Consider the following 72089-nt stretch of genomic DNA (forward strand, 5'->3'; position numbering starts at 1 on the left):
GAGAAGCCTTATAGCTGTGATCAGTGTGGGAAGAGCTTCAATCATTCAGGATCCCTGATCACACACCAACGTATACATACAGGAGAGAAGCCTTTATGGTAGAATAATTACAAAATTGTTATCATTCTGTTTATGCATCGAATGGTTGTTTTATGCAATAGAATAGGGTTCTTGGAACTCTTTCATCTGTGTGTGAACTCAGTTGAGCCTCTGAAGCTTGGGCTGGCAACTGATTAAATGATGACTAGGTGATAAAACCAACATCCACATTCCATTCTATTATTAGTGGTGTATGACAGGGAGATGTCTCCGGTCTGACTGAGCCTGCATTTCATAGACTGAATTGGTGTCTGTGTGTGTAAGGTACCAAGGATGAGATCTGTTATGAATAGCTGATAAGAAGAACCTCGTCTTGGGGGCTGAACCCTAGTTTCCATACAATGAGAACAGTCTTCACAGCAGGTACTGTCTGCTGTGAGTTATTCATTTCTTTCATACAAATCCTAACCTTTTGACCCATTCCACACATCTGTTTGTCATGTATTCAGAAGGATGTGTCTTTTCAATAAAGAGCTGTAACCCAGTTCTGCTCTTTGAGTTCTCAGAGACTACCTCCCGGGTGGTTCCTGACCAACTCCATTACTGCAGTAATTAAATAATAAAGTTTAATTGTTTTGAAGAAATCTAAAAGTCTCTCCTTGATTAGACAATCCCTTCAACCAGGTTTTAGTGTAGCTGATGGGACATACGGAAGAACAGAAGCCATAGGCCTATTAGTGTGGTCAAATTATGTTGTTGCATTTATTTTAAAGGATTTTAATTGTGATATTTTTCTATTTCCTTATTGTATATTAAGTGTTCTCCAGAAAGATGTTCACACATTTTTATTGTGAATTGAATTATATGTTGGTTGTTAGGAAGAGGCATCATGGGGGCAGGAAGCCAGCTCTGCCCATCAGTACTTATAGGTAATGTCAACCACAGACCTCACACTCTTCTGTTTTCTCACGGCCAGTAAGGTCTCCTACCAAACTTCTCTCTATTCACTCTGGAAATACACTTGATAATATCTTATACCTTACCATTCTACTTTTTATTGGTGATTTGTTACGCAGAATTAATGTATCCATGTGAATCTTCTTGTAAAACGTTTTGTTTTGCATTGTTACTATTGTTATGAGTGGAGATCCCACCTACTGCTAGTCCTACTGCTACTTTGTAGTTGATTGATGGCTTACCTGCCAATCAGAGGAGAGCAAAAAACGCAACACTATTTGTTTTAGCATGTAATAAGAGCATTTAATATATATTTTTTAATGTTAATAACATGATACCGAGTTGCAGTAGTCCAGACAGGAGATGAGAAACGCCTGGGTTAGGATCTGCGCCGCTTCCTGTGTGAAGTAAGATCGTACTCTATGGATGTTGTAGAGCATGAACCTGCAGGAGTGAGTCACAGCTTTGATGTTTGCAGAGAATGACAGGGTGTTGTCTAGGGTCACGCCAAGGTTCTTTGCACTCTGTGAGGGCAACACTGTGGAGTTGTCAAACGTGATGGAGATGTCTTTGAGCGGGCAGGCCTTCCCTGGGAGGAAGAGCAGCTCTTTCTTGTCCAGGTTGACCTTGAGGTGGTGTGCCGACATCCAAGCTGAGATATCTGCTAGGCACGTGATGCCACCTGGGTGTCAGAAGGTGGGGAAGGAGAAAAGTAGCTAAGTGTCATCTGCATAACAATGATAGAGACTGTGAGGAAATGACAGAGCCGAGTGACTTGGTGTAGAGAGAGAAGAGGAGAGGGCCTAGAACTATTTGCGCGTTCTAACATGCATTTGCGTATGTCCGTTAGGGAACGCCTACTGTGGGTGTGTGAAATATCTCTATTTGCCTTTGCACTCCTAAACAACGCCATTTTTTAAAACTTTGGCAAAGGGTAAAGTCTACAAAACGTAGTCCACTCTGTTCGTAACATATTCTAGTTTTAGGAACAGAAAACTGTATGTTTCATTCGATGAGAAAATTAGCAGAATGTCAGCCAAAATCCATCTCGTTCCATCTTCTCGCTCTGCCGGTCACTGGGCTTCCTCTCACTACCATATCTGTCTCATTGTTCTATCTGTGATACTACCACTGATAGAACAATTAGACATTTCATCAGATGTATAAATGTCCCAAATGGTACCTTGTTCCCTCTAGTGCCCTATGTAGGGAATAGGGTGCCATATTGGATTCAATCAAAGTTGCATTATCGACAAGCATACTGCCCTTTAATTTTAAAGATAATAACACTTAAGCAAGCATCTGCAGCATTTACCTCGAATGCGATCACTGCAAACGTCAGGAAAATTGTCTGCAGCTCTGTCCTGGATGGAAAGCTATCTATCCAGGAGAAGGCAAAAAGTGTTCTTTTAACGGTAGCTTTTCAAAGAGTAAAGATATACGCTGTTGTGTTCCTCAAGGAAGCTGCCTAGGCCCACTTCTCTACTCTATCTTTACTAATGAACAAAGCAAGAGTGGTAATGAATGCTGATGACTCTACAATGTATAGCGCAGCATCAGAATATAATGAGCTAACAGATGTACTCAGTAGTGAACTAAGAATTGTGTCAGAATGGGTTGATATGAACAAATTGGTGTTGAACATTTCTAAAACTAAATGTATTGTATTTGGTTCAAGATATATGCTTGTTGATGATCCCCAATTGAATTTGTCGATGAATAGAACGCATGTAGAGCAATTTTAAAAAATCGAAACCACTAGGCGTCATGTTGGACGCAGCTTTATCATGGTCAGAACACATAGATAATATTATTAAGATGAGTAAGGGAATTGCTGTTACAAGAGAATGTTCAGAGTATGTAACATCTAGCACTCTGAATCAGGTGATTCAATCCCTAGTTCTATCACACTTAGAGTACTGTCCAGTTATATGGTCATCTGCAGCAAAGAAAGATATATAAAAAAGCTCCAAATCGCTCAAAACAGGGCTGCCAGATTAGCTCTTCATTTCTCTAGGGCGGAGAGGGGCCACGGAGAATAGAGGATCATGGAAAAGAGAGTCCCTCATAACATCACAGACTGTACTGGAGCAGAGAGAGGAGACGAAGACAGACGCAGGAGGGTAGCGCGACGAATCCTAGAGGGAGAAAGAGAGCGAGAGAGAAATGGAGTGAAAGTTGAGAAAATAGTATTTTTCATTTATCATGTTCTCTCCTCTAACATGTCTGTCCAAACAACACCCTTTACATGTGACTATATGAATGATAACACAACTTATTGCGCCTTAATGCTTAATCGTGCACCAATGTTTTACCTGCAGCACCGCTCCAGAGGTGTCAGGATAGAGGGTTCATCTTTAGAGTGGCCTCCAAACCTGTAGTCCGCACAGAGACAATGTCAATGTTACAATCAACTAACGTTAGATAGCTAGCATTCGAGGGTTGACTGTTCTCAAATATTTGTGCAGTGTAAAAATTAAATGTTGGTAATTGGTGTAGTCTGACTACTGCAGTAGGCTACTGCTTGTCCATGTGCTAGCTAGCAGCAAGAAACCCAGACGAGAGAAACGTGAAAGCATCCAGGCAGCAGAGATGAGCTTGTCATTAGCTAGCTATCGTTAGCTATATTGTAGCTATAAAGCATTTTATTGTAAACAAGTTGTATACGTAGACAGAAGGGGTTTAGTTATAAATACAGTATATTTGGCTCTAGCTTAGTTTAGAAGATTTACGTTTATTTTTGACCAGAGAATTAGTTTTGATGCACCCGTTGTAAAGACTTGTATAAATAGCTCGTTGTCCTATTTGTTCTGGTAGTGTACAGCAGCTGCCATTATAGCAGCAGCGAATAACCGGAACCAGTAATTCCCAGACACCCCTTCAGGAGAGATAGGCCTGTTGAGATACTCCCTCTTTGCGCATTTGTTCCAAATGGCTGTCAGGTTAAAGTAGACGATAGCAGACAACAGGATTCTTAGTGAAAGGGGTGTTGATGAACGTTTTCTTGACTTTAATCAACTTTTATAGATCACGTAAAATGTTATCCATGAACTTTCTGAAGTAAGATTAGGCTACATGAGACGGCTACATGACACATGAGATGTTTATTTGTCCTAACTTAATTCAGTTTTGATATTTAAATAGATGTTTGATTGTTCAGGTATAGTGGCTCATCAGTTGCAGCCTTGAGAATGGACTTTTCTAACAGCAACTCCCTAGTCATTATCTGAACACTACAACAAAGTAATCTAACACCATTTACACAGATGGACAGAACATACTGGGTCAGCATTTGTAGTGCAGGAATGTGGGGTGGCAGTCAGGAAACGTATTACAGATCATCTGGCTGTATATACGGCGGAGCTGATGGCCATACTGTTGGCCTTGCAGTGGGTGGAGGATGTCAAGCCAGACAGAGTAGTTATTTCCTCTGATTCATGTGCAGTGTTAATGAGTCTGCAGTCCTTTACCTCACGTAGCAGACAAGACCTGCTTCATGAGGTGCTACAAACCCATGGGAAGATTATACAGATGGGTATAAAGATACGTTTTACTTGGGTCCCAGCCCATGTGGGGCTGGAGGGGAACGAGGCAGTTGATGTACTGGCTAAACAAGCACTTAGTAGTGGGGATGTTGATGTTGTAGTTTCAATGAGCAAAGCAGAGGCAAAAAGCCTGATATGGACAGTGATGGTGCAGAGATGGCAGGAGCAGTGGAATAGAGATACTAAGGGCAGGCATTTATTTCAAGTACAGAGGAAAGTCGGGGAGGGGAGGACGGCAGGAAGAGACAGAAGAGAGGAGGCTATTTTTACTAGATTAAGTGTGGGACACAGCCAGTTGAATAAGACTTTAAATATGATAGTAAAGCATCCAACAGGAAAGTGTGATTATTGCCTGTTATGATGTGTTTCTGGTATTGAAAAGTTCAAGATGCAATAATTTACTTAGACATTCTGTGGAGATTTTATACCAAGTATTTATTGGATCACGAGCTCGTGGGTTCATCTAACACACGGACATGGTTTTGCCCTTCGTCAGTTGAACTAACCTGAACAAAGGAAACACTCTACCTTATATACCTTCTATTCCCCTCTTTCTGGCATACATCTGGTAAGTCTCCATGGGCACTCCCTGTCTTTGATGTTCATCACTCTTTACCCCAAGTCACTATCCTGCCCATCACTCATGCTATCCTAAACATCACTAATCTACCTTGACATAAGGAATGTAGACTTCATGACCCCAAACCACTTATCTCGTAACTCTACCTCTGTCCTCACAATACTATGACATGACATCATTACAATCATTTTTTTTTTCTTTTGTGGTAAGTGACATGACTTAACCCCAACAATTCACATATAACTTTATATAAAATACAATATTCTCCAATCAGTAGTACATATATCTCTGACTAGATCCTAAACTATGCTAGATAACTGAGAATTGATCCCTTCAACCTTTCATACCTGAATCCAACTTTATTCTCCATATATTTAATCAACAAAGGTATACATTCTCAGTCATCTATCTTATGGGATATTAAACCTCTCAAACCTCTATAAACTCAGTCTGAGTAAAAGATAAACACATAATTAACTACTATATATTCATGCTAATAATCTATGTTGTCAAAACCTTATTTTTATATATATATGAAAATATCCCACATAGACATCCCCCCTTTTAAAATGACCCCTTTTTCTGAGCCATGCAACCAATAAAACATACATATAAATAAATTGTTAACATAATGACATCAACAATACACAACAATTATACATAACCATTACTAAGTCACATGAATATTATAATCTATACACATGAATATAAAAATAACAAAAACACCCGTCTTCATAATTTCTGCACCGTCAGAGGAACCCCCACATTTTTCCCTGGTCACAAGGGGCGCTATCTGATCTATCAAAATATTCATCTGTCCACATCTACGATCCTGTAAACCTTAAATTCCATGTTATACATTTTCAACTTAACATTCCTTTTCCTCAATCAACATTATTAATAGACTCTAAACAGGAATAAGACTATATAAAATAAGAATGTGTCCTCGCCCTCCTTGTATTAACATTAACTGATACATCTCTAGCTGTAATCACATGCATGTTAGTAATCGTTTGTACAGATCTTAAAATCCATCCCCTAAAAATGTGAAAACACCCCATAACTATTGCTACAATAATTACTATGGCCACTAGAGGACCTAGAATGCTTGCCATCCATGTTCCTATGGAATTACCACTAAAAAAAACTTTGAAAAGACTTCAACAGCATTTAAATGACCATATCCTCCTAATCTTAATATAATAGCATCCAATGCTATGTGATTATCAATTACACATTCTAATGATTAAAATCTCAGGCCCAATTCTTAAAAACCCATGGTTGTTAAAATATACAATGTTCAACTCCGACTTTGTTCTCCTATTATTCCTGATATGACATACACATTATAACACTCTATTATCACTCCCTGTTAAATCATCACATCCCTAAACTATTCCTGCTTTAATAATTCAACCAAATTCAGATCATATGAAAATATCATAACCCCATGATAATAACCAATTAAGTACTTGCCTATCAACATAAATATTTACCACTCTAAACATCCATTTCAATATCACCCAATACTTCAAATCTATATCATTACTAATATGTTAATACTTTAACCCAATTATTCAACATATTAATGATTTCGTTCACAATCCTCACCTTAACTTCCATGATTCAAACAGTATGATTCAACAATGTCCACTCAACATAAATCATATAAGTGTATCCTAAGACATTACCATAATGTATCACTGTTTTAACCCATAACATCTATATAAAACAGTTCTGAATTTAACAATCACTATCCTTCATTTGGAAAATAATTATACTAATACATACTAATAATTTACTTAAATCACTAATTAATCTTATAAATTATAACCAACCAAATTACTTAACTCAACCAAATTTAAAATACCCATTGTTATTGCTTCACTTTATCCTTATCTATTGAAAATTAAAACCCTCAACTTAATCACCCATTACAACTTTCAGAATGTATACTTATCTTATCATACATTATAAACATCCATAATTCAATTATGACCTTCCTCATCCTGATAATAAATACAGATCATTATCTCAATGCATTCTTAATACTATTAATTTGGCAGTGTATATACCTACTACCCAAATTATCAAATTTGGATAAATCAAATGTTATTATCAACAAACAACCCCTTTATTCCTCCCGGCACTTAAATCTTCTGGCGTCTCTTCATTATGTTCTTCAGACAGCTTCATAGTTCAAAATGACTTGCCCATGACAATGTCACAACTACAATGTCTCATTCGATTCACCACCAACTCCACAACCTCAATGTCATTTCCATTTACCAACCATTATACCAACAACATGAGAAATGTTGTTTGAAAGATCTTTCTCCATTCTCACTCAATGGTGAACTCCTTTCCCACTCCTTTGATACAGCAGTACTACACCTGCACCTGTCGACGACACAAGTGGTTCTGCTTCCACGAGCACATCCAATGCTAGCATCAGTAATTCTACATTTGTTGCTAGCACAGCTAGCATGGACACTGACAGTTGTGAATCTGATGCAGCTGAAGAGCTACTGCCCCCTTAACCGGGAAAGCACCGAACAACAGACAGGGACATTGGACCATCGAAGAGGCACAAATATGATTGATTTGGGGTTCACTTATATTGGGAGTAGTGCCTCAGCCACAGTGTGTTATATGTGCAAATGTACTATCTCACAACTTGATGAAACCTTCACTCTTTCGCAGATATTTAGAAACGAAACATGCCAATTTGAAAAATAAACCACGGGAGTTTTTTGAGCGAGAATTAAGACGACTTATGAGTAGTAAGACATGTATAAATGCAACAGATACCATTAATAAGAAGGGGCTAGAAGCGTCTTATATGGCGAGCTACCGAGTGGCTAGGACAGGCAAGCCCCATAATATTGTGGAGGACTTAATTCTTCCTGCTGCCGCGGATATGGCTGGGACAGTGCTGTGGGGAAAAGGCCAAAAAAACTATACAGACAATACCTTCATCAAACAACACTGTTTCACGACGCATCAGTGACATGGCAGGAGATGTTTTGAAACAATTACTGTTTCGCATACAAGCCAGTGAATTCTATGCGTTACAGCTGGATGAGTCAACAGACGTGGCGGGCCTGGCACAGCTCCTGGTATATGTCTGTTACGTTTATGGGGGGTCAATTAAGGAAGACATCCTCTTCTGCAAATCACTGGAAACCAGGACAACAGGAGAGGATATTTTTTAAGTACTGGACAGCTTTGTGACATCAAATGGACTTTGGTGGTCAAGATGTGTTGGTATCTGTACTGATGGCGCAATAAACATGACAGGGAGACATAGTGGAGTGGTAACGCGCGTGCAAGCAGTTGCTCCCGACACCACTTGGGTACACTGCAGCATCCACCGAGAGGCTCTTGCTGCCAAGGGAATGCCTGACAGCTTGAAAGACGTTTTGGACACTACAGTGACATGGTTAACTTTGTTAAAGCAAGGCCCCTGAACTCTTGTGAATTTTCTGCATTATGCAATGATATGGGCAGCGACCATGTAACGCTTTTACAACATACAGAAGTGCGCTGGTGATCAAGGGGCATAGTATTGACACATTTTTTTTAATTGAGAGAAGAGCTTAAAGTTTTCTTTACTGACCATCATTTTCACTTGTCTGACCACTTGCATGATGACAAGTTTCTCACACGACTGGCCTATCTGGGTGATGTTTTTTCTCGCCTGAATTATCTGATTCTAGGATTAAAGGGACTCTCCGCAACTATATTCAATGTGCGGGACAAAATTGAGGCTATGATTAAAAAGTTGGCGCTCTTCTCTGTCTGCATTAACAAGGACAACACACAGGTCTTTCCATCATTGTATGATTTTTTGTGTGCAAATTAACTCAAGCTTACAGACAATGTCAAATGTGATATAGCGAAGCACCTGAGTGAGCTGGGTGCGCAATTACGCAAGTACTTTCCTGAAACGGACGACACAAACAACTGGATTCGTTATCCCTTTCATGCCCTGCCTCCAGTCCACTTACCGATATCTGAACAAGAGAGCCTTATCGAAATTGCAAGAAGCGGTTCTGTGAAAATTGAATTTAATCAGAAGCCACTGCCAGATTTCTGGATAGGGCTGCCCTCAGGGTATCCTGCCTTGACTGATGCCCTTTGTAATCACGTACCTATGTGAGAGTGGATTCTCGGCCCTCACTTACATGAAAACTAAATACAGGCACAGACTGTGTGTGGAAAATGATTTAAGACTGAGACTCTCTCCAATACAACCCAACATTGCAGAGTTATGTGCATCCTTTCAAGCACACCCTTCTCATTAACCTGTGTTGAGTTATTCACAGTTATTGATGAACAAATAAGGTTTTATATGTAAGATGGCTAAATAAAGAGCAAAATTATTGATTATTATATTATTATTATTTGTGCCCTGGTCCTATAAGAGCACTTTGTCACTTCCCACGAGCCAAAACTCACACTCATTCTTATGTTTAATAAATGTATCGTATAGTGTGTGTGTGGCAGGCTTACAATTGTGGCAAAAACTACATTTGAGAGTGTGCTGACCCTGGTGCTAGAGGGGGTACACAGCTGGAGGTTGAATGTTTGAAGGGGTACGGGACTATACACATTTTGGGAACCACTGATCTAGTCTAAGTCATTATATTATTGGTGGAAATGAAGATGATTATGCTCTTTTGTCTTCATTTAGCCCTTTTCAGACTTGCAGGTGAAGGAGACTCCTGCCACAGAGGAAGGGAAGGTAATACTGACCTGTAGCACCACCTGTACGCTAACTGACAACTCCAACCCCACCTACATCTGGTACAAGAACAGACAACGTCTCACCAACCCAAACACCCAAGATAACTACCTCTCCCTAGACCAAATCAACAGTGAGGATGCAGGCAGCTACTCCTGTGCTGTAAAGGCTATGATAATCTCTGTTCTGCTGTTACGTTTGTTGGGGAACCAAAGTCTTTGTAGAATGCAGTTGTAGGAATCATAGTGGTTGTTCTGATTCTCATCCTCTGTCTCTCTGGGTTCATGTGGTTCAGGTGAGTGAGAAGAGGAAGTAAGGAAGGAGAGAGAGACAGAAAGAAAGAGGGAGAGAGGGTGAAAGGAGGATCATTGTTTTACCTGCAGCACTGCTCCAGAGGTGTCAGAATAGAGGGCTCTCTATAGAGTGGTGTCCAATCCTGTACTCAGCACAGACACAGTACACAAGGTTCAAGATAACAAAGAATAAGCCAACGCAATAATTCCACGTGTGACGATCCCGGCTGTCTGAGTCGGGTCCTGTCTGGTGACTAGTGTTCCTGCTCGTATTCTCCAGTTTCCCGAGGGTTCGGGAACGCTCCGGGAGCGCTCTGGTTTTCCGCACCTGCATCCCATCAGCAATCTGCACACCTGGTCCTGATCATCACCCTTCTTAGGCTCTGGCCCAACATCCAGTTCCTGCCGGATCGTTAGCCATGAACAGTATGTTTGTCAGCGTATCAGCCTTTAAGTTCTAGCGTTAGTTTTGTTGTTTTGCACCTTGTTGATTTGCTGTGTACTCACCTCCGTTTTGTTCTGTCTGCAGTCTCTCACCCGGAACCTTCACCCAACCTCTGCCTGATGGTCGGCGGCTGCCGAGCCAGTACCCGGACCAACCACTGCACCCTCAACAACCCATCCACGCCACCCGCTCTGTTCCCTGGATTATTCAGCTTCACTCGGACTCTATAAATAAACACTCACCGTTGTCTCACGTACCGTGTCCTGGTCTGCTTCTGGGTTCTGGCTTAGTTAACCGTGACAGAACGATCCGGCCAGTAATGAACCCAGCGGACCTGGACTCTGTTCGCCATGCTATTACCCAGCAGGAGAAGATGTTGGGCTATCATAGCACGGTACTACAGGAGATCGCGTTGTCAGTTCGGAACCTTTCTACCGGTCTGACGGAGGTCCAGAACCAACGCAAGTGTCCGGTGGAGGATCCACTACCGGTTTCACCCATCTCGCCTGCCGCTTCTGAAGCTGTGTCCATCCGTGAGCCCAAGGTTCCGACGCCGGATAAGTATGAGGGAGAGCTGGGAAGATGCCGTTCCTTCCTTATGCAGTGTGGACTAGTGTTCGATCTACAGCCCTACTCTTATGCCACAGACAAGGCTAGGATAGCCTTTGTGATTGAGTTGCTGCGTGGTCGAGCGCTGGAGTGGGCTTCAGCCGTTTGGGAACGACAGGATCCCTGCATGGCTTCATACCAGGGGTTCACGGCCGAGATGAGGAAGCTCTTCGACCATTCCGTCCGAGGGAGGGACGCAGCTAGGCGCCTGTTTTCGCTTCGCCAAGGAACTCGCAGCGTGGCCGACTTCGTGATCGAGTTCAAGACGTTGGCTGTGGAGAGTGGGTGGAACGAGGAGTCTCTGCAAGCGGCCTTTTACCAGGGTCTGTCGGAGCAGCTCAAGGATGAGTTGATCTCCTATCCGGAGCCTAGTGACCTGGACAGCTTGGTAGCTTTGTCTATTCGGGTGGATAATCGAGTCCGAGAGCGAAGGAGGGAGAAGCAATGGGTTCCGTCCAACCGATCAGCTTCTCAGGATCCAGTCGGGTCGTCAAACTGCGCGGCTCGCTAAAGTTGGGAGGACTTTTAGCGAGCCAGTTTCGATCCTCTCAATACCTCTGTCAGACCCCGTTTCCCGGCTACCCTTATGAACAGGAATCAGAGCTTAGCGATTAACGCTTTTATCGATTCAGGTGCCGGTGGAAGCTTTCTAGATGCCGAGTTGGTGGAACAGCTGGGGCTTTCCAAGGAGCAATTGCCGGAAGCCATTGAAGCGACCACTCTGAACGGCAGTAGTCTGGCACGTATCACGATGAGGACTGAACCGGTTAAGATGCGGTTGTCGGGGAATCATTCTGAGATGATTTCATTCTTCATTCTGCCGTCTTCCCATGTTCCTCTGGTCCTTGGATACCCCTGGCTGAAGGAACACAATCCCACGTTCGATTGGGTGACGGGCAAGGTAACGAGTTGGAGCCTTGATTGTCATGCTAACTGTCTCAAGACTGCCTGCCCCCATTCGGTTCCCAGTCAGGTGATTGAGGCTAAACCCCCAGATTTGTCCCTGGTTCCCGAGACATATCACGATTTGGGGGAAGTTTTCAGTAAGCAGAAGGCTCTGTCACTCCCTCCCCACCGACCATATGATTGTGCCATCAACCTGGTCCCTGGAGCTGTCTACCCCAAGGGTAGGTTATACAGTATCTCCCGACCTGAACGTGAGGCGTTGGAGACCTACATCAAGGAGTCCCTAGCTGCTGGTCTCGTTCGTCCCTCGTCATCACCCCTGGGGGCAGGATTCTTCTTTGTGGGTAAGAAGGATGGCTCTCTTCGACCGTGTATTGATTATCGGGGGTTGAATGACATCACGGTCAAGAACAAGTATCCCCTGCCCTTGATGAGTTCTGCCTTCGACTCCTTACAGGGTGCTACGGTGTTCACCAAGCTAGACCTACGCAATGCGTATCACCTGGTCCGGATCAGAGAGGGGGACGAGTGGTTGACGGGTTTCAATACACCGATGGGTCACTTCGAGTATCAGGTGATGCCGTTTGGACTGACCAATGCTCCAGCGGTATTCCAGAGTATGGTGAACGACGTCCTGAGAGATATGATCGGTCTCTTTGTGTTTGTTTACCTGGATGACATTCTGATCTTCTCGAAGGAACCTTCCGACCACGTCCAGCATGTCCGGCAGGTTCTGCAGCGATTGTTGGAGAATCGCCTGTTTGTGAAGGCCGAGAAGTGCGAGTTTCACGCCCACACGACATCCTTTCTCGGGTACATCATCTCCAGGGGAGAGATTAGGATGGACCAGGAGAAGGTTAGAGCGGTTCTGGAATGGGCCCAGCCCGGTACGAGATTGCAGCTCCAGAGATTTTTGGGGTTTGCGAATTTCTACCGCAGATTCATCCGGGATTACAGCCGTGTGGCCGCTCCGTTAACTGCCTTGACTTCCAGCATCAGGACCTTCAAGTGGAATCCGGAGGCGGATCGAGCGTTTCTGGATTTGAAGAGGCGATTCACCAACGCACCGATTCTCTCTCAACCGGACACGGCCCGTCAGTTCGTCGTTGAAGTGGACGCGTCTGATGTGGGAGTTGGCGCCATCCTGTCGCAGCGATGCTCCACGGACAGTAAACTCCATCCCTGCGCCTACTACTCTCGTCGCCTTTCGCCTGCGGAGAGGAATTACGATGTGGGTAACCGGGAGCTTCTCGCGGTGAAACTTGCCTTGGAGGAGTGGCGCCACTGGTTGGAGGGGGGCGGAGCAACCGTTTATGGTCTGGACGGACCACAAGAATCTTGCTTACGTGCAATCGGCTAAACGTCTCAACTCCCGTCAGGCCAGGTGGGCGTTGTTTTTCGGACGATTCAAGTTTGCCCTGACGTTCCGACCTGGATCTAAGAACGGCAAGGCGGACGCCTTGTCCCGGATGTTCTCCAAGACGGAGGAGAGTGGGTCCAAGACCGAGACAATCCTCCCCCGGAACTGCGTCGTGGGAGCAGTTATGTGGAAGATTGAGGAGGAGGTGCTGGCGGCCCTTCGGACTCAGCCCGGTCCCGGTAACGGTCCACCCGGTCGGTTGTTTGTGCCTGAGTCGGTTCGTCCTGCTGTCCTCAAATGGTCCCACGCCAGCAAGATGGCTTGTCACCCTGGCGTGGCTCGGACTATGGCGTTTCTTCGCAGACGTTTTTGGTGGCCTGCCATGGCCGAGGATACTCGGGGTTTTGTTGCTGCCTGTCCAGTGTGTGCGCAGAATAAGAGTACCAATCGGCCCAGCTCTGGACTACTTCACCCCCTTCCTATTCCCCGGCGACCATGGTCGCATCTGGCCCTGGACTTCGTCACGGGGTTGCCCGCTTCTGAGGGGAACACGGTCGTTCTGACTATCGTGGACAGATTCAGCAAGTTCGCCCACTTTGTGCCAATTGCCAAGCTTCCCTCTGCCTCGGAGACGTCCGAGATCCTGGTTAGGGAGGTTTTCAGGGTCCACGGTTTGCCCAGTGATATCGTTTCCGACCGTGGCCCTCAGTTTACCTCTGCTGTCTGGAAGTCCTTCTGTTTGGCCATTGGAGCTACGGTCAGTCTCACATCTGGTTTTCACCCCCAATCCAATGGTCAGGCGGAGAGAGCCAACCAGAAGATGGAATCAACGCTACGCTGTCTGGTCTCTTCCAACCCCACCTCCTGGGTCTCTCAGTTGCCTTGGGTTGAGTATGCCCACAATACTCTTCCTACATCTGCCACTGGGATGTCTCCCTTCCAGTGCCTGTATGGCTACCAACCTCCCCTGTTTCCTTCTCAGGAGAAGGAGCTCTCAGTGCCTTCTGTTCAGGCCCATATTCGGCGTTGCCACCGGACCTGGCATCGGGCCAGAAAGGCACTCCTTAGAGTTTCGGACCGGTATCAGCTCCAGGCGAATCGTCGCCGGATTCCCGCTCCCACCTATACCATCGGAGATAGGGTTTGGTTGGCCACACGGGATCTTCCGTTACGGACTGAGTCTAGGAAGTTGTTGCCGAAGTTCATTGGTCCGTTTGTGGTGGAGAAGGTGATCAATCCAGTGGCAGTTCGACTCAAACTACCGAGGACGCTCAGAGTCCATCCCACCTTTCATGTCTCCTGCCTCAAGCCTGTCTTCCTCAGTCCTCTGTTGCCTCCTCCGCCTCCTCCTCCTCCTCCTCGGATGATCGGAGGTGGTCCTGCCTACACGGTGCGTCGCATCATGGATTCCAGACGGCGGGGCCGGGGTTTCCAGTATCTCGTGGACTGGGAGGGGTATGGCCCTGAAGAGAGGAGTTGGATTCCGCGGCGACAGGTCCTAGACGCAGACCTCATCAGTGACTTCTACCGCCTCCATCCTGGCGCTCCGGGAAGTCCGCCCGGTGGCGTTCGTCGGAGGGGGGGTACTGTGACGATCCCGGCTGTCTGAGTCGGGTCCTGTCTGGTGACTAGTGTTCCTGCTCGTATTCTCCAGTTTCCCGAGGGTTCGGGAACGCTCCGGGGAGCGCTCTGGTTTTCCGCACCTGCATCCCATCAGCAATCTGCACACCTGGTCCTGATCATCACCCTTCTTAGGCTCTGGCCCAACATCCAGTTCCTGCCGGATCGTTAGCCATGAACAGTATGTTTGTCAGCGTATCAGCCTTTAAGTTCTAGCGTTAGTTTTGTTGTTTTGCACCTTGTTGATTTGCTGTGTACTCACCTCCGTTTTGTTCTGTCTGCAGTCTCTCACCCGGAACCTTCACCCAACCTCTGCCTGATGGTCGGCGGCTGCCGAGCCAGTACCGGACCAACCACTGCACCCTCAACAACCCATCCACGCCACCCGCTCTGTTCCCTGGATTATTCAGCTTCACTCGGACTCTATAAATAAACACTCACCGTTGTCTCACGTACCGTGTCCTGGTCTGCTTCTGGGTTCTGGCTTAGTTAACCGTGACACCACGCAATAATTCAAATGATCTACAGCCACGTTATTACTAGATTTCACGACCGCTGGTCACATTTTCAATGCTAATCCTGTAGAATCAGCAACGACACTGGTCCAATTTATGTTTTTATTTTCAAACACTCAGCATATAATTATTATGTTTTCTTAACCTGTATTTTTAATCCTAACTCAACCCCAGAAACAGGAAGAGGATTTCCAGTACGCTGCTGTGGAATTCAACCTCCCCAGTGCTGCTCCATAGACTGTGTTTGAGTCAAATTAATGGCTGCTGTTGTTGTTAAGATGCCTGTAGAGAGCGCTGTAGTACAGTACACTGGAAACACCAGGTTTTAGTGTAGCTGGTGGGACATACAGAACTACAGAGATACCATAAGTCTATTAGTATGGTCACATTATGTTGTTGCATTTGTTTTAAAGGATTTTAATAGGGATATTTTCCAACTTTCTTTCTAGTATAATACTTGTGCTCCAAAAGTTCACACATTTATTGTGAAGCCCTTTGGTTGTTAGGAAGAGGCATCATGAGGACAGGAAGCCAGCTTTGCATTACCCTTCAGTCCCTCAGTACATCTAGTTAGTGTCAACCACAGACCTCACACTCTTCTGTTTCACACAGCCAGTAAGGTCCCCTACCAAACCTCTCTCTCTTCACCAGGTAAGTACACTTGATAAGACATTATACCTCACCATTCTAGTTTTTATTGGGAATTTCTTCTGCAGAACACATGCTTGTATGTGAATGGTATTGTAAAATGTACTGGAGTGTAGTTTCATATATTTTGTTTTGTTTAGCATTGTTTTTTAAACACTTTATTTTTGTAATATTTAGTTTTATTATGTAGAAGAGACCAGGATATGTTGTTGCCCTGTGTCCCAACACTCAATGTTATAGTCATGGTCCTGAGAATAAAACAGGTTTAATACCATCAATAGAGAAACACGTGTCTTACAGTGCTAAAGGTCTGTTTTAATATGTGATTTTTCCTTCTTAATTGGAGTATAAGGTTTAGTTATTCACCAGTTATAAAGTATATTTTAGTTGTTTACCTTCATGTTTCTAAGACTGCAGGGAGGGACATGCAACAATGAGCTTGAGAACAGCAGGAATGGATACATAGGCCTGTGGTTTACACACATCTCTCAGCAACTGTGTAACAAACTGCATCAGAGTTAGCCTAACCATTTCCGGTGCAGCTACCCTATAATAACCACAATATAGTTAGCCTATCCATTCCCAATACGCTAGCCTATAATAACCACGATACAGGCCCTATACACCGGTACAGGACTAATGATGATACTAGTCTATAATAACCACGATACAGGCCCTATACACCGGTACAGGACTAATGATGATACTAGCCTATAATAACCACGATACAGGCCCTATACACCGGTACAGGACTAATGATGATACTAGTCTATAATAACCACGATACAGGCCCTATACACTGGTACAGGACTAATGATGATACTAGTCTATAATAACCACAATACAGGCCCTATACACTGGTACAGGACTAATGATGATACTAGTCTATAATAACCACAATACAGGCCCTATACACCGGTACAGGACTAATGATGATACTAGTCTATTATAACCACGATACAGGCCCTATACACTGGTACAGGACTAATGATGATACTAGTCTATAATAACCACGATACAGGCCCTATACACCGGTACAGGACTAATGATGATACTAGTCTATAATAACCACGATACAGGCCCTATACACCGGTACAGGACTAATGATGATACTAGTCTATAATAACCACGATACAGGCCCTATACACCGGTACAGGACTAATGATGATACTAGTCTATAATAACCACGATACAGGCCCTATACACCGGTACAGGACTAATGATGATACTAGTCTATAGTAACCAAAATACAGGCCCTATACACTGGTACAGGACTAATGATGATACTAGTCTATAATAACCACGATACAGGCCCTATACACCGGTACAGGACTAATGATGATACTAGTCTATAATAACCACGATACAGGCCCTATACACTGGTACAGGACTAATGATGATACTAGTCTATAATAACCACGATACAGGCCCTATACACCGGTACAGGACTAATGATGATACTAGTCTATAATAACCACGATACAGGCCCTATAGACCGGTACAAATATAAAAAAGCTGTATAAAAGCAATCTCAAAGGTCAGCTTCAGGTGGTCCTCTAATGAATTGGATGGTCTCACTCAGGATCGGCGCTTGGCAGTTGCAGGAATAAACTTTGAAGCCAACGTCCTCCTCTTCCTCTGCCAAAGGAGGTGAATCTAAAAAGTCCTCCTCCTCTTCTTGCCTTGCAACCTTCACAATATCCAAGTCGGTCGCCAGTGGGATGACAGGGATCGAAGCTCTCAACGTCACCAGCCGCTCCATTGTCAGCCGTCTCCTAACTGCATCTAAAGCCTGTCTCCTCTGTGCTCTGTTGAGCTCTATGTGTGAGTCCATGTGCCGGTCCAGCCTGCTGAAATGGGTGGAGCATCCTGTCACTGGACACAGCTCCTGCCTGATATTGACATGTCCCAACTGCCAATGACAAAGGAGCACCCTCTCCTCTGTGTTCCTCACATTGTGGCCAGACATGTATCCATGAATCCATTGTGGTTGGAGTCCTGGGTCTCTTCAAGGGTTGCCTGGGTCTCCTCAAGGGAGGCCCGAGTCCTCTGGAGGGTGGCCCCATGTGGGCAAAATGAACCATACGCTACAGGTTAGCTATACTCACACCCCTGGGAACGTGTGCCAAATTCCATCACTCAGAGTCAAACGGATCAAGAGATATAAATATGTGCTTGTTGTAGCGCCACCGTGTGGTCGATCTGAATGTGCTTAGATATGTTGAGTCTTGACAGTATTTGGAACATGTGTATCAATATCCATGTCTGATTTATAAGCGTATATCTGCCACACCACGCCCAAATGAATGCTTATTGGTCAGTAGCGGCCATTTTGTTATATCCACAATAATGGCATTATTTAGTGCATGTAGCTGTACTCAGTCTCTCCTTTACTTTTAGCCAAGAGAGACTGGCATGCATAGTATTGATATTAGCTCTCTGATTACAGTAAAGAGAAAGACAATAACTGCTTAAGCATCCTGTTTTGAATTCATAATGAAATAACTGAAATTGTATTAATCACATGCACCAAATACAACTGGTGTAGACATACCGTGAAATGCTTGCTTATGAGCCCAGAGTTATAAAACATAATAGTAACACAAAAGGAATAAATACACAAGATGGAGCTATATACAGGTTGGTTGCCAACCTCCATATAAATTTTGATAAAGAGTGAGAGACAGAGACAGGTACAGACACAGAGTGAGAGAGAATACACTCACCAACCGAGAATTCACAAAATGGGACAAGCACCAAATTGAGACTCTGCATGCTGAATTCTGCAAAATTATCCTCTGTGTACAACGTAAAACACCAAATAATGCAGGCAGAGCAGAATTAGGCCAGAATTAGGACAATACACATTAATGATCAAAATCCAGAAAAGAGCCGTTAAATTCTACAACCACCTAAAAGGAAGCGATTCCCAAACCTTCCATAACAAAGCCATCACCTACAGAGAGATTAACCTGGAGAAGAGTCCCCTAAGCAAGCTGGTCCTGGGGCTCTGTTCACTATCACAAACAGACCCCACAGAGACCCAGGACAGCAACACAATTAGACCCAACCAAATCATGAGAAAACAAAAAGATAATTACTTGACCCATTGGAATGAATTTACAAAAAAACTGAGCATTTTAGAATGCTAATTGGCCCTAAACAGAGAGTACACAGTGGCAGAATACCTGACCACTGTGACTGACCCAAACTTAAGGAAAGCTTTGATTATGTACAGACTCAGTGAGCATAGCCTTGCTATTGAGAAAGGTCACCGTAGGCAGACCTGGCTCTCAAGAGAAGACAGGCTATGTGCACACTGCCCACAAATTAAGGTGGAAACTGAGCTGCATTTCCTAACCTCCTGCCAATTGTATGACCATGTCGTATCGAGTGAGTGGTGGCAATTATTGCTGATGAACAAAAGGAGCCTGCTCATACTGAACGTTGATCATAAGGTTTATTCAGACCACAAGCTTCAGCATGAGTGACAGGTGACATGACACCCGGAGAGCGACGCCTCAGAATGGCTGCTCGTTCTGCCGTCTCCTTCGTTTTCCCCCTATTTATATAAAATGATGCTCCCTCTTCTGGCCAATCACCAGTCTCCCCTGGGGCGTCACCCTAAAACATTCCCTTTTGATACTAACATAAACAACATTCCTTGTTCCTCCAAAACAGTCATAATGTTAATACACCACAACCATATTAGAGACACAGATTTCTCTCAATTTACACAGACCCACAAAGAATTTGAAAACAAATCAAATTTTGATAAACTCCCATATCTATTTGGGGGAAAACAACAGTGTGCAATCACAGCAGCAAGATTTGTGACCTGTTGCCACAAGAAAAGGGCAACCAGTGAAGAACAAACACCATTGTAAATACAACCCATATTTATGTTTATTTATTTTCCCTTTTTTACTTTAACCATTTGCTCATTGTTACAACTCTGTATATAGACATAATATGACATTTGAAATGTCTTTGTTCTTTTGGAACTTTTGTGAGTGTAATGTTTACTGTTAATTTTTCACTGTTTATTTCATTTTTGTTTATTATCTATTTCACTTGCTTTGACAAAGTAAACATATGTTTCCCATGCCAAAAAAAGTCCCATGAATTGAATTGGTAATACATTACGTAAATTCCAAAATGGTGACAAATACTGACATTTAATCAATTACAAATTACATTACCCTCCCCTGGAATAAATAAATAAAATACTAAACTCTCCCACTTACTGAAATTGAAAAAGCATGACACTCCCCCGGGAAATACAGTAATTGCATACATTTCTGCTTGTCCCTAAAGTATAATGGATTTATACTATAGTCCAGTTGGTGGCGGTAATGCAAGATATTGGATGCCAACCACCATTAACGCCCACTGAAGAAGAAGAATAATTTCGTCATTACAATGTAAACACGATTGTTCGACAGTCTGCTGGGTGAGGTGTTATACGTTCCTCCATTCATTGCCAAATGGGATTCCTAGATCCTCCTTTCTCTAATATCTCTGCCATGAGCTCTTAAATCGAGATAGCTGTGTATTTTCCTACTGCATGGCCAGTGTGAGTCAGAATGCTAACTAGTCAGCTACATTTCAGTCAGTAGTTGTACTTCCAAATGCGGTGGTCACTGGATAAACTAGCTATGACTTGAACATGTCATAAAACGAACTAGTAGCCAGTTGTTGCCGCCCATGGTGGAATCATATCTAACCCACTAGCTCTTGAAGCATATGTTATGTTCCTACACGAGCTCTCATCTAGCTAATGTCGCGATTGAGCATTTCGCTACGTAGCTAAGCTGTTTTATAACAAAACGATGATATGAATCAAACACTAGCTAATTTTCCCCCAACATCGGACACTCTCTAGCGGTTGGGGGACTAAATCACCTCGAGCTCAACATTTAAATGGACTGGAAAATAACGGTAAGTTTTGCGACTAGAGACACCCTTCTAGCTAGCTGACCACCGATTTTCAGTGCAATTTATGTAAGTTAAGTTAGGTTTTAGAGTTTTCAAAAAAGTTATATATGTACACATTTTGTGGGACACGCTGCATATTGTAAAATTCGACTGCGGGACAGACCACACCATTTCATATCCAACTTTTTACCTCTGAAATATAGCTAACGGATTTTCTAATGTTGCTAGCTTAGTTGCTAAATGTTGATAGAACTGCTAAGACATTAAAAAGGAAAGAAATTGTAAGCGTTAGATAATACATATCACGAAAACAGCTGAATGTTGTCAAGCTTTACCGTATCAAAATTGGAGTCCTCTGACGGAGGCGTTTTGCACAATCTGCAAAAATGTATTTGGAACTTTGAACCATGAACTTTTTGACACATATCACTGTTGGCTATGTTTCATCTTACAACAGCTACATAGAGGCAGTATTTAGTCAAATGTTACAATGTATGCATCAATATTCCCTATTCCCCCTCAGGAGACTGAAAAGATTTGGCATGGGTCCTCAGATCCTCAAAATATTCTACAGCTGCACCGTCGAGAGCATCCTGACTGGTTGCATCACCGCCTGGTATGGCAACTGGTTGGCCTCCAACCGCAAGGCACTACAGAGGGTAGTGTGTACGGCCCAGTACATCACTGGGGCCAAGCTTCCTGCCATCCAGGACCTCTATACCAGGCGGTGTCAGAGGAAGGCCCTCAAAATTGTCAAAGACTTTTATCTAAAGCGACTTACAGTCATGCGTGCATACATTTTTGTGTATGGGTGGTCCCGGGGATCGAACCCATTACCTTGGCGTTACAAGCGCCGTGCTCTACCAGCTGAGCTACATAGACTGTCATAGACTGTTCTCTCTGCTACCGCACGGCAAGCGGTACCGGAGTGCCAAGTCTAGGTCCAAAAGACTTCTCAACAGCTTCTACCTCCAAGCCATAAGACTCCTGAACAGCTAATCATGGCTACCCGGACTATTTGCACTGCCCCCCCACCCCATCTTTTTACGCTGCTGCTACTCTGTTAATTATTTATGCATAGTCACTTTAACTCTACCCACATGTACATATTACTTCAACTACCTCAACTACCCGGTGCCCCGCACATTGACTCTGCACCGTACCCCCCTGTATATATAGCCTCCCTACTGTTATTTTATTTTACTTCTGCTCTTTTTTTCTCTCAACACTTTTTTGTTGTTTTATTTTACTTTTTTATTAAAAAGTTAAGGGCTGTAAGTTAGCATTTCACTGTAATGTCTGCACCTGTTGTATTCGGCGCATGTGGCCAATAAAATTTGAATTGATTGAGTATTAAACTAATTGGGACACTAATTTTCATTACAGATAACATCAAACAAAAAACGTGGGTACACTTCCAGTTATTGTGAAAACTTTCATCACCTTTCAATGCCTTAGCTTTGAAATGTAAATGTTTATACATATTCAGATTGAGTTATCTTTCAAAAATGTGTATAGTATGTCACCACCACAGCATGGAGAAACTCAAGAGGAAGCAGTGGAGTGAGGTGGACATGTTCCATGCCATGGAGGACTGCGGGGCAGGGATGGCTATCCGCCAGGCTGCCAAGGTTAGGCATCTTTTGTTTTTAGGAGATTACCATGTGTATGTGAATTTTATCTGCTAGTAACAGTTTTATTTTCTTATCTACCAAGGTGCATGGTGTACCTCGGCAGACCCTGGCGGACAGGCTGAGCGGCCGGGTGACCCATGGTTGTCGCAGTGAACCACCCTCATTGCTTGCACCAGAGGATGAAAATTCTCTGCTGCAGTACTGTATCTACTGCGCCAGCCATGGGTTCCCCCTTCACCAGACAGAAGCTGATGAAATACGCCGACAAAATACGCAGGTATTTGGTGTTCTATGTGTTTATGTATGTAGATTGGTGGACTGACTGTTCTCAATGTGTGTGATGTAAATGTGGATGTGTATGGTGATGCCAAAACAAACATTTTCATCCTGGATGGACAATTATATATTCTATTCTATTGTAGGTTTCGGCACCCAGGGGAAACAATCCCACCACTGGGGAAGAGGTGGTGGGAAATGTTCAGGAGGAGGCACAAGAACCTGAGCATGAGGAGGCCGGACACCCTGGACAGGGGGAGAGCTGAGTGTGCCACACGTCCGACGATGGACACCTTCACTTCTTATGAGAAGCACTTGGAGGAGAGTGGGTTGAGGGAGAAACCTAGACAAATCTATAACTGCGATGAGTCTGGGTTTCGTAGCGACCAGAGCAGGCACAAAGTGCTGGCTCCCCAGGGCGCAAAACACGTGTACCAGCAGGCTCCTGGGACCAAGGAGCACATCACAGTGCTGGCCTGCTTCAACGCAGCTGGTGAGGATGTCCCTCCGTTTATCATCTACCCCAAGTGTTTCCCCGGTGGCCACTACACACTGGGAGGACCCCCCAAGCCTTGTATGGACGGTCAAGCAGTGGCTACATTGACGGGGACCTGTTCAGGAAGTGGTTTTAGCACTTCATTAAGCATGCAGTGAAAGAGCGCCCTCTCCTTCTCCTCTTCGATGGGCACAAGAGCCACATGGACCCGGAGGTGCTTCTTTGTCTTCCACCACACTGCACCCATGTCCTGCAGCTGCTGGATGTGGCATACTTTGGCCCTTTAAAGGCTGAGTTCTCCAAGGTAGCTGGAGACCTTAGCCATTTTGACCACTCCTACATGGTAAACAAATCAGAATTTGCCAGAGTATTCCGCCTCCCATACCAGCGATGCAAGGACATGCGCTATGTGGTGGAAGGGTTTAAGAACTGTGGCCTCTTCCCTTTTGACCCTTCAGCCATTGAAGGGTCCCGTTTAATGCCGTCTCAGTCCCTACCGGGTCCCACCACCACCTCTCCTGGAACCAGCAGCACTGTGCCGTCCATCAGCACCTCCTCCCCAGCGACCACAGGAGGACCCTCAGCCCCTGCTCCAGTCCCAGCCCCTGCTCCAGCCCAAGCTCTAGAAGAGCACCCCCTAATAGAGGGAGGCTGATAGCGAAGGACCTGGGGCACATCCTTACTGTCCTGAAGTATCGGCTGGACTGATACAGAAGACTCCCTGTGGTCGCCACATGCCTCACCAGGGAGGAATACACGCGCCAGTGGCAGGAGAGGGGTGAGAAGGAGAGGGCCGAGGCAGAGGAGAAAGAGCGTCGGGCAGCCCTCAGAACACAGAGGGCACAGGAGAGCGCTGCCATGGATGAGACCATTGACGCCATCGCTTCTGCTGGACCCCCTGCTGGAACCACTCCTGACAGCTGCATCACCACTGCCAGTGCCTCCCAGTGTGCAACACCTGTGGGAGCCGCCGGAGTCCCCAGCTGCAGAAGAAGGCCACGTGCCTACTCTCCCGGCCACACCATTGTCGGCACCTCAACCCCACCATTCCAAACACCAGCTCCTCCAAGCCATCGTCGGCGGTTTTGTCCACCACCACCACGATGCACACCACCCCCCCTGTCTGACACCACCAACACGGCCTCCTCTGGACCAACTGCCTCCTCCGTCTCCCTTGGTCACACCACCATAGCAGCCTCGTCTGGTGTTCCTGCCCCCTGCAATTTGAATAGCGCCTCCTCAGGTAAACACATGTTAAATTACGAACAAATTACTTTTTGTTATCTGTTTTATAAAACAGCAATGTACAAAAATAATAATCTCTCTTTACATATCTACAGTACATAACATCAGCCCTCAAGTCATCTCCACCTCCTCCAAAACCTCTGCAGCTTCCTCCAGAGGTATTAATGTAAAAAAAAGTTGAAAAGGGTTTTCATGAAACATGCTCTGTCTATCACTACTTTTTCTCCAACTGCAGCACAGAAAAGGAAGAGAAAAGCTCCACCGGTCACATCTGTCAAGCCACCCATGACACCACTCTCAGGTACTTCATCATCTGTTTTTCTCCCTCTCTCAGTTGTATCAATTACTATTGTTGTTGAAGAACTTATACATTTTGCAAAACCATATTAATCAATTTGTATTATTATTTTATTTTTTATAAAAGACACCACCTGCTGTGCTCGCTGAAGGGAGCATGATCCGCCTGCAAGCTCCCCTCAGGAGTGTAGATCCGAGGTGCCATGGGAGTGCTGTGACTTCTGCCAGCACTGGTTCCACTGCAGGTGTGTGCAGTGGGATCCAGAGGTAGCGGTGGAGCTGGATTTTTATTGTGATATTTGTGACAATATAGAGATGGAGGTCGAGATTTAATTTTTTGTTTTGTTTGTGTTCATATGAAATTATTTATTTGTACAAAAAATAAATGTCTAAAATATAATATATATATTTATTGAACCCATCTTGTGTATTTCTTCCTTTACTTTCCAAGTGCACCTCTGCAACACAAACTCCAACAGTGTTTTCATTGTTTGTCAATGCACATAACTGAAATTAAAGTTTTATTTGATGTAAATTATTAATACTCATATTTTAGTATTCAACTGTTATCTACTTTCTCAAAACATAAGACGAATCTGTAAAACAAATTATGAGACATTATTTGGATACAACAGTTGGATTTTGGATGTTGGTGAACGTTGGTGTATTTGGATGTTGGTGAACAATTTTTTAAGAGTCCACAGGAGGGCGCACCGGGCTACGCAATGAAAAGTTGACAGGCAAGTCATTATTTTTTACCGGAAGGCTAGCCAACTATCTAGTAAACAATTCGGGTACGTGGTTGGTGTCTCTTTTAACAAAATTAAACGGATATATCTTGTAATTGAACAAAATAGTAAGGTGGCCAATACCTGGGGATAATACGGGACGTATTTTTTTTGCTAAACCGCTTATCAAAAAGCTGATAATAGAAGTATTTCCACTGAAATGTCAAACATGCTAATTGCTAACCCGTTAGCTAACATTTTTACGACACCAATAGTCACATAACATTGATGGCTTTCACAAGGTAACACTGTTGAAGGGAATATTTCTTAAACGCTGTTGAATATGCCGATAATTCGGTTCCACGCTAGCTAGCTAGCAAGCCATCCTCTGCGACAATGTTATTGTGGCGCAGGAATGTCAGATTCATGTTTTAATTGTGTTAACTGTCATTGAAGTTGATGGTTACTACTGGTTTCAGATCCGAAGTAAGATACTTTTATCAGTACACTCGTAACAACCTAATCATTACGAAACATATATTCGATCAAATAAGCCTCTTCCTCTGTTTTGAAAGGAAATGACTTGTTTAATAAATATGGTGGAAACTCTTGACTAGCCCATGCCTCCACCAACCCAATGCTATTAGATTTGTGTGAAGTAGTGAACGATTGAACATTTTAGGAAAAATGAGATATTCGAGGGTGTTGATGAAACAAGTTTACTGGAGAACGGAGACCAAGTAGAGACTTTTGGACAAGGTGGATAATTGTATAATATAAGGCAGTTTATTCAGAGGTAAAGATATCTGTAAATAGCGTGCACGGACCCGTTCGTCAACCTCGTAGGGAGATATCCGAGAGCGCGCCCCAAAACATTGTGTGCTGACATTTTATACAATAAAATAAAGTAGGTTGATTCTAGTAGTTCTGATCTTCCGATTGGTCCTGATGAGTTGGTCGAGGTCATCTCCATTGCATTGGCTCTGAGTCGGGTTCTCTGTCTTCAGATGTTCAGCCTAAGAGAAGGGGTTTTGTGTGTGTGTGTGTGCTTAACAATGATGATGTGTGTATGTGTGTGTGTATGTGTGTGTGTATGTGTGTGTGTGTGTGTATGTGTGTGTGTGTATGTGTGTGTATGTGTGTGTGTGTGTGTGTGTGTATGTGTGTGTGTGTGTGGGGGGGGTGTGTGTATGTCCTCAGAGCAATAACTCGTGAGTTTGGGAGAACTTGAGAGACCTATGGCGTGGGTGTTGTCCATAGCCACCTGCTGATAAGGCCGACAAGATAGAAGTCTTTGTGCATTGTATTAAGTCCAAAGGCCCCAACACAAGATGGGTTATGCACAAGATTTTAGTCAGACCAAGCTATAACATAATATATTTACCACGACAAATCCCTCTCTTCACGTCTCCCCAGAGACGTGACCAAGTAACAGTAAAGAAGGAAAACTTAAGACGTGACACAAGCTAACAGTGTAATTGGCAAAATAGGGAAAACTTTATCAGAAGATAAAGTTTTGATTCCCCCTCTTCACGTCTCACAAGAGACGTGACATAAAGCTTAAATGCTGCAATTTGGCAAAATAGGGAAAACTTTATCAGAAGATAAAGTTTTACATTCCCCCTCTTCACGTCTCACAAGAGATGTGACAAAAAGCTTAAATGCTATTCATCATCCAGATATCCTTGGTCAGCATCGTCAATAGCAAGCAAAGGAAACATCTGACCGTTATCTGCAGGATGTGGATCAATAGCGGTGGTTATAATCCTGGCTGTCAGCGTCCGTATGCATGGAATGCAACAGCATCCACAAAGCACTAGAATTGCAGCAAAATTAAGATGGATACAAGTATAGAAGAAACAAGCGTTTTATATTTACCAAACGCATCCATCCAAGAGTCCCACATTGAAGTGTCCACCCCTGAGTGGCTCTTCATCTTACCATTAAGAGTTTGTAACCCTTCCAGGGCAATTATCAAACTGCCATCTGTGGCTGTATTGTTGGGAATAAAGGTACAACATTGTTCACCAAACATAGCACATACTCCTCCTTTTTCAGCCAGGAGCATGTCGACAGCAATACGATTTTGGAAAGCCATGAGAGAGGTTGCAGCCAACTGGCCATGCACCGCCTCAAAACCTTGTTGTGTCCAATTGCCTAACTTTTAACATTAATGTATGCAGTTAATTCTATCAACGTTTTTATTAATAGTACAACAGTCAGCACCCAAAAGGACGAGCCCCCAAAAACTGTACTCCATGTACCCATGTTCAAGGGCAGTTTCACAGACAACAAAGAGAGAGTGTTCTTATCGGCCTGTTATGTGAAACAATCCATATCAGTACAGTGCTCCTCATTAATGCATTCCTTCCAAGCTATTCATCACATACAGATCCAAAAAATAAAACCCAACAATTTTATGGTGTCACTCTAAACAGAGTATAATCACCCTTAAGAATAACAGGATATGGAAATTAAATCACAACATTTAATGTTAATAGAAAATAAAAATAATAATTTTAACCCTCTATTCCTCCCCTACACCTAACATGTACTGAGTTGGCTACCAGCCACCCAGGAATCCTTTACCTTCACATCAGGAAGAATAAACAATCACAGTGGTTAGTAAAAACATAAGGTAATAAATGAGCAAGAACTGAAAATAAATGCGTGTATGTATTTTACTAGGCAAAACATGGATCATCCAGCTTGGTCTCAGAGTCAGTAGCAGAGTCACCTGCATCATCCTGGGCCGGTAACAACAGCATCATACCTGACGCCTGCACCACTCCTACCACTGACCTCCTGAGACGGGGGACGATGCAAGCAGCACAACACATTAACAGCAAAAACACAATTACTAGGGTCAGAAATCCAGTAACCACCATAGAAGAGTACTCACCAAACCAGTCACTCAGCCAGGAAATAAGGCAACATCCACAAAGAACAAGTATACCCATAGAGGCCATAACTTCACCCAGAATAGTCACAACAATAGTTTTCCATTTACCAAATATGTTATCAAACCAATCGTTTATGGAGCTATCAATACCAGAGTTCTTAACCAGTTCGTTCGCCAGCGTGGTGATGGTCACTCAAGCGCTTTGGTCACAGGCCCGTCCGGTGCTATATTGTTGGAGATGAAAGTACAACACATATATCCAAACAGAACACAAACCCCGTCCCGCTCAGCCAAAAGCATATCTAAAGCTATTCTATTCTGCCATGTCATTAAGCTAGTTGCCGCTGTCTGCTCAGCTAATCCCTTTATTGCATCACGAGTGTGGTTAATAAATCTTTTGCTGGTTATATTAAATATAATTTATCCAATCTACATTTTTATTAATTGTTTGACCACCAGAAAATACTTGATTCAAACCCAGCTGCGATCTGATTGTGGATCCCATCAATATATATCCTTTCATCAAAGGCTCCCGGGAGGAGGTCCTACTTTCTATGTGACAACTCACCAATCTCTGACACGTTTGATTGTTTGCGTATGTAGGTGAGTTCACAATCAGTTATCACCACACATCCATCAGATGTCAGCACGGGCCTGGTTTTGGCTCCTATAATCCTCTTGCTGCAACAAAGAGGAGAGATTAGACTAGAAAAACAATTTAGAATCCCCTGTGACTTCAAACTGAGGCAACCCAGGTCGGGATGACTTTGTTATCGGGGGAAACAGATAGTGCAAGTTACCATAAGACTCTTTCACCACATTCCCAGGTGGCTTGCATGGAGGAAAAACCTGACAGAGAGTTAAAGCCTGTCAAGGGGAACGGAGTAGTTGTTAACCCTGGTTTGGCTGTCCCACAGGCAAAACAGTCTTCTTTAGACATAGTTGTTGCCGTATACTGAATCCATTCCAACCACAGGTTAAGATTTCTATACCCCGTTTCCACCTGTACTACTTCCTCCAGGTCTATAGTTTTGCACTATCTTTATCACAGCCCCGGTCTCACTACCTCCCTCAGAGAGGTTTACTCTAGAATTTCCCCTCTCCCTACGTCTAGCTGTCTCCTATGCTTTTTCAACTTGTGTTAGGTTAACTACCACTTCTGGCTGAAACAGGAGGGTCCGTGTGTGTTAGGAATATGGCCCCCACAATCAGACAGCTACCTACCGTCGGGAGACCTGTGAATCCCCACCCTTGCCCTGAGAACATGTCAGATGCCAGAGGCCAACCCATTGCTTTACCTTCTATCGAACTCACACAGGGATGATCAGACAGGGTAAGGGAATCTTCGTTAAGGAGGCAACCCCCGGACCATAGTGGTGATCGGATCTTTCTCCTAACTCTGTGTTTGTTCGTCAGGTGTAGCTGGTTTTGTACAGTGTGTGACATGCACCCAGATGGATCTCTCAGCTATTCTGCTGGCAAAGGCAGTGCTTGGTAGGGCCCTTCCCGCCAGGCCTGATTCAGTCTCCTGGTTAGATAGAGTGGGTCACCTTCTCCTTTAGTTCACCTGTGGGGCACAAAACCTCTGACATACAGGTGTGGTTAATAAACTATCATACATGTTTGTTTTTTTTTAAGTATTTTGTCCTCTCCTTCGTATATATTTAATAAAGTATTTTGTCCTCTCCTTCGTATATATTTAATATTTAATCCAACCATCCCCCTCTTTGACACATGATTTGGCCATGTGTCAATATTACCACCTACCTAAACAATCACTTTAGTTAATATCGGTATTTCATTATCCAATTGCCATTCCTCCACTCTCTCTTCTGTTATTTATGGTTCAAATCAAATATATTATTACCAAATTATAATCTTCTTCACAATTTTCACAGTACTATAAATTACCCTCAACTTAGTAAAATAAACTATGCTAAAATCTTCCTCTCATGCCTTTAGAATGTACTAGTGTGGATGATTAATTAACACCAGAATGTTAAAACAGAGTTCAGAGGCCATTGAAATCATTTAACGAACTGTTTAATCCCATAGTATACTAAACAATTACCATTATTCTAAATATTTCATAAATGTTAGTTATCCCAAGTGTTCATTAAGTCCTCATGACATTCATTCTCATAAGAAATCATATATACCCCAAACTCAGCCAAAACCTAAAAAATCCATAAAATTCACTGTGTGCACCTTTAAGACCCATAACCCTTGACCTGCTGAAACCCCCCCAAAATTGAAACAAGGCTTTATAAACATCATACTAGGTGTGTTGTTTTTTATTTAAAAACCCAATTTGAAAAACAACCACAAATAGCCAGGCCTTAATTTGGTAGCTCACTTTTATGACCTAAATACGGCCTAACTTCACTACTGCTCCCCTAGCCCTTGGCAACATTCCAACGAGATGAGCTAATCTCTTTCTCCTGGTTATCCCCAGTCTTAACCCATCAATAATTGTTTGTATCATTCTAATTCCTCCTAACTAATCCATTAAACCACTCAAAATTCCTCGAGTATACTATGATTATTTAATTGATTACCCTAACTTTGCTACATGTGATCTCATCTCAAATGATCCATTTATCAATTATTTATTCAACCCCCTAGAAAAACCTGTCTTCCCTTCTATTGTTCCTGTCCTCCCTGTATATGTCATATTTGAGTTTTTAGCCAATACAATCACAGTTACATCAAATGTTCCCTCATTTAATGGTATCTTCTTCCTAATATAACTTCCCTAAATGAGATTAAATCCCCTGCCTTCCTCTACTATCCTTATATCATTACTGGATCAATGATAATAACCGTAACAACTATCAACAACAATTGTAATAACTAATTCACATTAAATTGTGTCTTTTTTCTGATTATGCTACAATTGTAGCCTATTTTATCACCCCAGTCCAAAATATAAGTTTATGTAACAAATCCATAACCCACTACAGGCTGGCGCCATTCCCCAGCACAACAGCCAATGCATACTTTCATCCTAACCAAAATAAATTATCGTTTCAAAATGGTCCATCTATCTTGTATTTCCCCGCTAACCCATTTCAGTTCGCTATTCAATTTATCTAACTGTTCTCTCTGATTATGCCCTAATTAATAAAACAAATACTTGCTATCGTTGATTAGCATACATTTAATGATGTTCCTACCATCCGAACTGTACTGTCTCTCACCCTCCCCTTGCTCCTTCGGGGAGAGAGCATGGTAACCTTATAACATATTTTTATAGACTTGTCTAGAATACTTCTATTTAAGCTATCTAATTCAACCTTTCACATCCACATAGTAATCTAGGTATATAGCCCCACTGCGAAAGCTTTGTCTACTGTCCCTACCTGTGTTCGAACCAGGGACATCGCCAGTCACTCCACAACCTCTACGATTCTCACAAAGTAAATACTTTCACGTCGCACATCCAGCCACGTCATCACCCCCGTCTAGCCAGCCCTTCCGTCTCAAACACCCTAGTAGCCTAAATAAAACACACTCTAACAGCGTTCTGCATTTTCCTCTATCATCGGGTTTAAGAACTAACGTAACAACATTAACTATTCTCTATTGCTGTAGTAACGTCTTGTTTGGTTCAGTTTATTTGTTACGGAGTGTCCATAATACTATAATAATACATAATCGAATTCCCCTCATGGATACAGATTTCACCTTATGCCATTGAAATGCCAAATAAACCATAATAGTTCAATGGAGCCCCCTATTGGCTCTCCCCTACCTATACATTACTTCTACAACCACTTTAGTTATGGTCCGATTACAAGTTAAACCTTATCACATGATCAAACAACGCCACAACCTTAAACTCATATGGGGCGGCAGGCAGCTTAGTGGTTAAGAGCATTGTGCCAGCAACCGAAAGGTCGCTGGTTCTAATCCCCGAGCTGACCAGGTGAAAAATCTGCCGATGTGCCCTTGAGCAAGGCACCCAACCCTAATTGTTCCTGTAAGTCGCTCTGGATAAGAGCGTCTGCTAAATGACTCAAATGTAATGTAAAAGAACAACACCTCATAAGGAGTGCCCAGCAGGAGTCCAATTCCTATCAGAAAACATACATACAAACATTCAGACACTCCCAATCTCTCCCAGGGGGAAAAAGTTCTTCTTCACCCTGAGTGAGATTGTTGTTCCCATAAGGGTTTCTTCATTGTGTTGTCAGGATTGGTTCTCGCTGCTCAAATCAGCCCTGACTTCTGTCAGTGATCTAGAAGGAGTGGGGGCTGGTGTGCAATGAGTTAGATGGTGTCAGTGTGCGCCTAATTTACCTCTGACCTGGACTGAGTGTGAAGTAACCTCCTTCACTTCGTACGGTCCAGTCCACCTGGGTTCCAGCCACTTTCTCTTGTGGACTTTAACCCTCACCCAGCCTCCCACGTTTACCTTCAGTGTCATCGTACTTCCCGACAGCTCCCCCCTCTTGGGCCTTCTGCGCCTGAGAAGAGAGTGCTGCAGAAAATTCCGTCAATTTCTTCACATAATCAGTCATTTCTATCTGTTGTACATCAAGGGCGGGCATATGACCTCCCTCCCTTGGTGGACCCGTCATTACTCTCCCTGTCATTCGTTGTTCTATGTATTCATTGAATTTGGGTATGGTTATGTTTGGTCCTGCCATCTTGCTTTCTCTATCTTGGATGTATTATCGGCAGAGGTGGGACAAAGTCATTGTTATGCAAGTCACAAGTAAGTCTCAAGTCTTTGCCCTCGAGTCCCGAGTCAAGTCGAGTCAAAGATGAGGCAAGTCCCAAGTCGAGTCAAAAGTCAAAGCCATCAAGTCTCAAGTCGAGTCCAAAGTCCTACATTTTAGTTTCGAGTCATTTCAAGTCCTCTTAGCAAGTCTTTGCAAGTCATTACAAGTCCTCGTAGCAAGTCTTCTCGAGTCATAAGGCGCAAGTCCAAGTCAAGTCACGAGTCATTGATGTTAAAGTCCAAGTCGAGTTGCAAGTCTTTGTACATTTTGTCGAGTCGAGTCTGAAGTCATCAAATTCATGACTCGAGTCTGACTCGAGTCCAAGTCACATGACTCGAGTCCACACCTCTGATTATCGGTATCAAATACAGACTTATCTCATGTATGACACCCTCGCATATAAAGAGGCTAATTTATATAATTTGTAATGCAATTATTATCATAAGAATCAGAATTCCAGTCACATATACCAATGCAGTAATCTCTACACACAGCACACACCACGCTTTAGTTATCTCACGCTTGTTCTAGAATCATGCACAACTTCAATATCAGTCTCCCCAGTCCCCGGTTCCTGAAACCCTAGGTCAAATTCACTCAATTCCACAGATTGGTGTTCGGTCTCATAAGTCTCACTATAACTTCCCATCATTCATTACACGTTTAAGATATAACACAGACACGTTAAAATATAAAACACAGCAAATTCCACATAGATCTATACTATGATTCCACTATGCCTTCACATAGATTAATTCATATAAATCACAGTACGAGATATCTCATGTATGCCTTAATTCATTTAGGATGGAAATTTATTTAACAAGTATTCATTCTCACGCTCAGTACTACTGATCATAATTTGGTATTGGTCTATAATACAATATGCAAGATTTCGTTTTAACAGGCTCTGCATACCTTTTTAGAAGAGCGCTCTGATCAGGTTTCCTGAGCCAAGACGAATAATTGATTTCTCCAGGATTTTCAGGTCACTCTTCCGTCTGTTTTTTAGATCGATGATTTGCCTTTTCCTCTCGCACCAACTTTTAGATCGAATTAAAAACCATTCGGCACCACTCCCGCTCTATCCTGTATTTTTGATCTAGATATTCATTAAACTTGAGTTTTGGGACGGTAGTGGTTGCCATGGTTATACAGTTTTTTTTTTTTTTTTTTAGACTATCTTGGTGCACTTAGCCCGTCACTGGCCGAAACCAGCAATGTATTCTTGGCGCTGACTCAGACTTATCTCTGATGTCCCACCCTCGTACACAAAGAATGTTCAATACTTTTTTCTTAGGAATTATTTTGCAAAAGGTATTATTGTTTTTCAATTATTCGAATTATTATATATTTTCCCAAAAGGTATCAGAACCGCCCTTTTGGAACAATACATTAACAAACCCGAGCGCTCCCAAAACAATCATCAATTTAATCCCAGGAATTATTTAGCAAAAGTTATTATTGTCTTTCAGGTACTCGAGCTATTATATACTTTCCCAAAAGGTATCAGAATCGCCCTTTTGGAAGAATATATTAGCAAACTCGAGCGCTCCTAAAATAATTACCAATTTAATTTTGGGAATTATTTAGCAAAAGTTATTATTGTTTTTCAGGTATTCGAGTTATTATATATTTTCCCAAAAGGTATCAGAATCGCCCTTTTGGAAGAATATATTAGCAAACTCGAGCGCTCCTAAAATAATTACCAATTTAATTTTGGGAATTATTTAGCAAAAGTTATTATTGTTTTTCAGTTATTCGAGTTATTATATATTTTCCCAAAAGGTATCAGAATCGCCCTTTTGGAACAATATATTAACAAACTCGAGCGCTTCCAAAATAATTACCAATCTAATTTTAGGAACTAAGGAAATACCAACTTCCACAAGAGGGAACAAGTTCAAGTCAGCTTTTAGCGCAGCGGCTACATAACAAGCAAAATAGGACTCCGTGGTCCTCTTAAAAGTTATCAACTAGTTAGTCTCATGAAACGGCCAATCTTACACAACATTCAGGTTATCATTTCAACAATTACATTTTCATTACATATCAGCATCAACACACGAATTCAGTTTAAGTTCCTCACAGTACATATAGTTGAGTGCCACGTCAACCAAATTGCCCGACTATCTGAACTTGTATTTTTATTTTTATTTTTTTGATTCTCCTCAAGGAGACTCCCAGTCGTTTAAACCATTCAACTGGCGTCTAGTCGGGAGAACCTTTTCTGGACTTGGATTCTCACGGAATTAACTCAACCCGACTATCTGAATCTTTTTATCAAGTCACCAGATCCTTCTCTTGTGGATCAAATAAAAGGGTCCATCGCTTGTGAACCAAAAACTGTAATAGGCTTCTCACTAGAAAGCCGCATTTCAACAGGAAAAAAACCACTGTAACTAGACTTCTTCTCTTAGAGTCACATTTCAACAGTAAAAACCTAAGATTTCAGATATCGACAGTAAAAATAAAAGGGTCCGTCTCTCGTGAACCACTGTAACTAGACTCCTCTCTAGAGAGTCACATTTCAACAGTAAATATAAAAGGGTCCTTCTCTCGTGAACCACTGTAACTAGACTCCTCTCTAGAGAGTCACATTTCAACAGTAAAAACCTAAAGAATTCAGATATCTTTACATATGTGCCTTTTGAGTCATAATAGATATGTTATAAAATTAACAGTAATCCATACTCACCCCCAGTCTACTGATCATAATTTGGTTTATCCTACAATACAATATGCAGATTTTGTTTTAACAGGTTCTGCTTACCTTTGTATTGACGTCCGTTTAGATCAGTTTCCTGAGGCGAGCTGGATTCCCGGCTGCTCCTGCGGACAGGTCACCCGTCCTTTCAGATCCGTCTCTTACTTGTCTCCTGTCTCTATCAACTTTTATGGACCGAATTCAGAGTTAGAAAACCACCCTCTGCTACCAAGTTTGTTGATAATCACAAGTTTACTGGAGAACTGAGACCAAGTAGAGACTTTTGGACAAGGTGGATAATTGTATAATATAAGGCAGTTTATTCAGAGGTAAAGATATCTGAAAATAGCGTGCACGGACCCGTTCGTCAACCTCGTAGGGAGATATCCGAGAGCGCGCCCCAAAACATTGTGTGCTGACATTTTATACAATAAAATAAAGTAGGTTGATTCTAGTAGTTCTGATCTTCCGATTGGTCCTGATGAGTTGGTCGAGGTCATCTCCATTGCATTGGCTCTGAGTCGGGTTCTCTGTCTTCAGATGTTCAGCCTAAGAGAAGGGGTTTTGTGTGTGTGTGTGCTTAACAATGATGATGTGTGTGTATGTGTGTGTATGTGTGTGTATGTGTGTGTGTGTGTATGTGTGTGTGTATGTGTGTGTGTATGTGTGTGTGTGTGTGTATGTGTGTGTGTGTATGTGTGTGTATGTGTGTGTGTGTGTGTGTGTGTGTATGTGTGTGTGTGTGGGGGGGGTGTGTGTATGTCCTCAGAGCAATAACTCGTGAGTTTGGGAGAACTTGAGAGACCTATGGCGTGGGTGTTGTCCATAGCCACCTGCTGATAAGGCCGACAAGATAGAAGTCTTTGTGCATTGTATTAAGTCCAAAGGCCCCAACACAAGATGGGTTATGCACAAGATTTTAGTCAGACCAAGCTATAACATAATATATTTACCACGACAAGGGATGCACCCAAATCAATCAGAGGTGTAGACTAAATTAATCAAATGTTTGGTTTAATGATAAACTGTGTTTAATATTTATTGTGGCCAACAGGACAAAGCTAGCCCGTTCCCCTCCACCCTCCCGGAGTCCCCAGGTCAAAAGCCTCCCGGTACCGCTTTACTGCAGGTTCTGGTCGACTGCAGGAAAACACCGGGGCAGAGTGGAGCTGAGAGAGGAGGAGGAGAAGAGAAGGAAGATGGAGATTTGATTTCATTAAGTAAGAACCATGGTGTGTAGATTAGACTACAGTTTGCCTCTGTAACAAAAGCGGAGGTGCATAAAGATGGCGGCCCGCATATGCTTACCACAAATTCCTCGTTTTGCTAAGTTCACTGTATTGTACATTGCTCTCCTTTACTGTTTTTTGGTATGGTCATTAGCAAGTAAACCTGATCCCAATTTTAGCTTCAAGACACTGGCAATTAGAAAAAACGAAAAAGTAGATTTATTGGAACATTGAACAATGTCGCGCACCTTCCTTTCAAAAATTCAGTGGATCGTGCTAAAACAATGACGTGATACCAGAATTCTGCCATCTTTATGCACTTTGGTCATTTATTGATTCATTATATATTGATGAAAATATATGGGTCATTCCACCCATTTTTAAATAGTTTAACTTGGTCCAAAAAATATTTCACGTAATTTTTACATTCTGGTCATCTTCATAAAAAACATGTTTTCCCATCTCAAGACATTTAATAAAAATATTACTACACTAAGTGCCTATGTGCCAAATAAAGTAACAGTGTTGACTGTAAACAACAAAACTACCAGATTACATGGGTAAAATAGTCCTTTAAATCAGCCATAAAACCCCTCGTGACAGGAGTAATGGAAGGTTGTTTTGTGAAACAGGGAGTGGCAATTGAATGCAATCTAAACAAAAAAATGTAATTGTTAAAACCTTCATGTTTCTAAGACTGCAGGGAGGGAGATGCAACAATGGGCTTGAGAACAGCAGGAATGGATACCTAGGCCTGTGGTTTACACACATCTCTCAGCAACTGTGTATAATAACCGCAATATAGTTAGCCTAACCATTCCCAGTACGCTAGCCTATAATAACCAAAATAGTCCTTTAAATCAGCCATAAAACCCCTTGTGACAGGAGTAATGGAAGGTTGTTTTGTGAAACAGGGAGTGGCAATTGAATGCAATCTTAACAAAAAAAATTTAATTGTAAAATCTTTCTAGCATGTCTATGTATGGGTAAAAGGGTTGACTTGCTCAGTTTTCCACCACAAAACAGCAGTAAATTAACAAAAAGAGTAGAACAAACTCACCTGCTTTTACTGTAGGATTTGAGTATTAGATGTTAAATGTTTCTTTTGAAAACATATTTTTAAAGGAATAGTTTCACCATATTAAAATGAGTTCAGTTCATGTAACAGGGTTTACCTTAAAATGAGGGACAGACGTAAATAAATTACTAATCACATTCATAATAATCTTCAGAAATGACTGTCAAAGCAAACAAATAACTAGTGCTTTACAATGAGTATGTTTACATGTGTTAGGTTCTGAACAAACACAGTAAAAACTAGAAAAAGCTAAAACCAAGTTTATTCACCCAATGGGTCATACAGCTGCAAAGACAAAGACATGCACATATATTTATACCCTCCTACTAGGCGGAGTCAACTCCTTGCACATCTAGACAGCCAATACATCTCTGTTGCTAGGCAGGAACTGAATTGGTTCCTCTCACTGGTGTAGTCATGCCCCTGCCTGATGCTAGAACCTTCGTGGGCGTGGAAGTATATGTGTGTGAAATAGGACTGTTTCTTCTCACTTCATCTGACCTGACCTTGGGATGAATTCCTCAGTCCTCCCTAATCCACGGCTGTCCTACCTTATCAGTGACTGAAACCAGACAGTTGCCCTTTGCCTCCCTCCTTAGGAGCCATGATATGAACAATAACATGTTTTGACAGAATGTAAACTTTCTGCACTCCCCCTTGTCTCACTCAGTAACTTTCCATACACTTAGTTCCTATCCACCCTCCATTGACCCCAACATATACATTCCTTATACATGGAAAGGAATCAATAAGTTCTAGTGTGGTAACATTAATAGGTATATTTCAAACTAGAATCCAACACATGCACACTCATAATTTGAAATTAAACTAGTTATGGCAGTAGGCCGAGTATGGCATTAGTCATGTAAACACCTTACTCTGCATATCTTAATTGGCTTAAGGTGGCAATCAAGTAACGCTGTTAAAAAACATGTGGTTTTCTGAGCAATCTTTTGAATGATTAGTACACGTACACGCCTTAATTAGATTCATAGAGGTATATTTAATCTGCACATGTGCTAGCATGAGCAGCGCAAGCTTCCTTTTTTGCATGAGTTCGTGAAAACGTAACGTCTGCATCTTGGAAATAACTTTCACATACAAACTTTATATGTCCGAAATCTGAATCAAATATGCTTATCAAAAATAACATGGTCTCTGTGGTATTACGTTTATTTTGATTGCCAATTTTATCAAAGTCCCATCAGGTAGCCTGATTTCAGATGTCCATGCTATTCAATATCTTTGTTTCACAGGAGACGGCACTAACAGTTGCTCTCTCAGTGGGAGGGGCTTATCATCTGGGGAGCCTCAACAACATCATGATGCTGACAAGACAGAGAAGAGTCTCTCCAGATCAGAACACCTCAAGAAACACCAGCAGAAATGTATAGGGAAGAAACCTCACCACTGCTGCTTTGACTGTGGGAAGAGTTTTGCTAAACAGAGGGAATTGATCATTTACCAGCGGATTCACAATAGAGAGAAACCGTACAGCTGCTCTCAGTGTGGGAAGAGTTTCGCCACATCTAAAACCTTAAAATCTAATTGATTTCATACAGGGGAGAGGCCTGACCTCTGCTTTGATTGTGGGAAGATCTTCAGTCAATCAGGAGCCCTGACTGCACACCAACGCATACACACAGGAGAGAAGCCTTATAGCTGTGATCAGTGTGGGAAGAGTTTTGCTCGAGATTTCACCCTGACTACACACCAGCTCACACACACTGGAGAGAAACCGTATAGATGTGATCTGTGTGGGAAGAGCTTCAATCAATCAGGAGCCCTGATTAAACACCAGCTCACACACACTGTAGAGAAACCTTAGAGCTTTGCTCATTCAGGGTCTCTGAAAAAACACCAGAAAGCTCAAACCTGTATTATTTTATCTCCCTCCTCTCCGGCACCGAGTCCATATCCCTAAATAAAGTTGAAATACATTACTCTTTACAATATTTTTTTTATCTCCCATTCTCAAACTGTTTACTAGGTCTGATTACCATGGTACCCTGTTTAGCATAATATGCAGCTCTGGCTCCATATGTATCAACTGTGTTGGAGTAGGAGTGCTGATCTAGGACCAGGTCCATTGTCCAGTTTTTGTCATGCATTTTGATCTAAATGGCTAAAAGTCATCATAGAAAATGTCATAGTGAACAATTTGTGTGTAGAGGGGGATGTTGAGGTGGGTGGGGGTGTTCAGGGCTGTATCTTATTTAATTAACTCCTATTATCCATTAAATAATTGTATAATGTAGGATAATGTTTCAACAATACTAGGTATGTATTGTGGGGTGGAAATCAGAATTAGCTAAGTAATATTGACATAATTAAGGTTGTCTCATTTGCAGAATATGCTTACATGTTGGTGTTGGTGGCTGCACTTCCTCCCTCATATGGGCCTGTGGTTAGGCGGGGGTGAAAGTATCTGCTTTCACATTCTCCTCAGACGCCACTCACAGTCTATTTGACCTCAGTCACCTGGGGCCCAGAGAGGGGAGAAGTCTGGCTTGTCTATCACATGTCCCTGTTGCTATGCAGAATATCAGAAAGACAATAGGCCAAAGGTCAGAAGGAGACATTGTTTCCATATGTGAATATGTGTCTTTACCTATTGCAAACCATGTGAAGGGATGGTGTGAGTAATGGGAATCAATCACTTGTCTCCACAATGTCTGTGCGTCAGTCACTCCCTCCTTGGGCCTTGGGGAGATTGTTCTTTCCCCTGGTTACCTTTTTAGCAAGGTGGAGACTAAGTAACAACAAATGTCCTTTTAAGTTCTCAGTACTGAACAAAATAACAAGTTCTTTGTATTTGGGGCCAAGGTCTGGCACAGGATGTGTGGGGTTAGTGTTTGGAACCATTGTACGTCTGAGGTTGCACCTATCCTGAGCTACTATATAACCCAGAGGCTCACTCCACTCAGTGGGCTCTCACTCTGTTCACTTTGTGTGTGTATTGTGACTTGCTCCTTTATTGATACGTTTTTAATAAAGTAATAATCCTGACTGGTGATTGACCTTGTCTCTCCTCATTATTGATTAAAATATCCACCACAGTATTCAATTATCAATACATGTGCTCAACAACATCTGCTTATCACATAGTTTTTTTAAAATCTTTAATAATAATCTATTTTTTATAAGGATCATAGGCCTCTTGTATAATTAGTTTGGTCCTAAAAGATGTTCACATATTTATTGTAAATCCCTTCACCAGGTTTTAGTGCAACTCTGGCCATCAGTACTTACAGGTCATGTCAACCACAGACCTCACACTCTTCTGTTTTCTCACAGCCAGTAAGTTCTCCTACCAAACTTTTTCTTTTATTTAACTAGGCAAGCCAGTTAAGAACAAATTCTTATTTACAATGACAGCCTACACCGACCAAACCCGGACGACGCTGGGCCAATTGTGCACCGCCCTATGGGACTCCCGTAAGCAGTATATAAGAGAACTAACGGGACTGCCCCGAAAGAGCTCCCGACCGATGTGTACTGTGGTGCATTAAGTTTGTTGGAACCTCTCCAGCTTGCTGATAATAAATAATTATTCATTTAAGTTTGACTTCAATACATCAATAAATTAAATCCGATATCTTATGTGAAGGAAATGTCGCACTGCATGAGGCAAATGGTGGTCACACCAGATACTGACTACCTTTAAAAAAAAAGTTATCTGTGACCAACAGATGCATATCTGTATTCCCAGTCATGTCAAATCCATAGATTAGGGCCTAATTCATTTATGTCTATTGACTGATTTCTTTATTTGAACTGTAACTCAGTAAAATCTTAGAAATTGTTGCATGTTGCGTTTATATTTTTGTTGAGTGCAATAATAACTGAAGAAACTAATTGAATAAATGAATGGGCCTACTAATGTTTTAGGTGTTCTGAGTCAGAACTGTTTCAACGTGACTTACACCCATCAGAGTATCTGTGCTATGAAGGGCTCAACAGTGGAACTGCCCTGCACATATCAACATCCAAGTCTCAGAACCAAACTGGTATATCCAAGAGAAATGTAATGAGGTGCCTAAAATCCTGGGCTCAGTGCCAGAGTATGCAGGTCGTGCTGAGTGTCACACTCTGGTTCTGGGGACTTTATATGTTGAGTCAGGGTGTGTAGATTCCGTGTGTTTTTGTGCTGTGTTTTAGTGTCTAGTTCTATGTCTAGGTTGGCCTGAGTGACTCCCAATCAGAGGCAACGAGTGTCAGCTGTTTGCTGGTTGTCTCTGATTGGGAGCCATATTTAAACTGTCGGTTTTCCTTTGTGTTTTGTGGGTTCTTGTTTCGAGTTGGTTGTGTTTAACAGTGTACTGTCACGTTACCGTCTTTTGTTGTTTTGTTCACGTTTCGCTAATAAATGAGTATGTTTGCCTGCAACGCTGCGCATTGGTCATCTGTTCCTGACGATCGTGACAGAAGAACCCACCAAAACTGGACCAAGCAGCGAGTCGAGGAGCCATCGCCAGGGAGATCCTTAGCAGATCTCCGTGGCAGCCTCGACTGGGTCAAGCCGAGGGAAGAGCAGAGAGAGTGGACGTGGGAACAATGGAGGAAGAGCCTCGACTGGGTCAAGCCCATTGAGGAGCTGAATAGCGGGAGTTGGAAGCAGAGGAGTGAGAGTTGGGCGAGAAGTATAGAGGCCTGGCCCACGGGGAGGAGAGAACCCCAGAAATTTTTTAGGGGGGGGCTCACGACGTGGACGACGGGGCAGCAGGAGGCCGCGAAGGAGCGGTCCAGCGGGTGTGCAGAGGAGGCCGCCAGGTTAAGGGGGCCACTGGTCACAGAGGAGAGGGAGAATGTGGAGGCACGGCGAGAGGTACTGGGGTGTGTTACCAGTCCGGTCCGGCCCGTTCCTGATCCCTGCGTAGGGCCAGTGGTGTGTGTCCCCAGTACGGTCCGGCCTGTTCCTGTTCCTCGCATTCGAGCCTGTGGTGCGTGTCGTCAGCCCGGCCCGGCCTGTTCCTGCTCCCCACACCGAGCCTATGGTGCGCTTCGTCAGCCCTGTCCGGCCTGTTCCTGCTCCCCGCACAAAGTCTGTGGTGAGTTTCGTCAGCCCTGTCCGGCCCGTTCCTGCTCTCCGCACCAAGTCTGTGGTGCGCGTCGCCAGCCCAGTCCGGCCCATTCCTGCTCCCCGCACCAGGTCTGTGGTGCGTTTCGTCAGCCCTGTCCGGCCTGTTCCTGCTCTCCGCACCAAGTCTGTGGTGCGCGTCGCCAGCCCAGTCCGGCCCATTCCTGCTCCCCGCACCAAGTCTGTGGGGCGTTTCGTCAGCCCTGTCCGGCCCGCTCCTGCTCTCCACACCAGGCCAGTGGTGTGCGTCGTCAGTCGGTGAGGCCCGTTCCGGCCCACGCACCAAGCCAGGGGTGCGTATCGTCAGCCCGGTCCGGTCCGTTGCTGCTCCACGCACCAAGCCAGAGGTGCGCATCGTCAGCCAGGTCCGGTCCGTTCCTGCCTCACGCGCCAAGCCAGGGGTGCGCGTCGTCAGTCCGGTGCCTGATCAGGTACTGGTTAGCTGCTCCACAACGGAGCTTAAGAAATCCGCTCCGTCGATGTCCAGTCCTGATCCAGTCAGCGGGGTCAGACCCGGACCAGGGGCGCTACGGGGGATTATGGAAGGGTGGTGGTCAAGCCCGAGCCGGAGCCGCCTCCGAGGAGGAATGCCCACCCAGCCCTCCCCTGTTTGGGGTTTTGTTGAGGCGCGGTCGCAGTCCGCGCCTTTGGGGGGGGGTACTGTCACACTCTGGCTCTGGGGACTTTATATGTTGAGTCAGGGTGTGTAGATTCCGTGTGTTTTTGTGCTGTGTTTTAGTGTCTAGTTGTTCTATGTCTAGGTTGGCCTGAGTGACTCCCAATCAGAGGCAACGAGTGTCAGCTGTTTGCTGGTTGTCTCTGATTGGGAGCCATATTTAAACTGTCGGTTTTCCTTTGTGTTTTGTGGGTTCTTGTTTCGAGTTGGTTGTGTTTAACAGTGTACTGTCACGTTACCGTCTTTTTGTTGTTTTGTTCACGTTTCGCTAATAAATGAGTATGTTTGCCTGCAACGCTGCGCATTGGTCATCTGTTCCTGACGATCGTGACACTGAGTACCCTGGGACTAAAGAGAAAGACTGCACCCTGAGAGAGAGCGATTCAGCTGAGTACAAGTTCAGATTTAAAACACAGTATTCAGAATGGTGTTACAGCTTCCTGGAACAACTCTGACTGTCACAGGTAATATATAATATCTAATTCTAATAATTCATTAGAATCATTTAGACCTGCAGGTGAAGGTGTCTTCAGCCACAGAGGAAAATAAGAGAACACTGACCTGTAGCACCACCTGTCTTCTGACCGACAACCCCAACCCCACCTACATCTGGTACAAGAACGGACAACATCTCCATGACCGTACTTCCCAACAATACTCCTGTAATACTCTAGTGGTCTGGCGTTACTCTGCAGACAGTTTCTCCTGTACTGTAAAATACCATGAGGATTTTCTCGCTCCTACAGTGTAGTCTGGACTCACCTATAATAATCATCTTAAGTATCAACCATTAAGGCCTGTGGACCAATAGTAGAACATATGGGGAAAAACAGACAAATCTGTGAACTCTTGGATAGTAACACTAGTATAAATTATACAGTATAATATAAAAGGTAGAAAATGGCTGATGGTATGTTATCTTGTTATTACATTTTTTAAAAACATTTTTTAAAATCAATTTTAGAATAAGGCTGTAACATAACAAAATTTTGAAAAAGTAAAGGGTTCTGAATAATTTCCGAATGCACTGTATGTGTCCTATATATTTAATTTAATTTTAAATAGCCCAGTCCAATACATCTAAAACACTTGAAAATAGTCTCATTATCGTTTGAGGATTTGATCAGATACATTTTGTTTCAGGTGTTCATGGTCAGGGCTGTTTGAATGTGACTTACACCAAGAGGAGTATCTGTGCCTTGAAGGGGTCAACAGTGGACGTTACCTGCACTTATAGACATCCCAGCTGGCATAACGTCACAGAAGTATCCTGGTTCAACAAATGGGAGTCTGGAGTACTGCAGATCTAAGCCAGGACCCAGAGTATGCAGGTCGTGTGAAGTACCATCCAACTACAGACAAAGACTCCACCCTGAGAATCACAGACCTGAGAGAGAGAGTGACTCTGCTGAATACAAGTTTAGATTTACAACAACTGAGGTAAAATCAAGCACACCCTTCTCATTAACCTGTGGTGAGTTATTCACAGTTATTGATGAACAAATAAGGTTTTATATGTAAGATGGCTAAATAAAGAGCAAAATTATTGATTATTATATTATTATTATTTGTGCCCTGGTCCTATAAGAGCACTTTGTTACTTCCCACGAGCCAAAACTCACACTCATTCTTATGTTTAATAAATGTATCGTATAGTGTGTGTGTGGCAGGCTTACAATGGTGTCCAAAAACTACATTTGAGAGTGTGCTGACCCTGGTGCTAGAGGGGGTACACAGCTGGAGGTTGAATGTTTGAAGGGGTACGGGACTATACACATTTTGGGAACCACTGATCTAGTCTAAGTCATTATATTATTGGTGGAAATGAAGATGATTGTGCTCTTTTGTCTTCATTTAGCCCTTTTCAGACTTGCAGGTGAAGGAGACTCCTGCCACAGAGGAAGGGAAGGTACTACTGACCTGTAGCACCACCTGTACGCTAACTGACAACTCCAACCCCTCCTATATCTGGTACAAGAACAGACAACGTCTCACCAACCCAAACACCCAAGATAACTACCTCTCCCTAGACCAAATCAGCAGTGAGGATGCAGGCAGCTACTCCTGTGCTGTAAAGGCTATGATAATCTCTGTTCTGCTGTTACGTTTGTTGGGGAACCAAAGTCCTTGTAGAATGCAGTTGTAGGAATCATAGTGGTTGTTCTGATTCTCATCCTCTGTCTCTCTGGGTTCATGTGGTTCAGGTGAGTGAGAAGAGGAAGGAAGGAAGGAGCGAGAGACAGAAAGAAAGAGGGAGAGAGGGTGAAAGGAGGATCATTGTTTTACCTGCAGCACTGCTCCAGAGGTGTCAGGATAGAGGGCTCTCTATAGAGTGGTGTCCAAACCTGTACTCAGCACAGACACAGTACACAAGGTTCAAGATAACAAAGAATAAGCCAACGCAATAATTCCACGCAATAATTCAAATGATCTACAGCCACGTTATTACTAGATTTCACGACCGCTGGTCACATTTTCAATGCTAATCCTGTAGAATCAGCAACGACACTGGTCCAATTAATGTTTTTATTTTCAAACACTCAGCATATAATTATTATGTTTTCTTAAACTGTATTTTTAATCCTAACTCAACCCCAGAAACAGGAAGAGGATTTCCAGTACGCTGCTGTGGAATTCAACCTCCCCAGTGCTGCTCCATAGACTGTGTTTGAGTCAAATTAATGGCTGTTGTTGTTGTTGAGATGCCAGTAGAGAGCGCTGTAGTACAGTACACTGGAAACACCAGGTTTTAGTGTAGCTGGTGGGACATACAGAACTACAGAGATACCATAAGTCTATTAGTATGGTCACATTATGTTGTTGCATTTGTTTTAAAGGATTTTAATAGGGATCTTTTCCAACTTTCCTTCTAGTATAATACTTGTGCTCCAAAAGTTCACACATTTATTGTGAAGCCCTTTGGTTGTTAGGAAGAGGCATCATGAGGACAGGAAGCCAGCTCTGCATTACCCTTCAGTCCCTCAGTACATCTAGTTAGTGTCAACCACAGACCTCACACTCTTCTGTTTCACACAGCCAGTAAGGTCCCCTACCAAACCTCTCTCTCTTCACCAGGTAAGTACACTTGATAAGACATTATACCTCACCATTCTAGTTTTTATTGGGAATTTCTTCTGCAGAACACATGCTTGTATGTGAATGGTATTGTAAAATGTACTGGAGTGTGGTTTTATATATTTTGTTTTGTTTAGCATTGTTTTTTAAACACTTTATTTTTGTAATATTTAGTTTTATTATGTAGAAGAGACCAGGATATGTTGTTGCCCTGTGTCCCAACACTCAATGTTATAGTCATGGTCCTGAGAATAAAACAGGTTTAATACCATCAATAGAGAAACACGTGTCTTACAGTGCTAAAGGTCTGTTTTAATATGTGATTTTTCCTGCTTAATTGGAGTATAAGGTTGAGTTATTCACCAGTTATAAAGTATATTTTAGTTGTTTACCTTCATGTTTCTAAGACTGCAGGGAGGGAGATGCAACAATGGGCTTGAGAACAGCAGGAATGGATACCTAGGCCTGTGGTTTACACACATCTCTCAGCAACTGTGTAACAAACTGCATCAGAGTTAGCCTAACCATTTCCGGTACGCTACCCTATAATAACCACAATATAGTTAGCCTATCCATTCCCAATACGCTAGCCTATAATAACCACGATACAGGCCCTATACACCGGTACAGGACTAATGATGATACTAGTCTATAATAACCACGTTACAGGCCCTATACACTGGTACAGGACTAATGATGATACTAGTCTATAATAACCACGATACAGGCCCTATACACTGGTACAGGACTAATGATGATACTAGTCTATAATAACCACGATACAGGCCCTATACACCGGTACAGGACTAATGATGATACTAGTCTATAATAACCACGATACAGGCCCTATATACAGGTACAGGACTAATGATGATACTAGTCTATAATAACCACGATACAGGCCCTATACACCGGTACAGGACTAATGATGATACTAGTCTATAATAACCACGATACAGGCCCTATACACCGGTACAGGACTAATGATGATACTAGTCTATAATAACCACGATACAGGCCCTATACACCGGTACAGGACTAATGATGATACTAGTCTATAATAACCACGATACAGGCCCTATACACCGGTACAGGACTAATGTTGATACTAGTCTATAGTAACCACAATACAGGCCCTATACACCGGTACAGGACTAATGATGATACTAGTCTATAATAACCACGATACAGGCCCTATACACCGGTACAGGACTAATGATGATACTAGTCTATAATAACCACGATACAGGCCCTATACACTGGTACAGGACTAATGATGATACTAGTCTATAATAACCACGATACAGGCCCTATACACCGGTACAGGACTAATGATGATACTAGTCTATAATAACCACGATACAGGCCCTATACACCGGTACAGGACTAATGATGATACTAGTCTATAATAACCACGATACAGGCCCTATACACCGGTACAGGACTAATGATGATACTAGTCTATAATAACCACGATACAGGCCCTATAGACAGGTAGAAATATAAAAAGGCTGTATAAAAGCAATCTCAGAGGTCAGCTTCAGGTGCTCCTCTAACGAATTGGATGGTCTCACTTCCCTTCGTCAGGGCCTCATCCCTCTTTTGCACAGCCTCAGGATCGGCACTTGGCAGTTGCAAGTTGGTCGCTAGTGTGATGACAGGGATTGAAGCCCTCAACGACACCAGCCACTCCATTGTCAGCCGTCTCCTAACTGCATCTAAAGCCTGTCTCCTCTGTGCTCTGTTGAGCTCTATGTGTGAGTCCATGTGCTGGTCCAGCCTGCTGAAATGGGTGGAGCATCCCGTCCCTGCACACAGCTCCTGCCTGATATTGACATGTCCCAACTGCCAATGACAAAGGAGCACCCTCTCCTCTGTGTTCCTCACATTGTGGCCAGACATGTATCCATGAATCCATTGTGGTTGGAGTCCTGGGTCTCTTCAAGGGTTGCCTGGGTCTCCTCAAGGGAGGCCCGAGTCCTCTGGAGGGTGGCCCCATGTGGTCAAAATGAACCATACGCTACAGGTTAGCTATACTCACACCCCTGAGAACGTGTGCCAAATTCCATCACTCAGAGTCAAACGGATCAAGAGATATAAATATGTGCTTGTTGTAGCGCCACCGTGTGGTCGATCTGAATGTGCTTAGATATGTTGAGTCTTGACAGTATTTGGAACATGTGTATCAATATCCATGTCTGATTTATAAGCGTATATCTGCCACACCACGCCCAAATGAATGCTGATTGGTCAGTAGCGGCCATTTTGTTATATCCACAATAATAGCATTATTTAGTGCATGTAGCTGTACTCAGTCTCTCCTTTACTTTTAGCCAAGAGAGACTGGCATGCATAGTATTGATATTAGCTCTCTGATTACAGTAAAGAGAAAGACAATAACTGCTTAAGCATCCTGTTTTGAATTCATGATGAAATAACTGAAATTTTATTAATCACATGCACCAAATACAACTGGTGTAGACATACCGTGAAATGCTTGCTTATGAGCCCAGAGTTATAAAACGTAATAGTAACACAAAAGGAATAAAATACACAAGATGGAGCTATATACAGGTTGGTTGCCAACCACCATATAAAATCCACAGAAGATAAAGAGTGAGAGACAGAGACAGAAACAGACACAGAGTGAGAGAGAATACACTCACCAACCGAGAATTCACAAAATGGGACAAGCACCAAATTGAGAATCTGCATGCTGAATTCTGCAAAATTATCCTCTGTGTACAACGTAAAACACCAAATTATGCAGGCAGAGCAGAATTAGGCCAGAATTAGGACAATACCCACTATTGATCAAAATCCAGAAAAGAGCCGTTAAATTCTACAACCACCTAAAAGGAAGCGATTCCCAAACCTTCCATAACAAAGCCATCACCTACAGAGAGATTAACCTGGAGAAGAGTCCCCTAAGCAAGCTGGTCCTGGGGCTCTGTTCACTATCACAAACAGACCCAGGACAGCAACACAATTAGACCCAACCAAATCATGAGAAAACAAAAAGATAATTACTTGACACATTGGAAAGAATTTACAAAAAAACTGAGCAATTTAGAATGCTAATTGGCCCTAAACAGAGAGTACACAGTGGCAGAATACCTGACCACTGTGACTGACCCAAATTTAAGGAAAGCTTTGATTATGTACAGACTCAGTGAGAATAGCCTTGCTATTGAGAAAGGTCACCGTAGGCAGACCTGGCTCTCAAGAGAAGACAGGCTATGTGCACACTGCCCACAAATTAAGGTGGAAACTGAGCTGCATTTCCTAACCTCCTGCCAATTGTATGACCATATTAGAGACACAGATTTCTCTCAATTTACACAGACCCACAAAGAATTTGAAAACAAATCAAATTTTTATAAACTCCCATATCTATTTGGGGAAAGCAACAGTGTGCAATCACAGCAGCAAGATTTGTGACCTGTTGCCACAAGAAAAGGGCAACCAGTGAAGAACAAACACCATTGTAAATACAACCCATATTTATGTTTATTTATTTTCCCTTTTTTACTTTAACCATTTGCTCATCGTTACAACTCTGTATATAGACATAATATGACGTTTGAAATGTCTTTGTTCTTTTGGAACTTTTGTGAGTGTAATGTTTACTGTTAATTTTTCACTGTTTATTTCATTTTTGTTTATTATCTATTTCACTTGCTTTGACAAAGTAAACATATGTTTCCCATGCCAAAAAAAGACCCATGAATTGAATTGGTAATACATTATGTAAATTCCAAAATGGTGACAAATACTGACATTTAATCAATTACAAATTACATTACCCTCCCCTGGAATAAATAAATAAAATACTAAACTCTCCCACTTACTGAAATTGACCGGGAAATACAGTAATTGCATACATTTCTGCTTGTCCCTAAAGTATAATGGATTTATACTATAGTCCAGTTGGTGGCGGTAATGCAAGATATTGGATGCCAACCACCATTAACGCCCACTGAAGAAGAAGAAGAATTTCGTCATTACAATGTAAACGCGATTGTTCGACAGTCTGCTGGGTGAGGCGTTATACGTTCCTCCATTCATTGCCAAATGGGATTCCTAGATCCTCCTTTCTCTAATATCTCTGCCATGAGCTCTTGAATCGAGATAGCTGTGTATTTTCCTACTGCATGGCCAGTGTGAGTCAGAATGCTAACTAGTCAGCTACATTTCAGTCAGTAGTTGTACTTCCAAATGCGGTGGTCACTGGATAAACTAGCTATGAGTTGAACATGTCATAAAACGAACTAGTAGCCAGTTGTTGCCGCCCATGGTGGAATCATATCTAACCCACTAGCTCTTGAAGCATATGTTATGTTCCACACGAGCTCTCATCTAGCTAATGTCGCGATTGAGCATTTCGCTACGTAGCTAAGCTGTTTTATAACAAAACGATGATATGAATCAAACACTAGCTAATTTCCCCCCAACATCGGACACGCTCTAGCGGTTGGGGGACTAAATCACCTCGAGCTCAACATTTAAATGGACTGGAAAATAACGGTAAGTTTTGCGACTAGAGACACCCTTCTAGCTAGCTGACCACCGATTTTCAGTGCAATTTATGTAAGTTAAGTTAGGTTTTAGAGTTTTCAAAAAAGTTATATACTGTATGTACACATTTTGTGGGACACGCTGCATATTGTAAAATTCGACTGCGCGACAGACCACACCATTTCATATCCAACTTTTTACCTCTGAAATATAGCTAACGGATTTTCTAATGTTGCTAGCTTAGTTGCTAAATGTTGATAGAACTGCTAAGACAGCAAAAAGGAAAGAAATTGTAAGCGGTAGATAATACATATCACGAAAACAGCTGAATGTTGTCAAGCTTTACCGTATCAAAATTGGAGTCCTCTGACGGAGGCGTTTTTGCACAATCTGCAAAAATGTATTTGGAACTTTGAACCATTAACTTTTTTGACACCTATCACTGTTGGCTATGTTTCATCTTACAACAGCTACATAGAGGCAGTATTTAGTCAAATGTTACAATGTATGCATCAATATTCCCTATTCCCCCTCAGGAGACTGAAAAGATTTGGCATGGGTCCTCAGATCCTCAAAAAATTCTACAGCTGCACAGTCGAGAGCATCCTGACTGGTTGCATCACCGCCTGGTATGGCAACTGCTTGGCCTCCAACCGCAAGGCACTACAGAGGGTAGTGTGTACGGCCCAGTACATCACTGGGGCCAAGCTTCCTGCCATCCAGGACCTCTATACCAGGCGGTGTCAGAGGAAGGCCCTCAAAATTGTCAAAGACTCCAGCCACCCTAGTAATAATATAATAATAATATGCCATTTAGCAGACGCTTTTATCCAAAGCGACTTACAGTCATGCGTGCATACATTTTTGTGAATGGGTGGTCCCGGGGTTCGAACCCACTACCTTGGCGTTACAAGCGCCGTGCTCTACCAGCTGAGCTACATAGACTGTCATAGACTGTTCTCTCTGCTACCGCACGGCAAGCGGTACCGGAGTGCCAAGTCTAGGTCCAAAAGACTTCTCAACAGCTTCTACCTCCAAGCCATAAGACTCCTGAACAGCTAATCATGGCTACCCGGACTATTTGCACTGCCCCCCCACCCCATCTTTTTACGCTGCTGCTACTCTGTTAATTATTTATGCATAGTCACTTTAACTCTACCCACATGTACATATTACTTCAACTACCTCAACTACCCGGTGCCCCCGCACATTGACTCTGCACGGTACCCCCCTGTATATATAGCCTCCCTACTGTTATTTTATTTTACTTCTGCTCTTTTTTTCTCTCAACACTTTTTTGTTGTTTTATTTTACTTTTTTATTAAAAAGTTAAGGGCTGTAAGTAAGCATTTCACTGTAATGTCTGCACCTGTTGTATTGGGCGCATGTGGCCAATAACATTTGATTTGATTTGATTGAGTATTAAACTAATTGGGACACTAATTTTCATTACAGATAACATCAAACAAAAAACGTGGGTACACTTCCAGTTATTGTGAAAACTTTCATCACCTTTCAATGCCTTAGCTTTGAAATGTAAATGTTTATACATATTCAGATTGAGTTATCTTTCAAAAATGTGTATAGTATGCCACCACCACAGCATGGAGAAAGTCAAGAGGAAGCAGTGGAGTGAGGTGGACATGTTCCATGCCATGGAGGACTGCGGTGCAGGGATGGCTATCCGCCAGGCTGCCAAGGTTAGGCATCTTTTGTTTTTAGGAGATTACCATGTGTATGTGAATTTTATCTGCTAGTAACAGTTTTATTTTCTTATCTACCAAGGTGCATGGTGGACCTCGGCAGACCCTGGCGGACAGGCTGAGGGGCCGGGTGACCCATGGTTGTCGCAGTGGACCACCCACATTGCTTGCACCAGAGGATGAAAATTCTCTGCTGCAGTACTGTATCTACTGCGCCAGCCATGGGTTCCCCTTCACCAGACAGAGGCTGATGAAATACGCCGACAAAATACGCAGGTATTTGGTGTTCTATGTGTTTATGTATGTAGATTGGTGGACTGACTGTTCTCAATGTGTGTGATGTAAATGTGGATGTGTATGGTGATGCCAAAACAAACATTTTCATCCTGGATGGACAATTATATATTCTATTCTATTGTAGGTTTCGGCACCCAGGGAAACAATCCCACCACTGGGGAAGAGGTGGTGGGAAATGTTCAGGAGGAGGCACAAGAACCTGAGCATGAGGAGGCCGGACACCCTGGACAGGGGGAGAGCTGAGTGTGCCACACGTCCGACGATGGACACCTTCACTTCTTATGAGAAGCACTTGGAGGAGAGTGGGTTGAGGGAGAAACCCAGACAAATCTATAACTGCGATGAGTCTGGGTTTCGTAGCGACCAGAGCAGGCACAAAGTGCTGGCTCCCCAGGGCGCAAAACACGTGTACCAGCAGGCTCCTGGGACCAAGGAGCACATCACAGTGCTGGCCTGCTTCAACGCAGCTGGTGAGGATGTCCCTCCGTTTATCATCTACCCCAAGTGTTTCCCCGGTGGCCACTACACACTGGGAGGCCCCCCCCAAGCCTTGTATGGACGGTCAAGCAGTGGCTACATTGACGGGGACCTGTTCAGGAAGTGGTTTTAGCACTTCATTAAGCATGCAGTGAAAGAGCGCCCTCTCCTTCTCCTCTTCGATGGGCACAAGAGCCACATGGACCCGGAGGTGCTCGCGGCGGCAATAAGGGAAGGGCTTATACTTCTTTGTCTTCCACCACACTGCACCCATGTCCTGCAGCTGCTGGATGTGGCATACTTTGGCCCTTTAAAGGCTGAGTTCTCCAAGGTAGCTGGAGACCTTAGCCATTTTGACCACTCCTACATGGTAAACAAATCAGAATTTGCCAGAGTATTCCGCCTCCCATACCAGCGATGCAAGGACATGCGCTATGTGGTGGAAGGGTTTAAGAACTGTGGCCTCTTCCCTTTTGACCCTTCAGCCATTGAAGGGTCCCGTTTAATGCCGTCTCAGTCCCTACCGGGTCCCACCACCACCTCTCCTGGAACCAGCAGCACTGTGCCGTCCATCAGCACCTCCTCCCCAGCGACCACAGGAGGACCCTCAGCCCCTGCTCCAGTCCCAGCCCCTGCTCCAGCCCAAGCTCTAGAAGAGCACCCCCTAATAGAGGGAGGCTGATAGCGAAGGACCTGGGGCACATCCTTACTGTCCTGAAGTATCGGCTGGACTGATACAGAAGACTCCCTGTGGTCGCCACATGCCTCACCAGGGAGGAATACACGCGCCAGTGGCAGGAGAGGGGTGAGAAGGAGAGGGCCGAGGCAGAGGAGAAAGAGCGTCGGGCAGCCCTCAGAACACAGAGGGCACAGGAGAGCGCTGCCATGGATGAGACCATTGACGCCATCGCTTCTGCTGGACCCCTGCTGGAACCACTCCTGACAGCTGCATCACCACTGCCAGTGCCTCCCAGTGTGCAACACCTGTGGGAGCCGCCGGAGTCCCCAGCTGCAGAAGAAGGCCACGTGCCTACTCTCCCGGCCACACCATTGTCGGCACCTCAACCCCACCATTCCAAACACCAGCTCCTCCAAGCCATCGTCGGCGGTTTTGTCCACCACCACCCCCCCTGTCTGACACCACCAACACGGCCTCCTCTGGACCAACTGCATCCTCCGTCTCCCTTGGTCACACCACCATAGCAGCCTCGTCTGATGTTCCTGCCCCCTGCAATTTGAATAGCGCCTCCTCAGGTAAACACATGTTAAATTACGAACAAATTACTTTTTGTTATCTGTTTTATAAAACAGCAATGTACAAAAATAATAATCTCTCTTTACATATCTACAGTACATAACATCAGCCCTCAAGTCATCTCCACCTCCTCCAAAACCTCTGCAGCTTCCTCCAGAGGTATTAATGTAAAAAAAAGTTGAAAAGGGTTTTCATGAAACATGCTCTGTCTATCACTACTTTTTCTCCAACTGCAGCACAGAAAAGGAAGAGAAAAGCTCCACCGGTCACATCTGTCAAGCCACCCATGACACCACTCTCAGGTACTTCATCATCTGTTTTTCTCCTCTCTCAGTTGTATCAATTACTATTGTTGTTGAAGAACTTATACATTTTGCAAAACCATATTAATCAATTTGTATTATTATTTTATTTTTTATAAAAGACACCACCTGCTGTGCTCGCTGAAGGGAGCATGATCCGCCTGCAAGCTCCCCTCAGGAGTGTAGATCCGAGGTGCCATGGGAGTGCTGTGACTTCTGCCAGCACTGGTTCCACTGCAGGTGTGTGCAGTGGGATCCAGAGGTAGCGGTGGAGCTGGATTTTTATTGTGATATTTGTGACAATATAGAGATGGAGGTCGAGATTTAATTTTTTGTTTTGTTTGTGTTCATATGAAATTATTTATTTGTACAAAAAATAAATGTCTAAAATATAATATATATATTTATTGAACCCATCTTGTGTATTTCTTCCTTTACTTTCCAAGTGCACCTCTGCAACACAAACTCCAACAGTGTTTTCATTGTTTGTCAATGCACATAACTGAAATTAAAGTTTTATTTGATGTAAATTATTAATACTCATATTTTAGTATTCAACTGTTATCTACTTTCTCAAAACATAAGACGAATCTGTAAAACAAATTATGAGACATTATTTGGATACAACAGTTGGATTTTGGATGTTGGTGAACGTTGGTGTATTTGGATGTTGGTGAACAATTTTTTAAGAGTCCACAGGAGGGCGCACCGGGCTACGCAATGAAAAGTTGACAGGCAAGTCATTATTTTTTACCGGAAGGCTAGCCAACTATCTAGTAAACAATTCGGGTACGTGGTTGGCGTCTCTTTTAACAAAATTAAACGGATATATCTTGTAATTGAACAAAATAGTAAGGTGGCCAATACCTGGGGATAATACGGGACGTATTTTTTTTGCTAAACCGCTTATCAAAAAGCTGATAATAGAAGTATTTCCACTGAAATGTCAAACATGCTAATTGCTAACCCGTTAGCTAACATTTTTACGACACCAATAGTCACATAACATTGATGGCTTTCACAAGGTAACACTGTTGAAGGGAATATTTCTTAAACGCTGTTGAATATGCCGATAATTCGGTTCCACGCTAGCTAGCTAGCTAGCAAGCCATCCTCTGCGACAATGTTATTGTGGCGCAGGAATGTCAGATTCATGTTTTAATTGTGTTAACTGTCATTGAAGTTGATGGTTACTACTGGTTTCAGATCCGAAGTAAGATACTTTTATCAGTACACTCGTAACAACCTAATCATTACGAAACATATATTCGATCAAATAAGCCTCTTCCTCTGTTTTGAAAGGAAATGACTTGTTTAATACATATGGTGGAAACTCTTGACTAGCCCATGCCTCCACCAACCCAATGCTATTAGATTTGTGTGAAGTAGTGAACGATTGAACATTTTAGGAAAAATGAGATATTCGAGGGATGCACCCAAATCAATCAGAGGTGTAGACTAAATTAATCAAATGTTTGGTTTAATGATAAACTGTGTTTAATATTTATTGTGGCCAACAGGACAAAGGTAGCCCGTTCCCCTCCACCCTCCCGGAGTCCCCAGGTCAAAAGCCTCCCGGTACCGCTTTACTGCAGGTTCTGGTCGACTGCAGGAAAACACCGGGGCAGAGTGGAACTGAGAGAGGAAGAGAAGGAAGATGGAGATTTGATTTCATTAAGTAAGAACCATGGTGTGTAGATTAGACTACAGTTTGCCTCTGTAACAAAAGCGGAGGTGCATAAAGATGGCGGCCCGCATGTACTTACCACAAATTCCTCGTTTTGCTAAGTTCACTGTATTGTACATTGCTCTCCTTTACTGTTTTTTGGTATGGTCATTAGCAAGTAAACCTGATCCCAATTTTAGCTTCAAGACACTGGCAATTAGAAAAAACGAAAAAGTAGATTTATTGGAACATTGAACAATGTCGCGCACCTTCCTTTCAAAAATTCAGTGGATCGTGCTAAAACAATGACGTGATACCAGAATTCTGCCATCTTTATGCACTTTGGTCATTTATTGATTCATTATATATTGATGAAAATATATGGGTCATTCCACCCATTTTTAAATAGTTTAACTTGGTCCAAAAAATATTTCACGTAATTTTTACATTCTGGTCATCTTCATAAAAAACATGTTTTCCCATCTCAAGACATTTAATAAAAATATTACTACACTAAGTGCCTATGTGCCAAATAAAGTAACAGTGTTGACTGTAAACAACAAAACCACCAGATTACATGGGTAAAATAGTCCTTTAAATCAGCCATAAAACCCCTCGTGACAGGAGTAATGGAAGGTTGTTTTGTGAAACAGGGAGTGGCAATTGAATGCAACCTAAACAAAAAAAATGTAATTGTAAAATCTTTCTAGCATGTCTATGTATGGGTAAAAGGGTTGACTTGCTCAGTTTTCCACCACAAAACAGCAGTAAATTAACAAAAAGAGTAGAACAAACTCACCTGCTTTTACTGTAGGATTTGAGTATTAGATGTTAAATGTTTCTTTTGAAAACATATTTTTTAAAGGAATAGTTTCACCATATTAAAATGAGTTCAGTTCATGTAACAGGGTTTACCTTAAAATGAGGGACAGACGTAAATAAATTGCTAATCACATTCATAATAATCTTCAGAAATGACTGTCAAAGCAAACAAATAACTAGTGCTTTACAATGAGTATGTTTACATGTGTTAGGTTCTGAACAAACAGAGTAAAAACTAGAAAAAGCTAAAACCAAGTTTATTCACCCAATGGGTCATACAGCTGCAAAGACAAAGACATGCACATATATTTATACCCTCCTACTAGGCGGAGTCAACTCCTTGCACATCTAGACAGCCAATACATCTCTGTTGCTAGGCAGGAACTGAATTGGTTCCTCTCACTGGTGTAGTCATGCCCCTGCCTGATGCTAGAACCTTCGTGGGCGTGGAAGTATATGTGTGTGAAATAGGACTGTTTCTTCTCACTTCATCTGACCTGACCTAGGACTGAATTCCTCACTCCTCCCTAATTCACGGCTGTCCTACCTTATCAGTGACTGAAACCAGACAGTTGCCCTTTGCCTCCCTCCTTAGGAGCCATGATATGAACAATAACATGTTTTGACAGAATGTAAACTTTCTGCACTCCCCCTTGTCTCACTCAGTAACTTTCCATACACTTAGTTCCTATCCACCCTCCATTGACCCCAACATATACATTCCTTATACATGGAAAGGAATCAATAAGTTCTAGTGTGGTAACATTAATAGGTATATTTCAAACTAGAATCCAACACATGCACACTCATAATTTGAAATTAAACTAGTTATGGCAGTAGGCCGAGTATGGCATTAGTCATGTAAACACCTTACTCTGCATATCTTAATTGGCTTAAGGTGGCAATCAAGTAACGCTGTTAAAAACATGTGGTTTTCTGAGCAATCTTTTGAATGATTAGTACACGTACACGCCTTAATTAGATTCATAGAGGTATATTTAATCTGCACATGTGCTAGCATGAGCAGCGCAAGCTTCCTTTTTTTGCATGAGTTCGTGAAAAACGTAACGTCTGCATCTTGGAAATAACTTTCACATACAAACTTTATATGTCCGAAATCTGAATCAAATATGCTTATCAAAAATAACATGGTCTCTGTGGTATTACGTTTATTTTGATTGCCAATTTTATCAAAGTCCCATCAGGTAGCCTGATTTCAGATGTCCATGCTATTCAATATCTTTGTTTCACAGGAGACGGCACTAACAGTTGCTCTCTCAGTGGGAGGGCTTATCATCTGGGGAGCCTCAACAACATCATGATGCTGACAAGACAGAGAAGAGTCTCTCCAGATCAGAACACCTCAAGAAACACCAGCAGAAATGTATAGGGAAGAAACCTCACCACTGCTGCTTTGACTGTGGGAAGAGTTTTGCTAAACAGAGGGAATTGATCATTTACCAGCGGATTCACAATAGAGAGAAACCGTACAGCTGCTCTCAGTGTGGGAAGAGTTTCGCCACATCTAAAACCTTAAAATCTCATTGATTTCATACAGGGGAGAGGCCTGACCTCTGCTTTGATTGTGGGAAGATCTTCAGTCAATCAGGAGCCCTGACTGCACACCAACGCATACACACAGGAGAGAAGCCTTATAGCTGTGATCAGTGTGGGAAGAGCTTCAATCATTCACCACACCTGACTAAACACCAACGTATACACACAGGAGTGAAGTCTTATAGCTGTGATCAGTGTGGGAAGAGCTTCAATCATTCAGTACACCTGACTAAACACTAACACATACACACAGGAGAGAAGCCTTATAGCTGTGATCAGTGTGGGAAGAGCTTCAATCATTCAGGATTAATGACTAGACACCATCGCATACACACAGGAGAGAAGCTTTATAGCTGTGATCAGTGTGGGAAGAGCTTCAATCAATCAGGATGCCTGACTAGACACCAGCGTATACACACAGGAGTGAAGCCTTATAGCTGTGATCAGTGTGGGAAGAGCTTCAATAATTCAGGACACCTGACTAGACACCAGCGCATACACACAGGAGAGAAGCCTTATAGCTGTGATCAGTGTGGGAAGAGCTTCAATAATTCAGGACACCTGACTAGACACCAGCGCATACACACAGGAGAGAAGCCTTATAGCTGTGATCAGTGTGGGAAGAGCTTTTCCCAAGATTCCACCCTGACTGAACACCAACGCATACACACAGGAGAGAAGCCTTATAGCTGTGATCAGTGTGGGAAGAGCTTTGCTCGAGATTTTACCCTGACTGCACACCAACGCATACACACAGGAGAGAAGCCTTATAGCTGTGATCTTTGTGGGAAGAGCTTTGCTCTAGATTCCACCCTGACTAGACACCAACGCATACACACAGGAGAGAAGCCTTATAGCTGTGATCAGTGTGGGAAGGGCTTTGCTCGAGATTCCACCCTGACTAGACACCAACGCATACACACAGGAGAGAAGCCTTATAGCTGTGATCAGTGTGGGAAGAGTTTTGCTCGAGATTTCACCCTGACTACACACCAGCGCATACACACAGGAGAGAAACCGTATAGATGTGATCTGTGTGGGAAGAGCTTCAATCAATCAGGAGCCCTGATTAAACACCAGCTCACACACACTGGAGAGAAACCTTGGAGCTTTGCTCATTCAGGGTCTCTGAAAAAACACCAGAATGCTCAAACCTGTATTATTTTATCTCCCTCCTCTCCTGCACCGGGTCCATATCCCTAAATAAAGTTGAAATACATTACTCTTTACAATATTTTTTTTATCTCCCATTCTCAAACTGTTTACTAGGTCTGATTACCATGGTACCCTGTTTAGCATAATATGCAGCTCTGGCTCCATATGTATCAACTGTGTTGGAGTAGGAGTGCTGATCTAGGACCAGGTCCATTGTCCAGTTTTTGTCATGCATTTTGATCTAAATGGCTAAAAGTCATCATAGAAAATGTCATAGTGAACAATTTGTGTGTAGAGGGGGGATGTTGAGGTGGGTGGGGGGTGTTCAGGGCTGTATCTTATTTAATTAACTCCTATTATCCATTAAATAATTGTATAATGTAGGATAATGTTTCAACAATACTAGGTATGTATTGTGGGGTGGAAATCAGAATTAGCTAAGTAAGATTGACATAATTAAGGTTGTCTCATTTGCAGAATATGCTTACATGTTGGTGTTGGTGGCTGCACTTCCTCCCTCATATGGGCCTGTGGTTAGGCGGGGTGAAAGTATCTGCTTTCACATTATCCTCAGACGCCACTCACAGTCTATTTGACCTCAGTCACCTGGGGCCCAGAGAGGGGAGAAGTCTGGCTTGTCTATCACATGTCCCTGTTGCTATGCAGAATATCAGAAAGACAATAGGCCAAAGGTCAGAAGGAGACATTGTTTCCATATGTGAATATGTGTCTTTACCTATTGCAAACCATGTGAAGGGATGGTGTGAGTAATGGGAATCAATCACTTGTCTCCACAATGTCTGTGCGTCAGTCACTCCCTCCTTGGGCCTTGGGGGAGATTGTTCTTTCCCCTGGTTCCCTTTTTAGCAAGGTGGAGACTAAGTAACAACAAATGTCCTTTTAAGTTCTCAGTACTGAACAAAATAACAAGTTATTTGTATTTGGGGCCAAGGTCTGGCACAGGATGTGTGGGGTTAGTGTTTGGAACCATTGTGCGTCATCTCTGAGGTTGCACCTATCCTGAGCTAGTATATAACCCAGAGGCTCACTCCACTCAGTGGGCTCTCACTCTGTTCACTTTGTGTGTGTATTGTGACTTGCTCCTTTATTGATACGTTTTTAATAAAGTAATAATCCTGATTGGTGATTGACCTTGTCTCTCCTCATTATTGATTAAAATATCCACCACAGTATTCAATTATCAATACATTTGCTCAACAACATCTGCTTATCACATTGTTTTTAAAAATCTTTAATAACAATCAATTTTTTATAAGGATCATAGGCCTCTTGTATAATTAGTTTGCTCCTAAAAGATGTTCACATATTTATTGTAAATCCCTTCACCAGGTTTTAGTGCAACTCTGGCCATCAGTACTTACAGGTCATGTCAACCACAGACCTCACACTCTTCTGTTTTCTCACAGCCAGTAAGTTCTCCTACCAAACGTTTTCTTTTATTTAAAACTAGGCAAGTCAGTTAAGAACAAATTCTTATTTACAATGACAGCCTACACCGACCAAACCCGGACGACGCTGGGCCAATTGTGCACCGCCCTATGGGACTCCCCGTAAGCAGTATATAAGAGAACTAACGGGACTGCCCGAAAGAGCTCCCGACCGATGTGTACTGTGGTGCATTAAGTTTGTTGGAACCTCTCCAGCTTGCTGATAATAAATAATTATTCATTTAAGTTTGACTTCAATACATCAATAAATTAAATCCGATATCTTATGTGAAGGAAATGTCGCACTGCATGAGGCAAATGGTGGTCACACCAGATACTGACTACCTTTAAAAAAAAAGTTATCTGTGACCAACAGATGCATATCTGTATTCCCAGTCATGTCAAATCCATAGATTAGGGCCTAATTCATTTATGTCTATTGACTGATTTCTTTATTTGAACTGTAACTCAGTAAAATCTTAGAAATTGTTGCATGTTGCGTTTATATTTTTGTTGAGTGCAATAATAACTGAAGAAACTAATTGAATAAATGAATGGGCCTACTAATGTTTTAGGTGTTCTGAGTCAGAACTGTTTCAACATGACTTACACCCATCAGAGTATCTGTGCTATGAAGGGCTCAACAGTGGAACTGCCCTGCACATATCAACATCCAAGTCTCAGAACCAAACTGGTATATCCAAGAGAAATGTAATGAGGTGCCTAAAATCCTGGGCTCAGTGCCAGAGTATGCAGGTCGTGCTGAGTGTCACACTCTGGTTCTGGGGACTTTATATGTTGAGTCAGGGTGTGTAGATTCCGTGTGTTTTTGTGCTGTGTTTTAGTGTCTAGTTCTATGTCTAGGTTGGCCTGAGTGACTCCCAATCAGAGGCAACGAGTGTCAGCTGTTTGCTGGTTGTCTCTGATTGGGAGCCATATTTAAACTGTCGGTTTTCCTTTGTGTTTTGTGGGTTCTTGTTTCGAGTTGGTTGTGTTTAACAGTGTACTGTCACGTTACCGTCTTTTGTTGTTTTGTTCACGTTTCGCTAATAAATGAGTATGTTTGCCTGCAACGCTGCGCATTGGTCATCTGTTCCTGACGATCGTGACAGAAGAACCCACCAAAACTGGACCAAGCAGCGAGTCGAGGAGCCATCGCCAGGGAGATCCTTAGCAGATCTCCGTGGCAGCCTCGACTGGGTCAAGCCGAGGAAGAGCAGAGAGAGTGGACGTGGGAACAATGGAGGAAGAGCCTCGACTGGGTCAAGCCCATTGAGGAGCTGAATAGCGGGAGTTGGAAGCAGAGGAGTGAGAGTTGGGCGAGAAGTATAGAGGCCTGGCCCACGGGGAGGAGAGAACCCCAGAAATTTTTTTAGGGGGGCTCACGACGTGGGACGACGGGGCAGCAGGAGGCCGCGAAGGAGGCGGTCCAGCGGGTGTGCAGAGGAGGCCGCCAGGTTAAGGGGGCCACTGGTCACAGAGGAGAGGGAGAATGTGGAGGCACGGCGAGAGGTACTGGGGTGTGTTACCAGTCCGGTCCGGCCCGTTCCTGATCCCTGCGTAGGGCCAGTGGTGTGTGTCCCCAGTACGGTCCGGCCTGTTCCTGTTCCTCGCATCGAGCCTGTGGTGCGTGTCGTCAGCCCGGCCCGGCCTGTTCCTGCTCCCCACACCGAGCCTATGGTGCGCTTCGTCAGCCCTGTCCGGCCTGTTCCTGCTCCCCGCACAAAGTCTGTGGTGCGTTTCGTCAGCCCTGTCCGGCCCGTTCCTGCTCTCCGCACCAAGTCTGTGGTGCGGCGTCGCCAGCCCAGTCCGGCCCATTCCTGCTCCCCGCACCAGGTCTGTGGTGCGTTTGCGTCAGCCCTGTCCGGCCTGTTCCTGCTCTCCGCACCAAGTCTGTGGTGCGCGTCGCCAGCCCAGTCCGGCCCATTCCTGCTCCCCGCACCAAGTCTGTGGGGCGTTTCGTCAGCCCTGTCCGGCCCGCTCCTGCTCTCCACACCAGGCCAGTGGTGTGCGTCGTCAGTCCGGTGAGGCCCGTTCCGGCTCCACGCACCAAGCCAGGGGTGCGTATCGTCAGCCCGGTCCGGTACGTTGCTGCTCCACGCACCAAGCCAGAGGTGCGCATCGTCAGCCAGGTCCGGTCCGTTCCTGCCTCACGCGCCAAGCCAGGGGTGCGCGTCGTCAGTCCGGTGCCTGATCAGGTACTGGTTAGCTGCTCCACAACGGAGCTTAAGAAATCCGCTCCGTCGATGTCCAGTCCTGATCCAGTCAGCGGGGTCAGACCGGACCAGGGGCGCTACGGGGGGATTATGGAAGGGTGGTGGTCAAGCCCGGAGCCGGAGCCGCCTCCGAGGAGGAATGCCCACCCAGCCCTCCCCTGTTTGGGGGTTTTGTTGAGGCGCTGGTCGCATCCGCGCCTTTGGGGGTACTGTCACACTCTGGCTCTGGGGACTTTATATGTTGAGTCAGGGTGTGTAGATTCCGTGTGTTTTTGTGCTGTGTTTTAGTGTCTAGTTGTTCTATGTCTAGGTTGGCCTGAGTGACTCCCAATCAGAGGCAACGAGTGTCAGCTGTTTGCTGGTTGTCTCTGATTGGGAGCCATATTTAAACTGTCGGTTTTCCTTTGTGTTTTGTGGGTTCTTGTTTCGAGTTGGTTGTGTTTAACAGTGTACTGTCACGTTACCGTCTTTTGTTGTTTTGTTCACGTTTCGCTAATAAATGAGTATGTTTGCCTGCAACGCTGCGCATTGGTCATCTGTTCCTGACGATCGTGACACTGAGTACCCTGGGACTAAAGAGAAAGACTGCACCCTGAGAATCACAGACCTGAGAGAGAGCGATTCAGCTGAGTACAAGTTCAGATTTAAAACACAGTATTCAGAATGGTGTTACAGCTTCCTGGAACAACTCTGACTGTCACAGGTAATATATAATATCTAATTCTAATAATTCATTAGAATCATTTAGACCTGCAGGTGAAGGTGTCTTCAGCCACAGAGGAAAATAAGAGAACACTGACCTGTAGCACCACCTGTCTTCTGACCGACAACCCCAACCCCACCTACATCTGGTACAAGAACGGACAACATCTCCATGACCGTATTCCCAACAATACTCCTGTAATACTCTAGTGGTCTGGCGTTACTCTGCAGACAGTTTCTCCTGTACTGTAAAATACCATGAGGATTTTCTCGCTCCTACAGTGTAGTCTGGACTCACCTATAATAATCATCTTAAGTATCAACCATTAAGGCCTGTGGACCAATAGTAGAACATGTGGGGAAAAACAGACAAATCTGTGAACTCTTGGATAGTAACACTAGTAGAAATTATACAGTATAATATAAAAGGTAGAAAATGGCTGATGGTATGTTATCTTGTTATTACATTTTTTAAAAACATTTTTTTTAAATCAATTTTAGAATAAGGCTGTAACATAACAACATTTTGAAAAAGTCAAGGGTTCTGAATAATTTCCGAATGCACTGTATGTGTCCTATATATTTAATTTAATTTTAAATAGCCCAGTCCAATACATCTAAAACACTTGAAAATAGTCTCATTATCGTTTGAGGATTTGATCAGATACATTTTGTTTCAGGTGTTCATGGTCAGGGCTGTTTGAATGTGACTTACACCAAGAGGAGTATCTGTGCCTTGAAGGGGTCAACAGTGGACGTTACCTGCACTTATAGACATCCCAGCTGGCATAACGTCACAGAAGTATCCTGGTTCAACAAATGGGAGTCTGGAGTACTGCAGATCTAAGCCAGGACCCAGAGTATGCAGGTCGTGTGAAGTACCATCCAACTACAGACAAAGACTCCACCCTGAGAATCACAGACCTGAGAGAGAGAGTGACTCTGCTGAATACAAGTTTAGATTTACAACAACTGAGGTAAAATGGGGATACAGCTTCCTGGAATAACTCTGAATGTCACAGGTAATACTGCCCTTACAGTATTATATAATCTAGTCCGACTATTCCCAAACTGGGGCACGCGTACGCCCAGGGGGTACAAGCAATAAAAATGTGATGCACATTTTCAAACAGTCCATTTAAATTTTCCAACAGGGTTATACATTTTCTTGCCTGAGTAGCCTCGTTTCACTGCCAAAAATAAAATTAAACAATCTAGTGTTCAGCGAAATAATAACACAATATCAAATACAGGTAGCCTAGTCAAATAATTAACATCCAATCACATTAACCGTTACTCTCTAGTGGGAATTCCACTAACGGTCCATATGTAGCCAAACGTAGCTGCTGCTCATTCCGTTTGCTCAAAAATGGATAAATAGTTTTTTTAACAGTACGGCCCACGTCCATAGAGACATATACCAGCTCTACTGGTAGTACTGCTACTACCAGCAGTACTACACCTGCACCTGTCGACGACACAAGTGGTTCTGCTTCCACGAGCACATCCAATGCTAGCATCAGTAATTCTACATTTGTTGCTAGCACAGCTAGCATGGACACTGACAGTTGTGAATCGGATGCAGCCGAAGAGCTACTGCCCCCTTACCTGGGAAAGCACCGAACAACAGACAGGGACATTGGACCATCGAAGAGGCACAAATATGATTGATTTGGGGTTCACTTATATTTGGAGTAGTGCCTCAGCCACAGTGTGTTATATGTGCAAAAGTACTATCTCACAACTCGATGAAACCTTCACTCTTTCGCATATATTTAGAAACGAAACATGCCAATTTGAAAAATAAGCCAAAGGAGTTTTTTGAGCGAGAATTAAGACGACTTTCGAGTAGTAAGACATGTATAAAAGCAACATATACCATTAATAAGAAAAGGCTAGAAGCGTCTTATATGGTGAGCTACCGAGTGGCTAGGACAGGCAAGCCCCATACTATTGTGGAGGATTTAATTCTTCCTGCTGCCGCGGATATGGCTGGGACAATGCTGGGGGAAAAGGCCAAAAAAAAACGATACAGACAATGCCTTCATCAAACAACACTGTTTCACGACGCATCAGTGACGTGGCATAAGATGTTTTGAAACAATTACTGCTTTGCATACAAGCCAGTGAATTCTATGCTTAGAGCTGGATGAGTCAACAGACGTGGCGGGCCTGGCACAGCTCCTGGTAATGTCCGTTACGTTTATGGGGGGTCAATTAAGGAATACATCCTCTTCTGCAAATCACTGGAAACCAGGACAACAGGAGAGGATATTTTTTAAGTACTGGACAGCTTTGTGACATCAAATGGACTTTGGTGGTCTAGATGTGTTGGTATCTGTACTGATGGCGCAATAAACATGACAGGGAGACATAGTGGAGTGGTAACGCGCGTGCAAGTAGTTGCTCCCGACGCCACTTGGGTACACTGCAGCATCCACAGAGAGGCTCTTGCTGCCAAGGGAATGCCTGACATCTTGAAAGACGTTTTGGACACTACAGTGACATGGTCAACTTTGTTAAAGCAAGGCCCCTGAACTCTTGTGAATTTTCTGCATTATGCAATGATATGGGCAGCGACCATGTAACGCTTTTACAACATACAGAAGTGCGCTGGTGATCAAGGGGCAAAGTATTGACACGTTTTTTTAAATTGAGAGAATAGCTTAAAGTTTTCTTTACTGACCATAATTTTCACTTGTCTGACCACTTGCATGATGACGAGTTTCTCACACGACTGGCCTATCTGGGTGATGTTTTTTCTCGCCTGAATTATCTGAATCTAGGATTACAGGGACTCTCCGCAACTATATTCAATGTGCGGGACAAAATTGAGGCTATGATTAAAAAGTTGGCGCTCTTCTTTGTCTGCATTAACAAGGACAGCACACAGTTCTTTCCATCATTGTATGATTTTTTGTGTGCAAATTAACTCAAGCTTACAGACAATGTCAAATGTGATGTAGCGAAGCACCTGAGTGAGCTGGGTGCGCAATTACGCAAGTACTTTCGAAAGGACGACACAAACAACTGGATTCGTTATCCCTTTCATGCCCTGCCTCCAGTCCACTTACCGATATCTGAACAAGAGAGCCTTATCGAAATTGCAAGAAGCGGTTCTGTGAAAATTGAATTTAATCAGAAGCCACTGCCAGATTTCTGGATAGGGCTGCGCTCAGGGTATCCTGCCTTGGCAAATCGCGCTGTTAAGACACTGATGCCCTTTGTAATCACGTACCGATGTGAGAGTGGATTCTCGGCCTCAGTTACATGAAAACTAAATACAGGCACAGACTGTGTGTGGAAAAAGATTTAAGACTGAGACTCTCTCCAATACAACCCAACATTGCAGAGTTATGTGCATCCTTTCAAGCACACCCTTCTCATTAACCTGTGGTGAGTTATTCACAGTTATTGATGAACAAATAAGGTTTTATATGTAAGGTGGCTAAATAAAGAGCAAAATTATTGATTATTATATTATTATTTGTGCCCTGGGCCTATAAGAGCACTTTGTTACTTCCCACGAGCCAAAACTCACACTCATTCTTATGTTTAATAAATGTATCGTATAGTGTGTGTGTGGCAGGCTTACAATGGTGGCAAAAAACTACATTTGAGAGTGTGCTGACCCTGGTGCTAGAGGGGGTACACAGCTGGAGGTTGAATGTTTGAAGGGGTACGGGACTATACACATTTTGGGAACCACTGATCTAGTCTAAGTCATTATGTTATTGGTGGAAATGAAGATGATTGTGCTCTTTTGTCTTCGTTTAGCCCTTTTCAGACTTGCAGGTGAAGGAGACTCCTGCCACAGAGGAAGGGAAGGTAATACTGACCTGTAGCACCACCTGTACGCTAACTGACAACTCCAACCCCACCTACATCTGGTACAAGAACAGACAACGTCTCACCAACCCAAACACCCAAGATAACTACCTCTCCCTAGACCAAATCAGCAGTGAGGATGCAGGCAGCTACTCCTGTGCTGTAAAGGCTATGATAATCTCTGTTCTGCTGTTACGTTTGTTGGGGAACCAAAGTCTTTGTAGAATGCAGTTGTAGGAATCATAGTGGTTGTTCTGATTCTCATCCTCTGTCTCTCTGGGTTCATGTGGTTCAGGTGAGTGAGAAGAGGAAGGAAGGAAGGAGAGAGAGACAGAAAGAAAGAGGGAGAGAGGGTGAAAGGAGGATCATTGTTTTACCTGCAGCACTGCTCCAGAGGTGTCAGGATAGAGGGCTCTCTATAGAGTGGTGTCCAAACCTGTACTCAGCACAGACACAGTACACAAGGTTCAAGATAACAAAGAATAAGCCAACGCAATAATTCCACGCAATAATTCAAATGATCTACAGCCACGTTATTACTAGATTTCACGACCGCTGGTCACATTTTCAATGCTAATCCTGTAGAATCAGCAACGACACTGGTCCAATTAATGTTTTTATTTTCAAACACTCAGCATATAATTATTATGTTTTCTTAAACTGTATTTTTAATCCTAACTCAACCCCCAGAAACAGGAAGAGGATTTCCAGTAAGCTGCTGTGGAATTCAACCTCCCCAGTGCTGCTCCATAGACTGTGTTTGAGTCAAATTAATGGCTGTGTTGTTGTTAAGATGCCAGTAGAGAGCGCTGTAGTACAGTACACTGGAAACACCAGGTTTTAGTGTAGCTGGTGGGACATACAGAACTACAGAGATACCATAAGTCTATTAGTATGGTCACATTATGTTGTTGCATTTGTTTTAAAGGATTTTAATAGGGATCTTTTCCAACTTTCCTTCTAGTATAATACTTGTGCTCCAAAAGTTCACACATTTATTGTGAAGCCCTTTGGTTGTTAGGAAGAGGCATCATGAGGACAGGAAGCCAGCTCTGCATTACCCTTCAGTCCCTCAGTACATCTAGTTAGTGTCAACCACAGACCTCACACTCTTCTGTTTCACACAGCCAGTAAGGTCCCCTACCAAATCTCTCTCTTCACCAGGTAAGTACACTTGATAAGACATTATACCTCACCATTCTAGTTTTTATTGGGAATTTCTTCTGCAGAACACATGCTTGTATGTGAATGGTATTGTAAAATGTACTGGAGTGTGGTTTCAAATATTTTGTTTTGTTTAGCATTGTTTTTTAAACACTTTATTTTTGTAATATTTAGTTTTATTATGTAGAAGAGACCAGGATATGTTGTTGCCCTGTGTCCCAACACTCAATGTTATAGTCATGGTCCTGAGAATAAAACAGGTTTAATACCATCAATAAAGAAACACGTGTCTTACAGTGCTAAAGGTCTGTTTTAATGTGATTTTTCCTGCTTAATTGGAGTATAAGGTTTAGTTATTCACCAGTTATAAAGTATATTTTAGTTGTTTACCTTCATGTTTCTAAGACTGCAGGGAGGGACATGCAACAATGGGCTTGAGAACAGCAGGAATGGATACATAGGCCTGTGGTTTACACACATCTCTCAGCAACTGTGTAAAAAACTGCATCAGAGTTAGCCTAACCATTCCCGGTACGCTAGCCTATAATAACCACAATATAGTTAGCTTAACCATTCCCAATACGCTAGCCTATAATAACCACGATACAGGCCCTATACACTGGTACAGGACTAATGATGATACTAGTCTATAATAACCACGATACAGGCCCTATACACTGGTACAGGACTAATGATGATACTAGTCTATAATAACCACGATACAGGCCCTATACACTGGTACAGGACTAATGATGATACTAGTCTATAATAACCACGTATACAGGCCCTATACACCGGTACAGGACTAATGATGATACTAGTCTATAATAACCACGATACAGGCCCTATACACCGGTACAGGACTAATGATGATACTAGTCTATAATAACCACGATACAGGCCCTATACACCGGTACAGGACTAATGATGATACTAGTCTATAATAACCACGATACAGGCCCTATAGACAGGTAGAAATATAAAAAGGCTGTATAAAAGCAATCTCAGAGGTCAGCTTCAGGTGCTCCTCTAACGAATTGGATGGTCTCACTTCCCTTCGTCAGGGCCTCATCCCTCTTTTGCACAGCCTCAGGATCGGCACTTGGCAGTTGCAAGTTGGTCGCTAGTGGGATGACAGGGATTGAAGCCCTCAACGTCACCAGCCACTCCATTGTCAGCCGTCTCCTAACTGCATCTAAAGCCTGTCTCCTCTGTGCTCTGTTGAGCTCTATGTGTGAGTCCATGTGCCGGTCCAGCCTGCTGAAATGGGTGGAGCATCCCGTCCCTGCACACAGCTCCTGCCTGATAATGACATGTCCCAACTGCCAATGACAAAGGAGCACCCTCTCCTCTGTGTTCCTCACATTGTGGCCAGACATGTATCCATGAATCCATTGTGGTTGGAGTCCTGGGTCTCTTCAAGGGTTGCCTGGGTCTCCTCAAGGGAGGCCCGAGTCCTCTGGAGGGTGGCCCCATGTGGGCAAAATGAACCATACGCTACAGGTTAGCTATACTCACACCCCTGAGAACGTGTGCCAAATTCCATCACTCAGAGTCAAACGGATCAAGAGATATAAATATGTGCTTGTTGTAGCGCCACCGTGTGGTCGATCTGAATGTGCTTAGA

The 72089-nt window shown here is 43.3% G+C and overlaps 4 long non-coding RNA genes across 8 annotated transcripts; 3 read left to right on the top strand and 1 right to left on the bottom strand.

The window, feature by feature from the left end:
• Positions 1-2456: 2456 nt before the first annotated feature.
• LOC123484881 lies at positions 2457-3817 on the bottom strand. Of its 2 annotated transcripts, none has more exons than XR_006658763.1 (3): positions 3729-3817; positions 3312-3371; positions 2457-3134 (listed from the first exon to the last, which is right to left on the bottom strand). It is a non-coding gene; the product is annotated as an uncharacterized LOC123484881 (long non-coding RNA). The 2 variants fall into 2 exon arrangements; XR_006658764.1 differs by lacking the exon at positions 3729-3817 and adding an exon at positions 3502-3531.
• A 20998-nt stretch (positions 3818-24815) lies between these two features.
• On the top strand, positions 24816-25317 carry LOC123484876. Of its 2 annotated transcripts, none has more exons than XR_006658758.1 (3): positions 24816-24851; positions 25089-25154; positions 25278-25317. It is a non-coding gene; the product is annotated as an uncharacterized LOC123484876 (long non-coding RNA). The 2 variants fall into 2 exon arrangements; XR_006658759.1 differs by lacking the exon at positions 24816-24851 and adding an exon at positions 24970-25011.
• A 586-nt stretch (positions 25318-25903) lies between these two features.
• Positions 25904-39885, top strand: LOC123484875. Of its 2 annotated transcripts, none has more exons than XR_006658757.1 (3): positions 25904-25944; positions 37269-37446; positions 39778-39885. It is a non-coding gene; the product is annotated as an uncharacterized LOC123484875 (long non-coding RNA). The 2 variants fall into 2 exon arrangements; XR_006658756.1 differs by having other exon boundaries at positions 37269-37434.
• A 15680-nt stretch (positions 39886-55565) lies between these two features.
• LOC123484877 lies at positions 55566-56065 on the top strand. Of its 2 annotated transcripts, none has more exons than XR_006658760.1 (3): positions 55566-55601; positions 55839-55904; positions 56027-56065. It is a non-coding gene; the product is annotated as an uncharacterized LOC123484877 (long non-coding RNA). The 2 variants fall into 2 exon arrangements; XR_006658761.1 differs by lacking the exon at positions 55566-55601 and adding an exon at positions 55720-55761.
• Positions 56066-72089: the final 16024 nt, after the last annotated feature.

The sequence above is a fragment of the Coregonus clupeaformis genome, unplaced genomic scaffold, assembly GCF_020615455.1.
Source record: "Coregonus clupeaformis isolate EN_2021a unplaced genomic scaffold, ASM2061545v1 scaf0482, whole genome shotgun sequence".
In the NCBI taxonomy this organism is placed as follows: Eukaryota; Metazoa; Chordata; class Actinopteri; order Salmoniformes; family Salmonidae; genus Coregonus; species Coregonus clupeaformis.